At 37.5% G+C, this 64,576-nt stretch overlaps 5 non-coding genes across 5 annotated transcripts; 4 read left to right on the plus strand and 1 right to left on the minus strand.

The window, feature by feature from the left end:
• Window positions 1-19,581: 19,581 nt before the first annotated feature.
• On the minus strand, window positions 19,582-19,653 carry Trnah-gug. The gene has a single exon. It is a non-coding gene; the product is annotated as a tRNA-His (tRNA).
• Window positions 19,654-36,650: 16,997 nt separating this feature from the next.
• On the plus strand, window positions 36,651-36,722 carry Trnag-ucc. Its single transcript has one exon. It is a non-coding gene; the product is annotated as a tRNA-Gly (tRNA).
• An 873-nt stretch (window positions 36,723-37,595) lies between these two features.
• Window positions 37,596-37,667, plus strand: Trnag-ucc. The gene has a single exon. It is a non-coding gene; the product is annotated as a tRNA-Gly (tRNA).
• Window positions 37,668-55,647: 17,980 nt separating this feature from the next.
• Window positions 55,648-55,719, plus strand: Trnag-ucc. Its single transcript has one exon. It is a non-coding gene; the product is annotated as a tRNA-Gly (tRNA).
• Window positions 55,720-58,787: 3,068 nt separating this feature from the next.
• On the plus strand, window positions 58,788-58,869 carry Trnas-uga. The gene has a single exon. It is a non-coding gene; the product is annotated as a tRNA-Ser (tRNA).
• Window positions 58,870-64,576: the final 5,707 nt, after the last annotated feature.

The raw sequence follows: 64,576 nt of genomic DNA on the forward strand, positions 1-64,576 counted from the left end.
ACAACATGCAAAAGATTCAACAGTTTCACCGGTTTAGAGATAATAATTTTTATCTGAGAAATGAAGACCGTGGAAGACCACCAAAACAGTTTGATGCCGAATTGCAAGCAATATTGCATGAAGGTGCCATGTTAAATGTTGCACAATAAACATTTTCAGAACGTTTGAAAGCTATGGAAACAATCCAAAAGAAAGTAAAATGGGTGTCACGTGAATTCAATGAAAGACAAATGGAAAACCGGAAAACAAACTTGTGAAATTTTTCTTCAAAGACAAGAAAGAAAATAGTTTTGCAACGAATTGTCACTGGCGAAGAAAAATGGATTTATTTTAAGAATATTAAACGGTAATATCAAGGGTTAATCCGAGACAACCATAAACGACAACAGCAAAAACAGATCGATCGAAAGCAATGCTCTGTTTTTGGTGGGATCATAAGGCTGTATCATGAGCTACTAAAACCTGGTGGAGCTAGTAATACTACAATGTGCTTTCCAAAGTAAACAGTATTTAAAAAAAAAACAAACACAGAAGAAATGTTTTTTTTTTTTTTGTTTCGCAAAATAAATTTATTTTATTCAATACAGCTTTTCGCACGGTCCAAAACATGTCGAGCAAGTGTTTTAGCCCGTTATGGTCGCCAATATGCCGTTGCAAGCCTTTTGAATGGCCTCTACGTCTGCATAACACTTTTCTTTCATTTGCAAATGCATTTTTCCGAAAAGGAAGAAGTCGCACGGTGCCATATCTGGTGAATACGGGGAGTGGTTAATGGTTAAAATGTGATTTTTGGTCAAATAATCGGTCGCAATGACATTCTTCGAATGTTGGATTCGGAGCAATTATTGGTCGTCAGTCAATTTTTGCGGAAATAACCGTGCACACATCTTTCGTAAGCCCAAATGTTCAGTCAAAATGCAATACATCGATGTTTTGGGGATGTTTAATTCCATTTCCATGAATTTCAATAATGATTTCGGCTGATTTTTGATGAATTCACGCACAGTTTCGATGGAATTTCCGGTGATCACGGATTTTGATTAGCCTACATTTGATCGTCGTTTCACGACCACTTTGAAAACGTTGAAACTACTAGTGCACTATGCTACGGGATAGGCAATCATTCGCCATAAACTTGTTTCATCAATTGAAAGGTTTCCGTAAAAGTGTTACCAATTTTAAAGCAAAATTTTATGCTGGCTCTTTGATCGAGTCTCATTTCCGCACTGATAACACAAACATATTGACACTTAAAACGCAATAACTTCACTTCCAATCAATGACATGTCATGAAATTCTCACTGGACAATCGATAAAGATAGCATATTCCAACGCATAGTCGACGTATAGTCGACGTATAGATGGCGCCACCAGGGGACGCTAGGTTCAAAAAGTCCTGTTTACTTTGGAACCCTCCTTGTAATCCCTACAGCCAACAAATGACCAATAAATAAGGCTTCCTCGATTGTATGGACTACACCTCTTCAGAACTTTGCTGTAGGAATGTCAGACGATATTTTCCCACTAAATTCCAAGGTTCCCAGGTATAACGTTACAGGCTCAAGTCAAGTGAATCCCGAAATTAAAGCAGTTCAATTTTAATACATTCAAAATTACAATATCCAGCGGAAGTGTCACTGAAACCTACAACAACAACAACAAAATATTTATTTATTTACCGACATGTGATGGAATACGAATGCGGTGTCTGTGTCGTAAATTTAACATTTATATTTGATGCTAGACAAGAAGGTTGTGTCAAGAGGGAGAGCATGTGTGTGAGTGAGAAAGAGAGGGGCAGTCAGAGAAAGGCTATTACAATTTGAAATGTATCAGTTGATCATTCATTGACACTTTACGCACACCGAAATGGGCACAACTTCCTGCCCACAAGCGCGCACACAAAACGCTGCATTAGTAGTAAAAAGAAACATGGACGCGGGGAAAACGGACTGCTGCCAGACGACGACTTGACTGACTGCCAAAACCAGAGCTCGTTAAAAACCCAGTTAGCAGCACTGGCTGGCGTGTGAGTGACCCATTCCCGCTTTGCTTGGCAATTTTTTGAACTGAAAAGCATTTTGCATATGTGAATAGGCGACGCCGTCCCCCCGGATGCCCCCTGGCCGTGTGTTATTCTAAAATATTCTATGTACAATACAATAAACCGAATATACGATTGCGAGATAAAACTGAAACTGGAATTCGCCCAAACTCCCCAGGGGCGGCACAGGCCAGGCCAAGTGAAGCGGTGCAAGGCGGTCTGCCCGGCTTTTGAGTGCGCTGAGGCGCACACCTGTCTGGCTGATTTTTACTATGTAATTTTTTCACTTATTTTTTGGCTGGTTGCTTGTTGTTTTTGGCATTCTCGTTGACTGTCTGCAGATTTTTTGAACTTATACCAAAGCCTAGTAGTGGCCAGCCGTTGCTACCCAGTCTGCCACACAATGTGGAAATTGTATTTTCTACAGGATATTGTTTCAAATAATTCATATTCTACTCTGCTCATGAGTAGCGGTAAATGTAGTTGGACACATGGTAGTTTGAGCGTGTGTTTGTGTGTTTAGTTATTGGCATGGCTCAGCGCTTTTCTATATGATTTGGTCTGCCTAACTTGCTATCGGTGCACCATACCCCTCTGGCGGTCGGCTTGACCAGCAAGTACGAGCTCTTGCTGCCTAGTACTTCTTTCCTTACTTAAATTTGGTACCGTTATTTAAAAGTGGGGACGAAGAGTTCTGCTGCGTTCAAAATGCCGCTCACTGGAGCGTGTTGTCGTCTGACATTTACTTATGAACTGATGCCCATATACACATATATGTACATATTGTACATATGTATGTACATTTGCCTTCTTAGATCCAGCAAGTGTTTACGCATGTACACACGCTGTGTTTTGTTGCATGCTACATGTACGCCTCTTCATTTTGTTAAAAATCAGAAATTCTTATGGCTCTAATGGTACTCAGTCTTTCTTCTTGCTTTATTTGTGTTCGAAATTTTTCATTATAAATGGCTTATTGTAGCTTTTTGAGCTTTAATAGAGCTTTTTTTCATCTAACTCCCTATGTATTCAATTCTTGCTTGTAACTTTCTTCTCTAGTTCCCGAATTTCCCCAGACTTAGATTGAAAAATTCAGAGTCATGGACGTTAACAACATCTGATAAGTTGATGTAACGAATTTTTTAGAGAAAAGTTCTGCGGAGGATTTATGGCCCTTTGCACTTTGACATCGGCGAACATCGGCCACAGTCGATCGAATGAAGAACTGTACGTGATATACGAACTCATTGACATAGTTCGGCGAATTAAGAGACATCGGCTGCGGTGACAAGGTCATGTCGTCCGAATAGATGAAAACACTCCAGTTCCAAGAGTAATCGATGTAACAACCGCCGGGGGAAGCAAAGGAAGAGAAAGACCTCCACTCCGCTTAAAAAACCAGGTGAAGAAGAACCTTGGAATTTCAATTCATTATAATCTGTGATCTCACTGGTGATCATACCATGAGGCCCTAAAATGTAGGATAAGTATACAGCAGATGCTTCTGGTGCCTTGCTATTGGCATTTCCTGCAGTCTTCCCGATCTGTCACCTAAATTCTGAAGGCGTTACCAGACTATTACCAGTGAGTATTCCGATCAGCACAAAACCTTCTTTGATCGATAAAGATCTGGTGCTCCACTTTTAGTAGTTTATAGTTAACATAATTCACGAATATCTATTCAAGTGAGATTCATCGATTTCGGTTCCCTACGACCTAACTTAACCTAATATCCAGATGTAGATGATTAATAGCTTCGGTGTTTTTTGGGAACTATTTTTATCTGTGGTTTTCGAGACATGTTTTAAAGGCAGTGTTTTTTAATTAACCGATCTAAGATGCATAGATCATTTGCATGAAAAACACTAAATTTAATCGTTAGACTCTTCAGCTACACCTCCATTTGTAGCTTTCAGAAATTCCTTCACATAATAATACAAAATTTGAACCATGATTCTCGCTCTCTTTCTGTCATAACTAAAGTTCATACTCTGTACAAGTTGATCGACCAGAATTTTATAGCAAACTCCCAAACCGTCTTTAAATCTTACACATTAAGAGATTATGTCTTCATTTGCCAAAATGAAAAAAATATATGTTTCCCTCAAAAAAAAAAAAAATCAGAGTTGAACTTAAAAATTTTGTTAACGTTGAAAAGTCTCTTTATACTCCAAAGCCGGCACAATAACTGTCTGCTTTAGCTTATGTTGGCGGGGTGGCAACCCTAACCTATAGGTTCAGGCTTTTGATGCCGCTTCAACTTTACTTGTGTTTTGTTCTCATCTATAAATTCCAATATTTGGTGTGCCATTTTTTCGACACATCTCGGCAGTGAGCCACAGCTCTTCCCTGCCACGGCGGCGGGAGCTGTCTGCTGGCTTTTTATATCGTTGCCGCTCATTCTGCTCGGCTGCGCGCACACATCACAATCATTTCGCTTTCCTTTTTTCGCTTTGCGGTCGCCAGTTGGTCTCTGATGTATCGTCAATATTTTTCCTTTACCAAAAAATGAATTTTTACCTTTATCAAAATTAAATTCCTTTGCTCATCGGCGGCAGACACACACGAATACGAATACGCCGCACTGTGCCACAACCTGCCGCTTGTCACTTGCTTTGCTAAATACAAGTTTTTTCAACTTTTTTCATATTTTTTATTTTTGATATAATTTTTTGTTGTTTTTCGTTACGTTGAACTGTCATTGTTGTTGTTTTTTCATCCTGTTTCCGTTCGCCGCATTGGTGTGGCAGCTACACATCACTAGAATATCAATAACGGAAGCTGCTGTTTTTACGAGCATTTCCCGGCCACCGCAAGCACAGCATCGCCCCCTTCCTCAGCCCATAAGCGCTATCGATGGCGAAATTTCGCTTTACCTCCACTGGAGTAGCGGTACCTTTGAATTTGGCATCGCGTTTTTTCTATGTCTGCCTTTTATTGCTATATTATGCTTGGTTGTTTTTGCTATTTTTACAGTTATTCAAGCATTTGCTGGCCATCATTTTAACAACAATTGCTATTTACTCAACCTCTGTCGCTGTCTGCTCTAACCAAGCACAACTCTGCATATAGTCACGTGAGACTGTCAGCGCGGCTGGCATTAGAGTACCGTTTTTTATTCATATTCAATAACAACAACAAGTGAAACAAGTAAATCGTATGTAGAGGTTAAAAATATAATCGATATTTTAAATTTTTTCAACCAATAAACCGAAATACTTGTATGCCACAAAATGTTGCACGAACGTAGATATGTTGCATGCTTTAAAGTAATGGAAAATGCGTTATTTCAGAGTCGTTATTGACTTCAAATTCGTATTTATTTTGTAAAATAATTAGAACTACGTGTTGCAAGTGCATGTTGCAAGTTTGTGAACTATTTGGAAAATAATCCAGAGCCTTGCTTACAGTTTTCAACAGCAGCCAGATGTAAATATAAGTACAGTATTTATATTTCACTGATTCTTTGATATCCCACATACATACATACATACAGAAAACAACAAAAACATAACTAGTGCTACATATCCCGCCTTACACGCCACTTCACTTACCAATCGCTGCATTTGTACCGTTTCCGCCTCCCCCCCCGCCTTCAACTAATTGCAAAAATTCATTTCATACCTCCGCCCTCTTAGCCCCTCCCATCTTTGGGCCTTCTTCTGCCTATTCTTATTTCTAGCAGCGTAGGTGGACTTTGGTTGGTTGGTTGGTCATTCGTGTGCCGCATCCTAACGATTTTGCGTCAAGTCAATGCGTTCAATGCAGTTCTCGCCCATTTATAAAGTTCCAGTTGTTGGTGTTGTTTTTGCTTTTATTACCGTTGTATTGGCATATTTCTATTTGGCTCATATTGAACGTCGCTGGCACTCATTGGTGCCGTTATTGCGCCTTTTTTGCATACGACCATGTCTGCTGTGGCACGTATGCATGTACGTACGCGTTTGTGTGTGGATGCCACAAGGGTGCATGTCGCAATGTTTTATGCATTCCTAGCGTTGTCAACTGGTTTCCAGATGGGTAGTGGGTAATCGGTTGCAAAAGTAAACTCTTAAAGTTACTGTTTAAACTGAAGAGAGTTAAGAGTTGGAGACATTCCTTAATTGTGAAATTTGACAGAAGCTTGGTAGTTGCTTAGAATTGGATTGCTTATGAGAAAATGTTGAATCTGAATTCATTATTTTAATACCTTTGCAAATTATGGATCTACCATCCTCTGACAACAATCTAGCTCATAACTTAACATTTACGTTAATTCAGTAGTTTATGGGTGGCCCTCAATGTAGGGGACTACTGCATGACAGTCTTTTGGGAAGCCAATATATTATATATGACCTTTGTAAGATCTCATTACTGAGTCGGACAAACACTTTGAGGCAAACAAAAATCAGCTTGTCTGTGAATTGTTTAGTGATTAAATTTTGATCCGGTCAAAGCGGCTCAATCCAGAAAGTAGTATTCATCTACCTCGGCTTCTTCCACACATCTCATACAACTTTTAACCGATAAGATTCTCATCCTTATCACGTGGACACCGATACGTCAATGACTTGTTAGAACTCATACAATTAGGAAAAAGCTAATCTTGCTATCGTATTTGCTAAAGGATCTTTGTTTTGCTATCAACAAGTTATGGTACCCCAGCAGTGGTCATACTTCCACGAAGTCCAGCTATTCAATAGTAAAACGAAAACGAAGAGATCTGATCTTCGACCCGTTCCTATTCTATTCCTGACGAAGTTACCTGCGATTCCGGTGTGGCCTGGCGCTCATACTTGTCTTATCACGAAGTGACTCGGAGCATTTTATAGTGAGGTTAGGAGTTCCCAATCAATGCTAGTATTTTCACCCTACATTCAGAGCAGATAGTCACAGCACTGAAAGAAGCTACACTCCCGAGCATTAGATGTAATGCTACCTTCATGGCAATAGTTTCGGCTAGTAGTCAAAAAGCCTGGATAGTTGATGCCGATAGACAGTTCTTTACGGTATACTCCGCCAACAAACCTTCTCCCCCAGGTTTGAACCTTCCATTTTCTGAGTCTGATAGCAACTTTAGATGCTACATACCTTCTAATATTTAGGAGCAGACGATATCTTCATAACTCATTCAATATAATATCCGAACTTCCATGAAAACGCTTTTATATTATATTTTGATCATCTGGATGTAAAGACTAGACTCATTCAATCCATGAGACGAACCGAGTTCGTTGATCCAGCAATGGAATCTACATTAAATGGCTTGAGAAACAAAATTAATTGTTTACTTCATACTTGTGAAATGAAATCTGAATGGAATCAAGTAGCTCAACCAAGTGTTTGGAACAATCAAATGAAAAAAGTGGCTTGGTTTCATTAGATATGTACTTGAGGCCCGCTTTCGAGGCCGAGAAAGTAATGGAAATCGATATGGATTCCAGAGTTGTTAAGACGTTTATAGAACTAATTAAAGATTGAAGTGTAGTCGAATATATACATTTCTTTCCTAACTGTGGGCGGAGCATCAATTCTCTTTTTTATATTCAGTTAGAGCCGACGTTCCTTGAGTCCGACATTTCATCGGTAATTGCATCCAACCCCCTTGTAGCGATAACACCTTTATACAATGAGCTGTTTCCAAATGGAGCGAGGATGGGTTGACTGCGCTTGAAGGAAAACGTAATTTTTGGGAGGCAGAAGGAATACAAATGAGATAAGAAGTGAAAAAGCAATACATGAGAATAAACCATGGAACAAGTCTGGTTCTGAGGCATTAAAGACTTTATTTATACCAGTTTTCTAATTGGTTGAGAAGAAAATGTCTCCGTGGTGAATACTGTGTTGGTCACCATCGTCCGAATATACATGCGTATATGTAGTAATAATAACTATAATATAAGCAATAATAAGCAAAGGTCAATCGAACAAAGAGCGAGGAGGTTATGTAGAATTGCACATTGGACATAAACAAATTCATAGAAACTTTATCTAAAATCTCTGGTAGCGCTATTTGGTAGTTAACCGGTTAATTAACTGATAGGTGGCTTGCAGTGTACACAAGAGTTTCCACTAAAATTGCCAATTGGACATTAAGAAACTCATAGAAACTTTAACGGAAACATTTGGTAGCACTCCTGGGTAGTTAACCGGTTATTTGATAGGTGGCCTGTTGTGTAGATTTTAAATTGAAATTACAGATTATTAATTTGCAGATATCAAGCAAAACAGGTTTTAGGAGGGTTGCCACCTGCTTAAAATATAATTATTTAATATAATTATAAAATGTATGCCTCACTTTATACAAATCGAGATCCACAACCCATCAGTGGAACAAACAAACTTTCGAAAAAACATGAGAAAACCAATTACTCGAAAGTATTCGGTACCAAACCCATTAGCAACTCACAACTGCAGGCTGACCGTCATTTGCCTCCACTGGTGCACAACCAAATACGAGCGAATGCGATATGATGCGCATAAAGTCAACATACAACGGTACATTGGTGCATAAATAAATAACTACAAATGAAAGCACAGCACCCACACACACATACATGGGTGTGCATTTGTGGAATTGTACCGTTGTTGGCTGGCTAGCGCAGCAATACTCGAAGCTCGTTAGTTTGGCGACCAGGATGTTAACGATGTGGGCGCATATAACCAGCCTATCCTCGAGATGCCTGCATGCCGTGCACACATGGGTGTCCATACATGCATATTGGTATATATGTGTGTAGTGGTGTGTTGGTTGCTGCAACACGGCATACATTTGGGGGAGGCATGCCATTAAGCGCATCAAACTTTTTATTCATTTAAGCTTCGATACAAGCGCTTATGCATATGCATTCGTATGTGTGTGTGTGTGACCGTGTGCATGCTGATAGGTTATGTTGCGCGTATGTTGGTTGCTGCATAATTCTTTTTTTTTCTTTGGCTCGTATTAACTTTGTTGCGACACTGACCAAATACACCTTGTGCGCCATGCGGCCGTTTCATTTCCGCTGCTTTCGAATTGCAAGCACCCGATCCCCCTGCTGCACCTTAGCACTTCATCTTCTCGTATGTGGCAGCGACGTTCGCTTGCTCGTTCCCTCATTTGTCTTCAACCGTTAACTGCATTTGCTGTGTTTTTTATATTTGAATGTATGTGTGTGTTTGTATGCATGTATGTGTGTGCGTGCGTAGCGTCCTGCATCCAATTCGTTGCTGCTCACGTTCGTTTAATATGCAAAACATTGGCATTTTTTGCTTTTTCTTCTTGTTGTTGTTGTTTGCCAAACGCTCATCGATAAAAGCCGCACTAACCAATAGCAGCATTGGGTGCAAGCGCACACGCATACACATACACACACACACATACACATACTCATACACTGCTTCTTTGGCGTAAAATAAAAGCAATATTTTCTTGTATGTGGCAAGTGTAGCGTCAAAGCGGCAAGGACATGCACTGCGGCTGCTGCCCCGCCACCACACCCCGCTGCCTGCTCCACGCCACATTTTTCATCAATCACATGTGCATGCATGTGGGCGTTTTTTCCTAGGCATGTGTGCGCTGGCCCCCCCTGCTGGTGCTGCTGTTGCTGCGGTGTTGCACGTTAATTACTGTAGCCCACACAAAAGGATATGCGCGCTGCTGGTCGTCCTTTTCGCTTAATTTTTATTCCTTTCGTTTTTATTGCCTTTCTGTTGCATGCTTTTTATGTGCTTGTTCGCAACGAAGCGGCAGCGGCAGCAATATCCAATAACCGATAACGGCAAAGAGGCAACAACATCAGCGTGTGCGGCATGCTTTGGTCGGAAAAAATGTGGGTGCAAGCTTTCTTTTTTATCTGCTGCGCTATGAGTTTTTTCGTTCTTCCCTACACGCGCCACCTCTCTCTTCTTTGGCAACCAATTCTTCTGTCGCTGTGGCAACTGACCACTGCTGCCTGCGTTGCGGCGTCCTCACCGCACCCAAGCGACTTGCTGCGCTTTGACTAAATATTCGATACAAGCGAATGTTCATCAATTCGGAAATCTCTATCAGGAATGTGGAAAAAAATTAAAACAACAAGCAAGTAACGTTTGAAATTAAAAAATGACTGAAATAAAAATAAAAAAATTTGCAGGAAAAATAAAAAAATTTTGCAAAAACAAAAAAATGGAAAAATTTTGCAGAAAAAAAGTAGAAAAAAAATTGCAAAAAACATGAAAAAAATTTACTGAAAAAAATTTGCAACAAAAAAAAAAAAAAAGAGAAAAAAATTTTGTTACTTCCATAAAATCTTTGGAGGCGGAGTATAACTGGGTATAAAGACAAAAACTATATACAACAACACAAGCATCGAACGGAAAATGTGGCATGTGCTGCATATATGGCAAAGATTGCCACATGTGGAATGGTTGAGCGGCTTTCAGTGCTCTTATTTACCAATATCTGCATTTCATTTCCCATACTTTCAACCATACTCCCCTTCTAACATTCTAAAGGAACCCACTAGCGTTACTGCATATACATACATGTTTGGACTTGTTTCGTTCATATTTCGCAAAATCCTAAGCGGCGTCAGTTTTTTTTTTGTAGTAAGTACAAATAAAGCACAGAAAATATTATTGAGTTGACGGAAGTGTGGTCGGTAATAAAGTTTGTGCGAGCGGCTTTAAAATAGCTCACGAGAGCAGTAGGTTTAAAGTGTGAAAACTTTTAATTATATACTATTACGTGTTATATACTAAAATTAAATATTAAGATGATGTATCACTTTATTTTTAAGCTTTGTCCTTTCCAATCCTAAAAAAATCCGTTCATCTTACTTGGACAAAGTTGCAAAGTTTGCATTTCCAAGTTTGCAATCAACGAAGCATTTTTAAATTACGACAATTTATAAAGGCGGTTAATATCAATCCCCACCACTTCGCCAAAAGTGTATCTACCAAGATATTTCAATATCAGTCTAGCAAAAGTCTCACAATGGATAATGAAGCGGCAAGATCACATCGCCTTTCTCCATACAACTTTGGCAAAAAGAGTGCGACAAAATATTTAGCCACACGACGTCTAAACCTGTTAGACAGTTGGAAAACCTACAATTGGTTTTGCTAATAGCCAGTAATTCGGAGGACCACTTTCATTTCACACTGAGCTAAAAGGATCTAGCAGCAGCACAAGCTCTGCTTGCTGAGCTCACTGGGGGTCTAAGGCTTTAACGCCAGAACGCAAGAAGGCATTGCAAAACCACTTGGATTGCTTTCGATTGCATGAAATTGAGAAGAGGGTGAACCTTCCCAGCAAGCTCATCAGCTTTGCAGTTTCCGTTGGTTACGCTGGGACTGAGCGCACATACCAGTCTAATATGGAATAAGCTTGAAGCTATTTCAAATGAAGTCATTAACTCATTGGCTACTTAAGAGCGCAAAATTAGCAAGTTTAATATCGGCTAACAGAGAGCAACACATCCTCACCTAGTGCTTGAAAGACACAACAGTGGTAGTCAAAAAGTAGACTTGATGGATGAATATGATCCCTCCGTAAAAACGTTCACTGCACTCTTACCCCAACGGCTACCGACAAGTCTCTCGCAGGTGTCTGACCTAAAAAGGAATCGCCAGGAGTAGGTACTGCGATGCAGGAATGCAACCGAAGCAGTGGAGAATTTCCGAGTGTCCTTGCCGGAGCCAAATATATGACCAGCCTCTCTAGGTCTAATAGCAACCTTCGCAACCAAGCACTTTCTAGCTATAACTTCACGTTCTACATGTAGAATGACATTGAGTGCCATTGTCTCAGGGTTTATTTTTTTAACTTCTAGCAAATAAAGCTATTAAATGTATTTATGGCTGAACAATTTTTCTCTGCCCACATGGTAACGATATTTAGATACCCTTGGGTTAGATTGTAAAAGGTTCATAGTACTTATTGCCGTATATTAGTAACTTCTATGTCCAATATATTTGAGTTTTTAAGTAAAATATTTAGCAGTGTAAACAACAAGAAACGTGTATGGTTGAATATAATATAAGAGAGTTTTTAGATCATATTATTACTTGCCTTCATAAAATACCTACATATATCACTAACTGATTACACGAGTTTTTGCAGGTATGTGTGTTCGTTTCGCCACTCTCCTAGGTATGAAGATTCGAAAAGAGTTGTAGAAATAATGGTACTCGACTGTGACAATTGTTATACGACTTATTTATTTAATCTTAAATTTTTAAATAATGTTTGGAAGGGAAACCTCAGCCAAAGTTCTTAAGTTCCATAACAAAATATATTTTGCGAGTTGTAGAATTGTGTTTCAAACTTTTTTCTCCCGTTATCTCCACTTAAAACCATCTGAATTCAAAATTCCTGGAGTTTTGACATTATTCGCGGATAGGTTTGCTCAAATTAGTTTAGGTTAGGTTTTATGTCTGAACACCAAGAGAAGTCGAGCGCATTGGATTGGTAAGTACAGTCCCTTGCGAGTCCAGAAAAATGAGACCTGCAGTTAGATCTTAAATGTGGACAAAGCGTACTGAGACCATCAGAAATCTGCAGCTGCATATCTAAAGGTGTAATATCGGAGTTATGTTAGCTTTGATCTTACAAATGTGGTTTAATCAATAAGAATATTTTGAAATTTTCTTACCAAGCCGCTTTTACAACTGGCACCCGGCAAGTTTTTTTTAACTTTGCCACGTGGTTATCGGTAAATGAACTTCTACAATTGGGCAAAGTCTAACTTTGCTGAGGGCGAAAAGCTCCTATCTTCTTTTTTGATTTAGATTGCAAAAAAATCTCCGCTTTCAAAATCCGAAACCACTCATTATGTACCATACTGTCATGCAATTCTTAAATCATTAACTATCTTGTTAAATTTTCTTTTATATCCCCAACAGGATATATGAGGTTTATAACACCAAAAACTAAACGTCAGAGTTTCTATAATGCATATATATAAATGACAAGTGTGACGAGCTGAGTCAATTTAACCATGTCCGTCTGTTTATCCGTCTAAACGTCTGTCTTCCTATATATATATGTATATGTGACTAGTAACTCACTTTTGACGTATCGATCAAAAAGTTCGCACACGGCTATTGGGCCATTACAGCATATCTCTGCTATACTGCATGTATGCCACGATATGTTTATCAAATTTGACATGGGTTATTTTCCAAGGCAACAGTGCAATTACCGAAGAAGTTGTTCAGATCAATTCAGTATAGCATACAACTGTCAAAAAAACTGATCAATCAAAGTTCTTGTAAGGAATCTTTTGTATTTGTGATGAGTATTAAAGCATCGTTGCAGCGGAAGTAAATTTTTTTAGTTCCTTAGTTTTTAATGAAAATAATAGAATGTCATAAATCACTTATTGAAGGTATGACTTCGGAAGGAACTTGTTCCATGCAAGTCGGCAACAATAGTTAGTTAGACATTACAGACGTTTCATCAACCCGGTCGCTTACTAGTTGTTTGGTACCCAACAGTACAGCTATCAACGTCAGGAACGTGCTGTGAAATTCATCCAAGTAAAACTATTCCATATATGGCCCAGGCTGCGCTGATCATACTATACATTGATTTTATTCTGGCTAGTTGATATGTAGTTAAATGTACTAGTATACTGGTATATTTTAAAGATATGCCACAAGCCCTAATTCAGCTTCGGGTGCTAATTTCATACATCACACCAGCTTAATTTTAGTTATACAACAGTTTCTTAGTCCTACTTATTACTTTCTCTTTCTTTTTAAAGATATACTTTCGTAATTAGAGAACATTAATTAGTTTTGTTGATGCTCTGAAACATTTCCCTGGAGAAAATTGTTCATAGAATGGGAGAGGGATTGTTTAATGTGTGGCACTTGACCAGAATATCTTCTGTTACCGTCACGATAGTGAAACTTCCGGTCATACGATTTGTGCGATATGGAAACATCCTGTTGCTATTGCCGTGTAAGCGTTGGCTACGTCAATATTGAAGAAGGAAACACCCTATACCATAAGGAAGTAGGCACTGTGGATGTCTGATGATGAACCATGGTCTTTAGGCTAAATTTCTGCTAAACTGCAGTTTTTTGTTATTATTTTTATTAACAGATATTCTGGTGTCGAAAAGTAAAAGGTATCGATAAATATTATCAAACTTTGATGTAACAAATTTTCTCCTGTTTCTCTATTTTCTTTATTTTTTTCTAATCAAGCAACGACAGTTGCAAGAACACTTGAAGGTGATAGTAAAATATAGTGATTCGTACTTGTACCTGTATATGTAGTATAAATACATATATAAATGCACCTATCTTACCCACTCTGTGTGCGGGGGATCGGGTTGTCCACTGCGCTTGATTCGTTCACTTTAAAGTTTGCCATTTTTCACTTTTTATTAAAAGTGTGCTTCTTCTTGTTTGTTTGTTTGTTTTAATTTTCAAACAGCCTAACTCACACCAGGTTTCATCAGGCCCCCGACGCTCCCTATTTGCATGTGCATGTTTTGCGGCAAAATAATTGAATTGGAAAGTACAAAGTGAAGCGCAGAAAATGTTTTATGGCTGCCTTCAATGTTTTATTTTTTTTTCATATTTTTATTTTCGAATTTGTGTTGTTTTATTTGTTATTGTAAATATTTTTCTTTTATTCTCATTTACAACACATCGGAAAAAATATCGTAATTAAACAGGACATGCTTCTGATGTTGAGTGCACTGAAAGCAGGACATGCATCAACACACACACACACACATACTCACATACTAATATGCCCGTATACTCACACCCACACACCTACACCTATACTTGCAATTTCACATATTTTTATGCTTTCATTTACATGTCAGTTAGAGTTTCGTGCTCATACTCGTTGTTCTTGTTGTTGTTGTTGTTGTTGTGATGCACAAAAGTGTATTGAATATTTGAATATGCGCTTCGGCGCTCATATGTGGCGTCCATGGCAGCGTGTACAGCAAATATCGGAATAAAAAACTGCCAACAAGTACAACAAGCAAGACAACAACAACAAATCCCAGCAACTTTTCTCACTTTCTCGATTGCTGCAGAAAAATTACATTTTATTGTTCTTGTTGTTGCCAGTTTCATTGTTTATGTTTTCACCGTTTTTACTGTTATAGTTACTGTTGCTGCTGCTGTTGTTGTTTCCATCAATTTTTCCTCTAAGTTGCACATTGATAAATGAATCCAATTAAAAGACACTTCACTTGCATCAATGATTCCCGCGCTGCCTCTGCTGATTGCCACGCTGCGAGTTGTTGCTCGATTTGCTTTCTTTGAAGTCAGCCGCTGGAAATTTAATTTTTCCATTTCTCTGAGAAATAACGGTAAATAAACACGATGCTTGATTAAATTATTTTAGTTTAAGTTAAGGAGTTTGGGTTTCTTCGGCTTTTTCCAACACTTTTCTTATTTTTTCATATAAAAAATGAAATATATTATTCGAATTTTTTATTGCTATAAACATACACTATTAAGAAAGAAATTCTGAACTTTTTTGAAAAAAAAAAAAAAAATTTCAAGCTCATCCATTGCGACGCCATTTTCGCTGACCGCTCAGAAAAAAGATGGGAGGATAACTCCTTCCAGGATCATCTAAAGTGAAAAATACATGTTTTAGTTAAAATCTTAACTTCGACGAAGGAAAGAAAATTAAAATTGAAATTTTGGCAGACATTTTTACAAAACAATAAACTAAAATTTTAGTAAAAGTTTCGCAATATTTTTTTTTTTTTCAAATAGTTGTAATCGAAAAAGAACCCTCGTCCAAGTCTTTAGGAATTTTATCTCAAAGACCTTTGTAAAATTTTATGAATATCTGATGAGTAGTTCTCGAGAAAGCTTGTCAACTGACTTCAAATACACAATTTCGAGAAAAACACGTTTAAAGACGGCGCACTTAGCGAAGCTTGCCTCGAGCACACAAGCTCTCAAGGCGGTATCTTCGAAACTATTACTCGGTTCAGCCTGCAAATTTAGGACAATATTCTAGAGGTGTTGATTGGTGCGATGTGAGGAAAGTGGCGCCGTCTTGTTGAAACCAAATGTAGCCGAGATCACGAGCTTCAATTTCGGGTATCAAATAATCGGTTACCATAGTTACGTTAACACTGGTATCACTTGGACCGATGATGCCACCGGCACACAAATGACATCAAACCGGTGATTCTTCTGGATAAAATGGCAGCTCTAGAATCTCTTCGGGTTGCTCTTCGTCCCAAATGCGACAATTTCGCTTGTTTAGATATTCATTGAGCCAGAGATGGACTTCATCGCTGAACAAAATTTGGCCTTTCAAGAGCCCGTAGAGAGAAGCGAGATCGCTTGGGAAGGTCGAACGGCTTAAGTTCTTGCACAGGCTCTATTTTGTACGCCTTCAATTTAAGACCACCACGTAAAATGCGCCAATTCGTTCCATACGTCAATCCAAATTTTTGCGAATGGCGCCGAATCAACTGTCTACAGTCTTCGTGTACATTCTCAGCTCGGGTGCTATATTTTTTTTTTCACTGCATGCTGTAGACGGTTTATTTGGTCGAATATGATGCCATAATGAATACTGGGTCTCAAGATGGGTGATGGTGTTGCGAATAGTACGCGTAGTACGCCAATTTTATTGACCATAAGTTGAACGAACATATTCTTTACAGAACGTAAATTTTCGTAAAAAAGTTGAACGATTGCTAAACCTTGTTCAGGTGTAAGTTTTTCCACGATGAAATGCCAAACAATACTGAACAAAAATAACATGACAGTTTGACACGACTCACTCGTGATCTGTCCTAAAAAGCCTATTGAAGAAAGTATCTCTGCTTGGATCATCCGTTATATGGTAAACGGTCAGCATGACGAGCTGACTCGAGTTAGAGATATTCGCCTGAACATACGCGAGCTAGTTCCCCAGTTATTGAGATATTGCTCTGAAATTTTGCACACGTCCTTTTCTATCTAATATATCTATCAGACCATTATACATAATATATAGTTCTCAAACAAACTGAACTTTCGGAATCCTGTTCTTGTATGAAAAACTTTTTCATTTTTGTCAAATTTAGTGAAAATATCACACTAAATTTGACAAATTTAGTGAAGCTATCACACTAAATTTGACACGACCTATTGTTCAAGACAACGGTGTAATACTGGAAACTGTGGGATATACAGTGGTGCTCCAGTATAACGAACGCCGATATAACGAATGTTCAATATAACGAACGCTTTTTTTCAATCCATTGATGACTCTATATAACGAAAGCTGGAAATTGGATGAACTCGATATTAGGAATGTATGGCGTTTGTATTTTGTTTTGGTTGTATTATAACAACAGACAGTGCAGGCAGTTAAATACCCGTTAGTTCTTGTTATTATTGAGCTATTTTTTTTAAAGAATTCTATTTATTTTTTTATGCACGCTTCATTGCGCGAAATATCAGTTGTGAGTTCGCATAAATTATTTAAAAATGCCTTCAATTCGAAAACGGCTTTGCTTGGGTGACAAATTAAAAATAATGGACGACAATAAAAAGGGGAAAACGGTGAAAGAAATCTCTTTGAAATATGGTATTCCAAAATCCAGTGTTTGCACAATTTTAAAAAATTACCGGAAAGTGATAAAAAGTGTACACATGATGGCACATTGAGACGAAAATCGTCAATATTTTAAAAGCCAAAGCTTTGCAAATCCATAATACAAAATATCAGAATGAAAATTTTAAGGCAAGTAATAGTCGGTTTTGTAAATTTAAAAAACGGTTTGGGATCAGAATTTTAAAAGAATCTGGCGAAAAACTGTCCTCCCAAGCTGATTTAGTGGCACCGTTCAAAGAAAAATTAAATGAAATTATCGTAAAAAATTACATAAGTCTTGATGCAGTTTTCAACGCTGATGAAACTGGACTTTACTGGAAGAGTTATAATTCTTGCCTGCTCAAATGCAACGGGAACAATGAAATTAAAGCCTCTTGTAATAGGAAAATCAAAAAAYCCTCATTCCTTTAAAAACAAAACACTTGCCGTGGACTATGCGCACTCAAAATCCGTGTGAATGAATATCAAAATTTTTAAAAACTGGTTTTTTAGTAAATTCGTGCTTCAGGTTTGTATATTACAACAATTTTCACCTTAATACTCCTTAATAATACTATAATAATAATAAATAATAATAAGATTTTCTTGAAAGTCGAAATCTACCAAAGCGAGCAATATTATTCCTGGATAACGCGATTTTCGTCACCAAAATATTTTACCGAAATTCTTTACTGAGCAATGTAGTGCTAAAAGAAAATATAAACACAGCGTTAAAGGACCTCACCCTTTTCAATGCAGTTCAACTCATTGCTGCAGCTTGGCAAAAATTTTCAGGGATTGTTCTTCAGAAGTGTTGGAAAAACATTTTAATTAATAAAACCACACCTGACGATGAAAATGATGAGGACAATATACCTCTAGCAGATTTGCGTTTCAGAAAAGACCTTTCTGTTATGGAGAGCACACTTTCTCTTATCCATAAAATGTTTCCCTAGGTACGGTTTAACTTATGCATTTGTAGAAACAATTTAAATTAATAATCAGATAAAATTTTAGACAAACTTCAACACAGATGATTTGGAAGCATGGAACAGTCTAGATAATGTACTTGTAGAAGAGAACCCGAGTGCTGAAAACGAACTAGCTAGAAATTTCGGAAGAGGAGGAAGGTGGTACCGCTRCATTGTAGCTGTGTTGCTAATAAAGCATACTGATGCCATCGACTGCTTTGAGAATTGTATCAAATGGTCTGAAGAAACCAACGTGGAACAGGAAAAAATATTTTTATTGAAAAGCCTACATCAAAAGGCACAGGATCTCAAAATATCTCGCCCACAAAAGCAAATGAGCATAACAAATTTGTTTTCAATTGAATAATGCTCATATTTTTGTTATAGAATTCTACTTTCATTAATTTTATTGTATGCATTTTCTATTGTATATGTATTTATTTCAACCAATGCTTATGAATTCATGTATAAATAGTTATTTTTAAACATATACTATGTATCAATATTAATTTAGTTTTCGTTTCCGATATAACGAATATTTCAGTTTAACGAACGGTCTCAACATTATATCATTCGTTATATTGGAGTACCACTGTATGTTTATGACCTTCAATATAAGTCAAAAAATGTGATTGTAACTTATTCAAGACTTCACCGATTAATATAAGTATGTGTAATTCTTTGGTGAGAGTTTTAAAGACGAAGTTTTAACAGCATCCAAACCTTCCTTTACATCATTATGCCTCTGATACGAGGCAGCCCTTATCTACATGTGGGCTAAATCGGACTGGACTCTTATTTCTCAAACCAATATATATCTATTATAACGATGTTAGAACTTCCGGTTGAGTTAAATTTATTTCTAAGATATACTCAATTAGAAAACTTAACATATCGAAAGCAGAGTCGTTAGCTCAAATATCAAATTTGGGGATTTATGCATAAACTATTGAATTGTTCCTTATAACAAATTTATAAATTCTAAATTAAAAGTAAAAAAAAGTTGTCTCCCTCCGTGACAATGCGCTACTTGAACACATTGCCGTGACCAGGATTCGAACCTGGGTTACTACGGCCACAACGTAGGGTCCTAACCACTAGACGATCACGGCTATGGGAGATACAAATATTTTTAGAGCAAATTACACAGAATTGCCGTTAGCCAGCCAACGAGCTCTGCATTTATTGAATTATTGTTACTCTTGTACACTACGCTCTCCCCACCAGCTTTGCCAATCGAAAGTAAATGAAGGCACTGCTCAACCAACATTTAGCTCTTTAAGAGCGCACTGTCTTATCGACTCTTTGGAGAGCGCATGTGTACGAAAGGTAAGTAATGCTGTTATATTATTATAATATATTGCTGTTGCTTTGAAGCTAATCAGGTGTCTAAAAATAGTTATGCGTATCACTAAGCGCATACTAGGCATTGCGTACGAGAGTGGTGGGTGATTATATAATAGCGAAAATTTATTTTATGGTTTTTATGTGTTGCTCGTTAGAAGTAATCTTTTTTAAGAACAACAATTATATGAAAACTTGATGATCCATCTTTTGCAATTCAGAAAGCTCTTATCATTTTTAGAATATTATTATATTTAATTTTACACTCATTTGGAAGGGTAAAGGTTTACTAAATAAACAGTTACTGATAGCAGTGAAGTGATCCTTTAGAACTGCTAACTATATGTACATATTTAGTTGTTAGTAGCTTCGAAGTGTAAGATTAGATCAACATAAATAATTATGTATTTGCATATATTCACCAGCCCGGCATCTCACTACATACATATACGGATTCCATGTTCCAAGGAGAAACTTTTTGCTGTTCCCATGAACCGTTTGCAAACATATATGAAGGACTCTCGAAACTTTTAAAAGTGGAATATTTTTCATCAGGCCAATTATTTCTAAGTGCCATGTTCTGAAATCATGTTCTAAACTAACCTATCTTAAAGCCATTGTACACTGAAATGTTCACAGGTTCATGCCTTGGAAATAGTGCTTTTTGGCGGTATTATATGGTATTGAGGAGAGTTGAGTAACGCCGAAACTGAGGTCAAATTGCAAGTTTTATTAAACAAAAAATTGGTATTTTGTTTAACTTTAAAAAGGTTTGGTCTTCTCTATATTTCTGTTTCTTGGTATTAACAACATATTTAATTTACTCTTAATTCTGAGTAATGTTTTTAATTGTGTCGGTAGGTTGATATTGTTCCAGAAATAGGGGATTCTCTTTATACATGTTCTGAATAATCTCAATGCGGCTGTTGTAATCCGAAAGAATTTTTTCGGAATGAATATAGTATAATCATAAACTGCTTTGGATACAATTTAAAAATTTACTTTTGATCCCAAGAAAATTTATTTTCAAATAGTAAATATAAGGGGATCGCATACTAAGCATAAAATGTATAACATCTAAATATTTTATAGACAAAGTTATTGATTATACTTGTATGTATAGTAGAGTTAAAGTTGGTCGGCAATAACCTAAAATAATTGCTTGATATCTTTTCTTTATGGCAACTCTTATTGTTTAGGAAATAACTCAAAAATAGTTTCCAGTTTCCTAAGTCTCCAAAAACTATTAGTTTTGCCCCCACTTGTGGTATATAAAGCTTCACAGTTTGAACTTTTAAAGCTAAAAGCGATATACCTACTGGTAAGCGAAGTGTAAGACTCAAACATTTCTCAGTTTTCGATTTATATTCCGGACACTTGCGTTTTAACGGTAGAGGTACTTTTTGGAAACACATTAGCCGTGTTACACTGTCATGTTATTTTTGTTCGGTGTTGTTTGGTATTTCGTCATGGAAAGACTTTCGCCTGAATAACGTATACAAATCGTTCAACTTTATTACGAAAATTCAAGTTTTGTAAAGAATTCATACGCTTCACTCAACTTATGGTCACCAAAATCGACCATAAAATTCGTAACGCCATCACCCACCTTGAGACGCAGCATTTTTTAGTGGATAACATTCGGCTGAATAGACCATGTCCAGCATGAAGTGAAGAAAATAAAGCAGACGTAGCTGAGAGTCTATATGCCGCCGTTCATAACAACTAGGATTGACCTATGGAACGACTTGGTACATTTTACGCCGAGATCTTAAATTGATAGCGTATAAAATGCAGCTGGTACAAGAACTGAAGCCGACCTTACCGAGCGACATCACTTCGCTCTATTGAATCTTGAATAGTTCCAAGAAAATCTGACGTTTTCGAGCCAAATTTTGTTCAGTGATGAGGCCCATTTCCGAATTAACGGGTGTGAAAAAAAGCAAAATTAGTTTGGTGCGGTTTGTGAATGTATTGAGAGAACACTTCGGTGAGCCGATAATTTCAGGCTTTGCACCTGTCGATTGATCAATTAGAACTAGTCATAGCTTGACAGCTAAGCGATCAAAATCAACATAAGGAGACCTTTTATGGTATAAGAAATACAACTGTGAAGGGTATAATATATATTTCTGTGTCCATTTATTTACGATTTAGCAAACAATCATTAATTAAATACAAAAGCACAGCTATAGTTGCACACATAAGCCATCCGGTCACAATTTCACACTTCATTTGTGTCATCAATACTCGCACGCATGCACTTAGTAGTTATATACATATGTATGTACATATGTAAATGGCAGCAAGTTGCAACACACTGTGTGGCAGAATTCTGCGTAATCTCTGGTCATTTAATCAAAAGCTAAGGCAATAAAAGGGCACCAACTCTGTTGTTGTTGTTGTTGTACTTTAAGCTTAATAAGAAGCGTTAATGAACACGACGAAAGATCGACGGACGGATGGACGGACAGAAGAAAGAACAGGCGATAGCAAGGGAGCGTATAGATATCTGTTTTTGTAAATATAAATGTAAGTAAAGATGTGTGTGTCTGTGTGTGTGTGTGACTGTGTACTTTAAGCCGGTGGTCACATTGGCTGTTGATTTCTACAACAAGTGGCAGCCGTCTGATGCAAGTGCCTACCACATATGTATGTATGTTTGTAAATATACAACTTGCAACACGTGACTTTTGCGCATGCGAAAGGACCCTCGAAACGCAGAATCCATGGCAGCGAGCAAAAACGCAAAGCAAATAAATGCCTTTCGGTGAATTCGACGGAATAAAAATGCAAAACAGTCGAACGCAGTCGATCGTGTGGCACAGAGACATATTATTTTCAATATTTGCTGTTGTTGTTGGTGTGTTTTTTTCGCAATGAGAAGCGCATGTTGCACATGCGCATGCGCAGAATGTGCGAATTTGATTGGTGATTTCATGGAAACAACGTGCCGTTTGCCTCCGGTGCTACATGCATACCTTGAACGCTATCAAGCAGCTTGCCCCGCACTCATCAATGAAGAAACAAAATGAAAAAACTGGCCGTGAGGCCTCGATTTCAGCTGCGTGACTGACTGAAGCTTATGAATCGGCCAATGTGGCTGTTGTTGTTTTGGTTTTTGTTGTTTGTTGTTTGTGGCAGTCACATTGCGTTCTGTGGCAAATACAGTTGGGGGCTTCAATCATTTCGGGAACTGGATTTCGCACGCTGTTAAGTGCGCACATGAGGCATCAACTGAGAAATGGCATGAAAAACGTTGCACGCCGCCGCAAGCATGTTGCATGCACACGCAACGGTAACTTCCAGCGTTCGCAGTGCGAAGAACAGTAAGAGCAGTGCAACAATTCGCATTCTTATTGAATTTATGAACAACTTAATAACATTCGACCAATTAAATGCCGAAATGCAATTAATCAAAGTTCGCAATTGAACTGTGGGCAACACACTCGATCGTGCATTGTGGCATGCAGTTGGTAGTGGCTGGCACATGTCAGCTGCTCGGTAGCCCCACTAACAACTTATACTTTGCGCAGTAGCTGACAGTCAGCCAGCAGCCACTCGAGATGCGTGCGTGCCACATCGATTGGCAGCGACGCTGATGTATCTGCCACAGCTTCTGTGCGCGTGTGAGTATGTGTGTGCATTGGTGGCATGCAATGTTTGCATTTCGTTGACGGGGCAGCAGCTCAAGGCACGCATGCGCTGCAGGTAGATGCAACAAATGTTGTGGCAATGTCAGTGGCAACCGCGCAGGTGCTGTGCCTTTTGTTGCAAGCGCATTTGGGCAACTCTCGCTGCTTTATTGCACTTTCCACTTTCGTAATGTAGGTGTGTGGAAGGTACTGAAGGTGTATACAACTTTTTTGGGATTCCTTGTGCTGAACGGTTTAATTTTTTTTTTTTTTTGTTTTGCCACATACCTATAGTTTTTATCTGTGTATATGTGCGCCCCTCGTAGGACAAATTTTGTGCGATTTCATGTTTATCGGTTTGTGGCATCTTGTAAACCATTAAATATTCGTGTTTGTGTATTGGGCAGAGATAAATGTGGAATTAAGCTTAATGGAATTGAAATGTAAAAAGTACACGTGGTGAACTTGAAAAGAGAAGTACATGTAAGTAAGGGTCTCTTAAAGCACAAATGTAAGGGTTGCTCATAAAATTGGAATACAGTCAAAAATTAAAAAAAAAGTAATCTAATCTACAATAATTTTTATTTTATTTATTTTTTTATTTCAAGGTGGCAATGCTGTATAAATAAAAAATTAGTATACCATCAAAAATTAAAAAGAAAAAATATTTTAAACCATGACAATTTTTATTTAATTTTTTCTTTGATTTTCTTTAAGGTGGCAACGCTGTATAAATAGTACTTTAAATAAAATTGGTATACAATAAAGTATTAAAAAGAAAAAAATATTTTAATCCGTAATAATTTTTATTAAATATTATTCGTTCATTTCCTTTAAGGTGGCAACGCTGGACAAAAAATACTTTAAAAAAATTAGTAACTATCAAAGTTAAAAAAAATAATAATTTAATTCACAATATTTTTTTGTTAATTTTTTCTTGATTTTCTTCAAGGTGGCAACGCTGTATTAAAATAAATATATTTAAAGTAATATTCTCCGATTCAATTGTGTTTACGCATAAGCTTACGAGAAATCTATTGTTTAATTAATTTACTACGAAGAAACTCTGGCAACTCTGTTAGTAAAATATTCGTATCAAAATAACCTCCAAAAAAGAAAAAAACATGAACAAAAGAGAATATTTCATATGTTAGTTCCGCTAAATCAAAATTGTTTAACATTTTTGAAGGTCTGGCAACTCTAATATAAAATTATATTTAATAAAATTTTCATTTAAAGCATTCTGCATTTCATTAAAACATCATTCAAATTACTTATTTTACTACGCTTTTTTAAATTAGTAGCAATTCTATTTTTCCAAATCAACTATTATGCTTAAACAGTGAAATTTCCCATAAGCGGACATTCACATTAGCTTACAATACTTCAAAGACCAAAAAAAAAAACTATGAACATTTGGTTTTGAATCACTTGTCATTCTTTGAATGTACAGCAGATGGCAACTATGTGTGGAAGATAAAAATTATAATGCTTTATGTCGAAGATTAACTCCGCCAAATTCGGCCACAAGTTTGTGTCGTAAGGCATCCCGACTGATTTCAAAAGTGTCTCAAGTAGTAAGGGGCTCGCTAAGTAGGCTTCTGATCTAACCAACAAGTCCACAAACATGTTAGTGGACAGCGAAGCAACAATAAACGTTAAGCAAACAACCAATAACTAGACTCTTACTAGGATGAGCACCCATTCAAGTAGTAATAAAAGCAAAGGGAATGGTAGACGAGTTGACACACTGGAGAGCAGCTGGGAGCACAATTCCCCTACCACATACCATTCAACTTCTTCAAGGATTTTTTGAAGCAATGTGTGCTAGAGAAGCATCTCAGGTCAGAAGAATAGCAACACATGGCATATCACAAAGTTACTTTGTTATGGCAAACCAAATATACACCGTTCAAAGTATCATGTAAAAATAGGATAGAGCCCTTAGGCTCCATCGCAATTTGACTTCACTTTCCAGCAGTAAGAAATGATCGTAATCTTTCCCACTAATCGGGTCACATAGTAAAAACTTACCCTTTTTATTCCCTGTCCTCATGTTTTCTTAATTAACGTACGTAATTTATCGGCTCAGCACGTAACAACACGCACTTTTGACGCTGAGGCGTTAACTTGAGACCCCCATTTTTCAGCAATAACCCAACACCTTCTTAAATTTATTGATTTATTTCGCTTCTAATTACGTCATCTCTCTTTTTTCTCACGTCGCCGTCGGATCATTAATTGCAACACCTGTATATATATGAAAATATATGTATGAGTGTGTGGTTGCACATGCAACGCACTAAATGCCACTTAACATTGACAAGGTAATAAACAAATGTAGTCTATCTCGCAGATATACCATAATAGTTTAATTTCGGTCATAATTTCAAATTGTAGCAACAAGTGGGAGATAATGAGGGGCAAATAATGTGCTATAAATTACAACTAGTGTAGAAGTCACTTGTTGCAATGCCACAAATGGTGGCGCGAGTTAAATTGAGCAAGTGAGCTGAAAATCGCAAGCGGAAAGTTGCATATGAGTAGTGTTTGTGGTGTAGCATACAGGGTGCATCGAATGTAGTGACATATTTTTGTTCGTTGTATGGGACACCTATGCTGTCCGCTTCAAAGCATTACAGAATGATAGAGTTCTTGGTATATTTGATATACATAATAAATGCTCCAAAAGGAGACCGTGAAGAGTAAACTCGGACAACTTATCGCACTTTATGTCGAGATCTTTGATTGGAAGCATACAAAATACAGCTTGTGCAAGAATTGAAGCCGCTCGAACTTAGCAAGCGATATTGCTTAACTTTATTGGACGTTTTCGAGCCAAAGTTTTGTCTAGCGATGAGGCTTCTTTCTGGCTCAATAGGTATATAAACAAACGAAATTTGCCGTATTTGAGACGAAGAGCAATCTGAACAGATTCAATACCCGCCATTTCATCCCGAAAAAACAATGGTTTGGTGTGGTTTGTGCGTCGGTGGAATCATCGGTCCTTATTTCTTCAAAAATGATGCCGATGAGATTATAATCGTCAGTAGCGACCGTTATCGCGCAACGATAACCGACTATTTGATGTCTGGAATGGAAGCTCGTGATCTCGGCGACATCTGGTTTCATTAAAACGGCGTCACTTCCCCCACATCGCATCAATCAATAGTTTTATTGAGAGAACACTTCGGTGAGCAGTTAGTTTCACGTCTCGTTCCGATCGATTGGCCACCAAGAGCGTGTGATTTCTCACTGATAGACTCTTTCCTGTATGGATATGTAGAATCTGAAGTGTATGCAAACAATCCCATATCTTTCGCCAGTTACCAGTCGAAATGCTCGATGGAATCATCGAAAACTGGAGTCAACAGATGGACCATGAGACGTAGCCGCAGCCAATATTTGAAAGGGATGATTTTTAAAAAAGAAATGCCAACGAATATTCTTTCGAATAATAATAAAAATTCCTCTTTAAATTTGAAGTGTCTATATTTTTTCTTAGGATTAATTGTATGCTATATTCTCTTACACTGATTTTTGGGAGACTGGAAAGTACTAACTATTAAGGCTCTTGCCCTAATAAGAAAAGATTATATATTTCTTGTCTAAAGTCTCATATCTTCTTAGTTCTTTTTCCTCAGTCATCTTGGAATATAGAGAAGATGACATAATATATTATTTTGTTTAAAGTCGCCACGTAATGGTAGAACATGACAGTAGGACTCTCAGGTATGATAGTGCGGAATGATTCACCACTCGCAAACCACTAGTTTGCCGAGGATGCCTGCATATTCGAATACATTATACCTTTGTGTCCCTTGGAAGCAGTTTTGGAATTGTGTTGGTTGTAGGATCCTCTGAAAATTTTATACTTTACTTGGAGCTGACGGTTGATTAGTTCTATATTTTGGTTTATACGAAGGTTGCTGCTAAGAAAGATAACAGAACAAAACTCCAAAAAGGACACTAGAAAGCTCACCGCGAACAAAAGTTCTTTCAAGCTTTTTCTCGAGACACCCTGTATATGGCTACGAAGCTCACATCCATATTCATGACTGTCCGTTTGTACTACATAAATGTGCCACTCTTTACCACGCATCGCAATTAAAATGTAATTTTTCTTCAAACACACAACAACAATAACAAGTACATCGTAAAAAGTTGCAAAGTTTTGTTGCGAAAGGGGCGCACTCGCCGTCGAAGTGTGTAAAATGTGCAAATTATGCGCAAACAATGTTGAAACAAATGAAATGCGAAGCATTTCTGACAAGCCTACAGCGGCGGTTGCGTTGCCACAACAACCATGCGCGTGTCCATGCCACTGCAACGCAGCGTTGCAACATTACAACCGTGCAACAGTGCGAATGACGCAAGTTGCAACAGGCGAGCGCATACTGAGACAAAGGTGTTTGCAACGCATTTATGCGCGTATAATTAATAACTCAATCCAGGCGGAAATATGTTTGTGCAACAACACCACAAACAGCAGCAACTACAAGAAAAAGCGGCAGCAACATAAATGCCTGTGCTGCGAACATGAGAAATGCATGAATTGCGCCTGTTGCATGCCACATATCAGTGGATTTTTAGATTTGCAGCGCATGTGACGTTCTGTTATGCGTTTCGTTCGTTGCTACACTCACACATACACACAAATGCATTTACATGTGCTGCAAGTAATTTTGCTGCGTGCAACAAAGTTTTTCTTATTGTTATTTGTTGTTGCTCGTCTTGTGTTACAACTTGTACGTAATCAATTAAAGAGGTAATAATTATTTGCGTTTATACGGACATGAGTGCCGGGCAGAAAAAAATAATCTTAATTATGTATTAACGCTTAATGAGCGTGTTCGTGAAAAAAATACATAAATACAAACAAATATGAATATATATGTATGTATGTATGTATATGTGTATTCATATCAGTCTTATTGGAAGATAGTTAAAATCGGAGAAGGCTGAGCTCAGGCTACTACCGGGGTCACAGCTGGTCGATGCTAAGTACGGTACCTGCGAATGGTAATGCAGTAAATAGTACCCGACCAAGAGCTGCAGGAGAGGATGGCTTTGGCTCAAGACGCCTCATGCGCACAATGAATCTCCGACGAAAAGATACCACCATTAAACAAACCCCACCGGCGTAGCACTGAGTTCGAACGTACCTACAATAGGGGGGCAACAAAGTGATGGAATAAGACAGCGATCAGCACCAAATGAGCATAAACGTCGACGAAAACCCTTGGCAAGCGCCCATCAGAATCGAGGCCAGTGAGATTCTGATTATAGTGTACTAGACAACCGGAACGAATTAGTTTGACAAAGGACTGGTGAGAGCAATATTCCAACACCTCAGTAGATAAGAGTGACATCTTAGCGAAATGGCTGACAGATTAATAGTGTTCTCAACTCCGTCTCCTTAAAACACTGGTAGATCCTCAAGTACGTTCAATGCACGGCGTCATAATTTTTTCGACCTTACAGTTTCAGTTGAGGCCTGGCTCTGAACATAAGCTCCCATAAGGACTTGTGACCCTCGCGTGGCATCGCTGCTTGTTAAAGATGGGCTTCATAATGGGCAACTGTTACAACGTGCGGAGATGGCGACTTGAAGCAGAGACCCGCTAGAAAAAAATGGATCCACCGAAACAACAACAAAACCCCAACAACAAGAATAATAAAATAATATGAAAAATACGGGACTGCCTTCCTTAGAAGTAGTAGGATACTTAGATCCCTTATGCTCATCATCACTCCGAAACAACCGGACAAAACTGGATAAAAGGTAGCCTCAAAGGAAACTCCGCCCACACAAGCACCATTAGAATAACAAGGAGAAGGGTAAAGCTCCTCAGTTGGCACTACAGAAGGAAATCAAAACTCACCGCAACAAGAGTACATTAACTAAATGAGACGGGCAAAAGCATCCCTAGAGAAGTGCAAGAGTATTGCGCAAATAATGAATGTCTGCGTGATATTAAGAAAGGAACAGCACAGCTAGACGAAGTCTTCGACGTAATCAAGACTTACTGTAGGAATTGGCTCATCGTAGAATATGAGAAAAGACGGGATATCTAAGCAGACGCATCAAGACTCTCGAGATAATAACTTCGAAGTGGCTGCAGGACCATAACATCGAATGCAAAATATACAGTTAAATCCAGGTTAAGGCTTAGTAAAGGTTAAAAAGTACAGCCCGGAGCCTGACTTCTTCTTTTTGCGAGTGTTGGATGATCTGGTCTTTGATCGACACAGCTGTGTTCAACAGTTACCTAATTTGTGCAGATGACACCTTACCCTGCAGAGACCTATATGAAATTGCTCCTGTGTAAACTCATACTAACTGCCTTGATTTGTTCCTGGGGAAAACAATTAGGGTCTTGAACTGTTTTTTATCGACCTCTTCCTAATAAAATTTGATCATTTATTGACTATGGATATTTCTCCAGGTAATTTACAATTCTCGTAGCCCCTTTCTTAATCTAAGGTCCGCAACGAAGAACAGCTCCGGTCCTATTGGCTTGATTACTCATCCCTTTTAATCGTGAGGTCGGTTAGCTAATTGCCATTGAAACCTTTATGCACATGCTAATTATTTTTGTGACAACCACACCAGTACCATTGTTCATTTAATTATAACGGACGAGCTTGTCTGACAATATATTCTCCGTGATAGCTTTCTCGATAATAGTTTTTCCACATTCGTAGATATGTAGAAAGACTTTAAGCTCACTTTATGGCCAACTTCATTTGTCCATTACTTGATTTCGCGGTCCCAGGATTATTTTTAGCCACATAGCAGCAGACGTCAGCAGACGTTAGCCACGTTAGCAGCCTTTCTAAGGACCTATAAAATAGATCCAAAAAAGTATACACACACTTACAGCTAACATAACGAGGAAATAAAAATACTCTATAACATTATTCGCCACAGCTGCAAATAAAGATTACTTAATTAATTAGAAATAAGGATGGAAGATTTTTTGGCTACCCAGAGTACTTGGTCTAAGGCCAGGAGTTGTTTGTCATATGTAAAAGAATCGTTTTAGGCCACAACCAAGTGAGTGGCGCTCAGAGAACTTTCCTTACATGCGTGCACTTCTACATATTCTAAGAGTCTTTGACGCAGTACTCAACAGGTGGAGCAGAGAAAGAAGAAAACCTCCACTTCGTTGGACAGACCAGATGCAGAAGGACCTGGCTACACATGGAATATCAGATTGGCGCCAAACAGCCCAAAGGACGAAGGCTGTTGTAAACTTGGCAATAACCGCGTAAGCGGTGTCCACGCCAATAAAGAAGTAGACAAAATTACCTTAGGAAGAAATGTTTAGGTAATGAGGCTTAGTTAGAAGTTTCTTAAGAGATTTTAGATATTTACCAATATGGGATGATTCAGCCAACCTTTATTATAATTATAGGACCTCGTCAGAGTTTACTCGAAGTATTTATAATCAAAGCAATGTGAAATATCGCCTTCTACTCACACACATATTCATTATTCGAACACATATATTGCTAAATGAAGGAACATAAATACGAAAATGTGTAAAAAATCTCGACGTGAAGCAGACTAAAAACCTAATCCTTAAAACTGATTAAACCATCGGAAGATAAAGTGATCCCGTAGGCAAAATGCAAATAGTTTTCTCCAAAAATGAAAGAAAAAATCCACACATCCGAAGACAAAAGCAACTCTACCACCGTTGCGAATTTACGGTTAACTATGAACCGAATAAAAAACGCCGAAACTGCGCACCGAAACGCAACTGCCTACCTACAAGTGTGCGCGTATGTGGCGCCACGGATGACAAAGTAAATAATGAATATGCATCAAGCAGGCGAGCAGAGCGGTGCAAAAAGGACGAACAAGGCGCCGACAACTCAACCAACCGAACGGACCAATGCGACTCGGGCAAGGAGCGCAAAAAAAAAACTCAGCGGAAGTGACCACTGGTCAAAGGCCGCTGCCAATTTTCATTTTATGCCCGCCGAGATGCCAGACAAACGCACACACCAGCCGTGATCCAGCAAAGGAGTAGATGCAAAAACAACGAGAAAAGCAAAAAAAGAATTGTGAAAATGCGAAGAAATTCTAAAACTCGGAAAGGAAAAACAAAAGTGAAGAAGCGAAAATCCAACTGGCTTACAAATGCACATGTGGCACATATGACGCTGCTGTTGTTGTTGTTAATATTGCTGATGTATGGCACGGAGCTGAAAAGAGCACAAGCAGAGTTGCACAGCCACCCAAACAAGATTGCTGCCTAGCACACACGCCCTGTTGTTGCCGTTGCTACTCCTCGGCTGTGCTGCCTGTCGTTAGTGCAACACGAAACGTAAAACGCATAAAAACTTGATGACTCGCTTGTATGCTGCGTCGTCAGCGGCTGAGGGCGCCAAAGGGGTTGCACGCGAACGATAGGCAGACAATCGAACGAACATGCCAGCATAAACTTGCCACACGAAATGCGTCGCACCACCAAATAACTGTACTGCTGCCGCAGGCATAAAGCTGAGCTGGAGACGGGTGGCGGTCGCATGTGGCAGTTTTGCAGCGCAGTGGCGCAAATGAATCCTGTCGGAGGCGATYTCCTGTGTGCGCCTTCGTTTGCGCCTTTTTATGCAACATCCTATATGTATGTGAATTCCCAGTTGCACAAACACACACACACACCTGCGCAACTGCAGGCATACCTTCGGAAAGTGAATCGCAAAAAAGCCCATCGCCGTTGCTGATGATTAATCGAATTAGTTTTTTCTTTCTTTGCTGCAACACAGAATTTCTGAATGCCACACACATTATAGCTGCTGYTGTTGTTGTTGCTAATGCCATTTCATGTTGTTTGTGCATGTCCTGCGCACAGAACGCAGCACTCGGCCGTTGAGGCAAGACAGCGTTGTGAGCGTCTGACGGATGCTGAGCTGGGAAAAAAGTCGAGAAAATGGCAAAATCGCATAACTGCGAATTGCATGGGCGTTTCAAGTATTCTTTTTGGTTTTGTTTTTTTGAATTTTTCCGGCACATTGGGTATTTTTGTTTTGGCCTTTCCTCAATTTGTGTGTACTTGTTGTTTTTGTTGTTGTACGTTGCTTTTTGGTGCATGTGGCAGTCGGGGCAACAACACTACCACATCAATAATGAGTGGTCAGTAAAGAGGATATCCTATAGGTACTCCTATTTAGGGTGTAGATAGATAGATATGGTCTTACAGCTAATGGAATGTTAAAGTGGGAGGAATAAAGCTCCCATGTATGTGTACGAGGATACTCTTTGTAGAAAATGTAAGTTTTTCTGGTTGAGCTTTCGTTAATTTTGAGAAGTATATAGCCAAAAACAACAAAGTTCAAAGTTTTAAAAGAAAAGCTTTTTTAGACACTCAAAGCTTTTTTCTAAAATTAAAAACTTTTCTTTATAAATTTTTATGAAAATATCTAGTGTACTTGAACAAAATGAAAGAAAAATTGTAATTTCTTTAAGCCTTTTTAAAATTTAATTTAATTAGCATTCTGCCTGTAGAGCTTTCTTAAACTTTTAGGTCATTTTAGTGCTCTTCCAAACGTTTCTTACCAACCATGCATTAATTTATCGTCGTCAATGCTTTCATTGTGCTGTTTACTATACAATTAAAAACAAAAAAATAAAAGCTTTATTTGAAATTCGTTTTTTTGTTTTTTTTGTAACATTGAGAGTTCATATATTTTAGGAAAATATTCCTTAATGTTTAAGAATTTGAGACAGATTAAAATTTTGTCTGCGCTGTAAATAAAAATGCTTTCTAAATAAGAAAAGCTCATTCCACAGAGCTTTCGTAAACTTTTCAGAAGCTTTAGCGTTCTTCTAAACACTACATACCAACCAAAAAGGCCTCATGGACACATAAATAACATAATATAAAACTTGCCCTTTCTGTTTAATATTTTTATATAAAAGTACGTAGTTTAAAATATTAAAATATTATACATTATTTATATTCTTAACCATGTTGTCTAAGCTTTCGCAATTTCACATGTACTTATACAACTGCTTATCAAATTTCGAAAAATTATATTTTACAAAGACACAACATATATTCATAATGCTTAAAATCTTTAAAATATCAAAAAGATAGTCTGGTAGCCTAAATATAGGCAACAATTATTGAATGTATATGTAGAATGAGAATATCCCTGCTATTTAACTGTCACATTTTTTCTCCCTTCACTACCTTCATAGCATCAACCCAAGGAGCTGAGACCAAATAAATAATGAAAACATACTTTTAGGCGCACAAAATATTCGTGTGACGAAAACCCGTAAAACTTAGTCGTAGGGGGAAAACTGCTTACCGTAAGTTGCGAGTGCCAAGAAAATTGAGGTTATCTATTGTTCTAGAAGTAGACGCATTAACAAGCAGCAGGGTGGAAATGGGTTGCGATCCGTTCCTAAATGAATATTTTACAACAAGTATGTCTACAAATACATACATATACATATGTACTTATTTTAGCAAGAATGAAAAATAAGGGTCATGCAGAAAAATTTAAATTTAAAAGAATTTTTTCAATACATATCCTATACTTAAAGTTATCGATAAACTTGATTGCTTCGTGAAATTCAAAAAACTATACATTTTTTAAAATTTGTGGAAACAAACTGAACATCAAAATGTAAATATATTGTTTATGTGGTACTGGTGCATAAAATGATCGAATGACAAATATTAATCATTACCAAAAATGTAATTTTTGACTGATTTAATGATTGATTAAATAAATAATAGAAAGAACACAGCAGTACGTTAAAATAAAAATTAAAATATTTGAAAAAGTGTTAAATAATAAATCATTAAAAAAAAGAAATAATAATATAATAATTTAAGTCGATAACATTTTATCAAGGTTCATATGCTATGGGCTTGAAATTTAGTATACATTTTACATTTCAAATTTATATATACTGTAAGCGAAATGTTGGTAGAAAAATTATGTATTTCATACTATAATATTTGGAACTAAACGTATCGATAACATTTATTTGAAACAATAAACACAAAATAGAATGCTGACGACGATTGCAATTCAAATACAAGCGATAAAAATATATGTTGTCAAAAAGTATCGATATAAATTTATCGAAATATAAACTTATCGTTATTTAAAAAAAAGAATTTTTGGCAAATATATTTTTTTCCGACTATTACTAAATAAATTATCTGTACTACACCTAATTTTTTGTTGTCTTGAAAGAAGAGCATACTTAAATAACGACGATTGCGTTTAAAATCTAGAATGAAACGATATAGAAATATATTATCGAAAATAATCGATATACATTTATCGAAAATATAAAATATCGATATTTTTATTAAAATATAACACTTTTGAATAATATGTTTTTTTTTAACTATTATATAACTAATTAGCGCTACGAAACATTTCTCAAGAGGTTTCTTTCGCCAAATCCTTGGACTTACATATCACATTTCGTACTACCCACACTTGCAACCGATAACAATAATAATGAAAACGAAAGCATTTTAAAATTACGACGATTGCATTTAAAATTGAAACGATAAAAATATGTTATCGAAAATTATCGATACAAATTTTTCGAAAATATAAAATATTACTATTTTTATTCAAAAAGGAGCCTTCGACGACTATTGCATTTAATACGTAAGTGATAGAAATATATGTTATCAAAATGTATCGAAAATATGTATAGAAAATATTGATATTTTTTTTTATTAAAAAGATGAAATTTTGGCTAATATGTATTTTTCAACTATCATAAAATAAAACAACGTTACTATAACAATTTTCTCAAGAGGTTTCTTTTTAACCAAATCTTTATAGCACTTTTCTAACTACCCACACTTGCATGTGAGAAATTTGCAACCTACTGCTACAACTTGTTTTTTTTTTTTTTTTTGTAATTCATTATTGTTTTTTATGTTTTGCATTTCAGACGCGTCACATTTTCAGCTAGCACATCGTCGCCTTAGAATACAGCAACAAGGCTGCTGTGAAGAATGCATTTACACTCTATGTAGGTATATATTTTTGTATATTTGTATGTAAGCAGTGAAGGATCCTGTATAGATGGCGCAAGTTTTTGGCAAAGATTGATGAATTCCACTGATGATGGCGGCAATGATGATAATGATGGCAGCGTTAAACCTAATAAGGTTGTTGTTGTTGCGACACCCACATTGCCAAGAGAAATACGGTCTTATATATAATCTACATATATGTATATACATAGATAGTACATACCGGGCAATACATATAAAAATTTCGAGCAAGTGCTCCTCTTTTCTTTTGACACTTTTGGGCATTTTTGCGCTGCTTCCATACGCAATAGTCATATATGGGCTCATATATGTACGTATATATGACGCTTGTTCCTCTTTTAGCATCCTTGGAGTAACCTTAATCCTTCTACAAGCAAGAAATGATTCGCTGCAAAGGCATGCGTTGAGGTTTATGAGCGTTCTCCACACCTCACTAACTCTACCATTTCGCATCTCTCCGAACTCTCCTCTCCGCATTGCAACGCATTAGCAGTTTGGCTGCAGCGCCTTGTTGCAAGCATCGTTTTGAGTTTTGTTTGTATGATTGTTGGCCCACGTTGCACGCCGCCATGACAGCTGACGCTTAAATTCGCATATTTCGTTTCGTTTCGTTTTGTGCGTGTTTTCTCTGCTGCGTACGAACTGCACAATGCTTTGAACTCGCAAGCGCGCCGCAGCGACTTCTGCTTAGCTTGGAGAATAATACTAGTGGGAAAGCTTAGTCTGTACGAATTTTACTTTCTTTAACTGGGAAGATATTAGATAACCCTTGAAGATACATATGTAGCTTAGTCTGTCTCCTACTAGTTCGTATTCTAAGTGTCGAATAAGCAGTCGAGCTCAACAAATACTTGTGCATGTACCAACTACACTCGAAGTGTTTTTGTGGATTATAATGATTCGAGTTAACGAAGTTCAGTATTACTCTCAAGTAAATAGCGAGGTCTGTATTTAGACAACTGTTTAATGACCTTAAATTTCCGGCATATATAATTTACAAAGTAAATAGAAAAATATATTACATTTTTATAAAAATTCCAGACACCAAAGCTGTTGGTTCAAACTAATTTACGCGCATCGGTGGTGTAATGGTCAGCATAGTTGCCTTCCAAGCAGTTGATCCGGGTTCGATTCCCGGCCGACGCACAGTTTTCTTTTTATTGTTCGGGAAAAATCTATCCAAGCGCGGCAGTTGTCTCATAATTGAGCCAGGCTGTTAGTTTTAATACCACAATAGAGAGTTTTCGTCCGAAGCGAGCTTTCGTCTGAATTTTGGGAAAATAATAGTTGAAAGTATATTCGATCTGTATATAGTTACAGACAATTTTTCTTTTTGGTGGCTTTTATTCGAGCTTTCAAATATTATAAGCTTTTGAGCGAAAATATCATTCAATTAAGGGAAAATATCTGAGTTGAATTGTATGTCTAGTATTAATTTTTTTTTTTTTTTTGTTCTAATTTCTGTTCTTGAACTGTACTTCTCTTGGTTATCTTATAGAATATCAATGGTTCCATTACTGGCAGTAAGAACCAGGCAGTTATGGAACCTCCTGTATGCCTGTCCAGATATATATAAATAACTTGGAAAATATTTATTTAAATTCCTTCACGGTGTCGTATCACAACTTAAAATGTAATAAAATACCCAAGTAATTTGTGGAGTTAACCATTTTGCTGTGCAAACTAGTTTTTCAGTATAACTCTTACCGTTCTATGATGTACCTGCGACATTGAGAGAAAAGAGCCGACAATATATTATTTACATAATTCAGTATCCTTAAACGGCCCTCCTAAGACAGGATCAGACTATAAGACTAGAATTTCATTTCCAAATCCTTCTCATTTCAAAACGACATACTCCAAGTGTAAAATCTCTAGCAAACTCTTGTTATAGTTTTTCCTAATTAAACTACTTCAAATAGTTTGAAAGCTCGGCTTAGTGATAACTTACTCGTGTAAATAAATATTTAACTAAGCTTAATAAAACATGAAGCACCAAACCGCTGTTCGGAATTGTTCGCGTCGGTGGTGTAATGGTCAGCATAGTTGCCTTCCAAGCAGTTGATCCGGGTTCGATTCCCGGCCGACGCACAGATTTTTTCTTGAAACAACAAAACTTGGTACAAGTGATAAAAAAGTTTTAAATGGGATCCATCCGCTTTAACGGAAACGCTGGGAACTGGAAAATCAGACAACAACAAGTGGCATTGGCCGTACGGACGCGAACACTTAACTCTGGGAGCCTTATTCTGTTTTTCTTACTCTGCCAGTGTATCACCGATGATCATGACAAAAAACTACCCTGAGATGCTGATGTATCACCGGTGATACACGCCGAAGCTAAAGCGTATTTTTTTTTTTTTTTTGTTTTTGCTTGGCATCGTGCAACTCAATGGGTTTAGTAAAATAGTTGAGATTTGCACCCAAGCTGCCCAATGTCTCTTAAGAGAGATCATTGCGAACCGTGAAAGATCTGCGGCTTTACCAGTTGAAGGCTTGGGAATCCATTCTTTCAATATTGTGAAGGTGGGTTCTTAAGGGTAGATGCTCTGTGATGTGCAACATCAAGAATATCTCAAAGAAACATAATGTATGAATGAAATATGCACTGGTTGCTAGTGTTCCAAGACTGGAGGTATGCCTCTAAAGTCCATTGCTTCAAACAACCCTTGAAGAAGCTGAAACGACGGGAGAAACTTAGCGGAATTGTGTTCCCAGCTGCTCTCGGGCAGGCCAACTCGTCTGCCTTTTCCAGCATAATACGCAGTTTTATTCTTTTAAACAACTGCTCTGTTTTTCAAGGAGAGGTGAATGTCATTAAGTGCAGCCTCCTTCTTGGAAGAAAGTGGTTACTCTGACAGTACACAACGACATTGGCTTTAGCCAATTCAATGTATCCTCGAGCTGGTTAAAGAGTGTTGAACCAGTTATCGATTCAATTTAACAACTTCGTGGAAATTTAAGAAGTGTAGTCTTATAAAAAAAATTGAGAATTCCAAGAGTGATGAGCTTGCATAGAAATATTCTATCATTGAGTGAGGGTTCTGCTGTATTCTAAGGGTCTTCTGTTGGCTTGTAGGCCTTATATGAGCCCAGTAAGCGCTAATCTGCTGCCATTACGAGCGAAATTGGCAGATCGTTTAGGGTTAGGATACATCGCAAGACGTCTATTGAGCTCTCTACTCTCACCAGAGTACGCCTGCCCCTAGTTTTGGAGGTTCTGACCGTCTTTAGTCCGAAACTCCAAGTCTTGACGGATGAAATTGCTAAAATTGTTTGGAGGATGGGGAGGTAAGGTGATAATTTTAACTGTCCCGCTATCGTGAGACAGAAGAAAAGCACATTGGATTTCAGAACTTATTCAGAGTAATTGAAAGAGCATATGTATTTATGTATATAAAAATGTTGCAAAGCTTTCTCTGTGTGAGTGAAGTAATCCACTTAGGCAATTGGCTTACAAAGTGTCGATGCTAACATTAATCACTTAATAAAAATAAAAATTATAAAATCTATCACACCAGCTAATCACCTACAAGCTCMTAATCACTTACAACAACAACAAAAGTATATAAAAATAAATAATATATGTACTTAATGGTCATCATCCGAGTTAATAGCTAATGGCGGTGATTAAGCATAAAGCCTGAAGTGGCTAACATGTAGAGAAAAGGAATTACAACAACACATTTTATGCACATTTATGCCACTTAATTTTAGCTGCAATTAGTAACGGTTTTTTGCTTTGTTTCCCATTATGCTTTATTTAAGCTGCAACAACTTAGTTTTTCAATTTCACAGGCAATCGGCGTTGGCCCCAAAGTGTGGGCCCAACCAGCAAGCAAGCGCCGAGCGGCAAGTAAATAAGTGCAGTCGGAACTAAAATCTTTATAAGCTCATATAAATATACATATATAATCTTAAATACTGCACACTGGTTTTTTTCTTATTATTCTTCCTCTTCTTTTGGTGCTTCGAAGCACATAATCATTCAGTGGAAATCGGCCGCAAAACGCGCACAATTCATTTGCAAAATCGTCCAATTGTGGGTAGGCTGTGTGCGCACGCGCAAATGGCGCACTCAACGCGCTCAGCATGAGGCATTTTGCCAACCGGCCTGGCAAGAGATTATCTTAATTCACGTTGTGGGAGACGACAACAGCGACTACACAACTAATGAGTGCAAGAAACCGTGCGCATCGTGGCCACCAAATGAGACGCTGACGTAGAGGCATGTTATTGGAGCGCGCACACACATACATACATGTACATATAAAGCTAAAGGTTTGTACATGCACTGATAGGCCCCTAAATGACTGACTGATTGAAACTTTTGACTGGCTTGGGCTTTAAAGAGGCATACAAGCACGCTTGTTAATCAATTGCTATCCATACAAACATACATACCTGTATGTACTATATGTAGCTATATAATGTAGAAAAAGTGCGATAAATATGTTCATGTAAATTTTGACCTTTTTCCTCAACACTTGTCCCTATTTAGTTGCGTGGTGCGTGCGTGGCATGTAACTTCGCAGAAGTGCAACACAATTTTTTTTTTTTTAATTTCAATTCAGTTTTTATCACGCACAGTGGTTTTTAACTTAAAATTGAATTAAAAATCAGTAAAGCTTTATGTTCTATGTTTAGGTCACCTGTACGACTAATTTAAGATTAATACTATACAATCGTTGTAAGATCATAAATGAAATCTTTAAAGAGTTATTTAGTTCCTCTGTTTCTTTTTCAAATGTTCTTTATAGAGCTTTCACTTATTGTAAGAAGAGCTTTCAGAGTTTTTCGAGAAAATAACATTCAAGGAAAACTCCCAATCATTGCAGTAGTACATAGAGTCTCTTCTTTTTCTACGTTGACATTTTTTATTATAGCTGCCATTAATTGTAAGAAGAGTTTTTAAATGAGCTCCGGAGAGAGATTTCGTCTGCAGTCAGAAAAATAAAAGTAGAAAATGTAATCATCATAGAAGTATATCGAAATTCTCCTATTTTTTGTGTATTGCAGCTTTGACTAAGTGTAAGTAAAAACTTTCATTAGGAGAAAGCTTTCGCCTGAATCCAGAAAAATAAAAATTATAATAATATATAAATAGAAGATTCTTTAACTCTTTGATTGAGAATTTTAGTGGAGCTTTTAGTTTATGTAAGAATAGCTTTTATCGGCTTCGGATCCTCAAAAATATTTTGAAGAAAAATTCATTTGATTTATATTTTGAATCCGTTTTCCTGAATAGTAAAAAGAATTTTTGTCCTTAAGAAGTTTTCGGCCGAATTCTGGAAAAAATAGTTAAAGAATTGTAAAAGATTTCGTTTTTCATTGTTGAAGCTTTCATTGAAGCTTTTACATTTGGTAAAATAAGCTTTGGACCGAAACAAGTCTTCGATCAAAGGAGTACTTCTGTGTCAAACTGCATCTTACACGCTATAACCACGACTTTCAACAAGTCCGATGCATCAAAGTTACATTTGTTCACCGAAGGAATGTGAGAACCTAATATCTTCATTAGTTACTTACCCTACAGAATGTCTTGAGATTCAAAAGTGATAATGCATTTTATGAACCACTTCTTCAGCATTTACCTATTGTTTGGAACACAACAGCTTGGAAGATTTCGGTAATCAAGAGGTTAAGGATTTTAGGTGACTAATCTTCTGCTTCTGAGCCAAGCTTCGAATCAGGAGATGTTGCTTCAACACAGACATGAACGTAAAAATTTTTCCTCGCTGATGAAAATATTATTTCGCGTTTGCTCCCTCGTCTGAGTATCTATCGTAGTGAATAGGGCATACCGCGAGAAGGTGAGGTTAACATTTGGGAGGGATAGAGGGCCCAGGCTCTATGGAAAAATATCTTTAGAAGGAAAGCTTAAGGAGGCTACTTATTTTTGTGGATAAACCCCACCAATCTGATATTCTAAAAAATATATTTACGTTTCCATTGATCCACTAACGCTTTTAACCGTCGACAGTCAACTCTAACTTCTACATGGAAGCTTGACCTTATATTAACCCTTCATATTTGTACACTTTAGTATTAGTATTTCCGTTACTCGTATCTTTTTCTTAGAGACTCGATACTGCAGAATGAGTTGAGAGACTCGAGTTGGGAGAATCTTATACAGCGCTTACCTTTTTGTTGTGTTTACCACTGGTTTGTTTGCGCTTGTTTTGTGTCACTTTTAATTAGGCATAAATTGGTTTGACCCTGCGAGGGGGAAGTGCAGGATTACTTACGCAAAGAAATATACAATAACACATGCATTCAAACAAATATTCGGTAAAGCATCTCCAGCACGCATGTAGCATAATAACCCAACAGAAAAGACTACGACAACAACATTGGGATGGGAATCTTAGGTTTACATGGGCAAAAACGCATACACTCGGGCTTGAGCCTCCTGTTGACCGATTGTTTTATGGCTCAAATAAACGCATAATCCATCGCCCAACAACAACAGCTACAGCAGGAAAATGTACAGTTTATAATTGCTTGTAAGGAAATGCCACCATCGCATTTTATGTTGCATATAAAATGTGCAACATTATGATTTACACAGAGTGCGGAGTAAGCCACTGAAACTAATTGAGTCATCTCTTCTCGGTGTAGGCGCGAACGTGTGCCGCCAAGAGCCAGTATGTCAGCGGATGTATTATACATACATACCTACTCATGCACCGTAAAATAATAAGGTGAAGCATATATGAACACAGCTACAATATCTGTGGAAACACTTTTAAAAGTGCCTCCACATTTTTATATTCTTGCAACATGTTGCAGAGTTTAATAGTTTTGTTCACCTATATACCTAATAGAAAGATATTCAAACAGAAATTGGGAGAGCGTGATTTTCTAAGAACGGTGCGGGCCTAATATGGACAACTTCGGGAGAAAAATAATTACCAAACTTTGTGCACCTGAAGGTATTTCCCTGCATGTTGAAAGAGCATGAAATGTTCGGTAACCTTAAATCCTTCAATTCAACGCGGTTCTTGATGTTGTAGTAAACAAATCTTTGATACCAAAAAGCTGTGTTTCGAAATATGGATCCAATATAATTCAGTGAAGGCCAAAACCGAAGTGAATTATTCAAATAAACGTATGTATAAGAAAAATATACTCACTTATCTGGCAACGCAGATGATTTTGGGTGCTCTGGTTATATAAAAAATTGGTTATTTACCATATGAATGGAAGGTTTGTGGTTCTAAGTTAAGCAACCAAATCTGGAATATTTTTTGAGTCTTGTGATATCGGGGTAGAACTATATATATAATTTGGCAAGCGCTTGGTTTCCGAAAAATCAGAAAGAATGAGTATTTAAGTATATTTGAAGAGTTTGGAATTCCTTCAGTAAAGAAGTGTACGGAAGAATCAATGGAAAATCCACCATTATTGGTTATTTTTAGAACTTATGATGAAGAACTAATAAATATACTGGAGTGTAATTTTCAGAGGTCAATGTAAATATATAAGTTGGTCTCGAAATTTAACGGTGGTATCATTGTCAGAAATAATCGTTTGCAGTTCGAGAAAATAGGTTTTTGTACGTCTTAAAATTCTTTTAATGTTTAAAAAATAAGTTAACAAAAATAGTAAAAGACATATGGAATAAATTCACACAGAACATAGGTTAAGTCTAAATTTCATTGTTAGATTCGGTTAAGAGATCGATCTTAATTGGTATCTTACTTAGACAGCTTAGAACCCCATTCAATTGAGGTACCTAACACTCCTTGTTGCCTCAGCCTATCACAAATTTGTTGAGGCGGGTGATATCAGTTTCGGCTATGACTTCTGTGTCACCGAAGGTACGACTGCCAAGATGTTTCAACAGTTGCAGTATCACCTCAGTAAGTAATTTTTTGAAGGATTGCCATATATAAAATCATATAAAAAAGGGGCAAGCATGGTGAAAGTTTTTAACACCGTTGCCAAATTTCTGAAATATGTATAACTATCGCATCCTAGTATGTACTGGTCTGAAATATTGATTTGTTTATGTGACATTTAAGTATATATAGGTATATTTTCAAGTAGGGTTGCCAATCTTCAAGAATAATAATTTCAAAATGTGCCTTTTGTTTGCGCCCATATTCAAAAACGTGATCTCTAAAATTGAAAATTTATGTCTTATAAGAATTGACTTAAAAAGGTTATCTTAATACATGGTTGCTAGATAATACAAATTTAGTTTTTATACCGACTAGGGTGCCGATTAATTTATTAAAATGCGTACTATAATTAGCTGAACAGTATGCTATATATATATATATTTAATCGAAAAATTTATATAGAAAACTTAGTATACACGATTTCAAACCTCAAAAAGTGCAAGCGAGCAAACTATGTATCTCAAAAAAGCAACTACTAAAGTAGTATTTATGTGTATGTATTATAGTTTATACATATATTTATATTAATAATATATATAAGTAGTTGTCCGACCGTTTTGCGGGTCGCTGAAAAATTAATAATTTTCACAAAATCTTTTGGCACTTTGACATCTCGGTTTGCTTTGTTCCGTGGCGTTCACTTTAATTTGGTAATTTTTCTTAGCCACCTAAGCACCGCACCCCCGTCGTATTGCTTCCTAAGTGGGTCTGTGGCACCCACTCAGTGTGCGCGCCACTTTGACGCCCGCCCAACAAATACCAGCGACGACGCTTCATTTCCCTTACAAGTTGAGATTCTTTTGGTGTCGCTGATTCATTTTTCTTGTTGCCTCAGTGACGCGTCTTGCGTGTCGGTTACACGTCTTTTTGCCGTTCACCACCGCTTCCTCTACTTAGTTCTTGTTTAGTTCCTTCCTTTGTCAGCTTTTGTTTTTGTTACTACTTGTTTGTTGTTTTTTGTCGTTTTCTTTTTTCTGTGGTTATTATTGTTTTTGTTGTGATTATTTTGGTTGCACTTTTCGCAGTGAAATGCAAGCTTAGCCCGAAAATTTATCCAAGATGGCGCCAAGAAAAATGATATGTCATAATTTGTTGGCGTTTTCTGTCAACTCAGCGGGTGAGTCAAACAGAAACTATGCGCGAACCATGCACATACAGATCTAACGGTATATGTAAGTATGGTGAATAACTTTGCCGTCTTTGACATGTCCTTCAGTGGGTGGAAAGGCAGAAATAGAAATTCATAAATACTGACAATGAGGCACAAGGATTATGTCTAGAAAAAATAATAAAAACTGAAATGAGATTACCAAATGAAGTCTTATATAAGAAAAGCTAATGTAATCCATAACATATCAAAGCTTATTGGTTTTCCTCTTTCTTCTTTTCTTTCCTGTAGAGACCTCTAGCAGTTTATTGGGATTAGAACCAAGAGCTTCGCAAATTCCTTAAGCAGTAAAAGGACTGACCTCTTTCCACTGCGAGTGTAACGAACGAGCAGCTGGAGAGTCAGGACAAACATTTTTGCGCGACGTGTTTCTGTGAGTGGTGTAAGCCGAAAATGCAGCGATCGTTAGAGTGAAACTCGGTAAATCTCCGACAGAGACGTTTGATATTATCAAGCAGGCTTACCCAGATGTTGCTTTAGCAAGAATAATAGTGTTTCGTTGGCACCAGAATTTGTGGATGACCGGGAAGAGGCCCGGAAGAATAAGCAAATCCAAAGTGAAAACGATGCTCCATGTCTTTTTTGACATCAAAGGCATCGTCCACCATGAATTTGTTCCTCCTGGACAAACTGTCAACGCCAAGTTTTACGTGAAAGTCTTCAAGAGACTCAAACGAATGGTCAATCGGGTCCGACAAGACACCGCAGCCGATTGGAAGTTGCACCATGACAACGCCCCGGCTCGTACCAAGGCCGACATGTAAACGCTTCCTCAGCTGCCCTACAGCCCGGATGTGGTCCCTCGGACAAATTTGTTTCCTTACCTGAAAAGGGCGATGAAAGGGATCCAAGCAGGGTTCACCTCAGCTGTCAAGGCTATTCCGGAGAATGCCTTCCGTGACACCTTCAATGCTTGGAAATAGGTAGCGGTGCGTCGACGCAGAGGAGCCTATTTATAGCAATCTTCATTTGAACGAAACTCCGCCAGTCTTGCAATCTATTTAAACAATTCTCGGTAAAAATTGATATTAATGCCTTCGTAACTGTCTTATCCACTGTAACATCGTGACCTCTCCTTTATACGGGTGAAAAAGTTTCTCCGATAACCTACCGCAAAACCAGACTCCAAATCTTAGCTGACAATATTCTGTAACATTCAAATTGACACTTAAAAAAACAAAAATATATCAAAAGTAGTGGTGGAATAACTTCACCTTTCTATTCACTTGTTCAACTCCAAGACTTTAGTTTCTTGTGAGGGAATGAATTCGAGTTGTATCACTCATTCTTACTTGGTCTGGTTTTCTGTCGAAAGTTACTCAATAGGTTGCGAGGGAGATCCTCATTTTAGAAACTAAATAATTTTATCGTCTTCCCAAAATTTTTATTATTTAATCCACATTTTTGTATTCGAAACTGAGCCAGAGGCACTTTCAGCTCAGAGCGCACACTTCCAGATTTCATTCAATACATTTAGCTGTTATTATTGTTTTTCTCACTAACCTATGATCTTTCTCACTACAATAACGCCGAAGCATCCAATCGCAACTATTATTGACTATTACCTATGCAACGCTTCAATCCGTCGAGCCACAAAAGTGACGTGTTGACATCCTTAATTGGAGTCCATTATGTCAGCTCACACATCGCTCAAGGAAGGAGCAAACACATACTGATGGGAGCACATAGTGGATGTGTGGCAGTAACGGCGATACGCAGCTTACGACTTTCGGCGGCACTGCAAGCTGCGACCCGCCAAATGCGGTCGATACGGCACAGCGGCTATCATGTCGCTTTACACTGACCAGCCTCGATGCGTCTGTCAGTCAAGTCGGCCGAACCGCAGCACATAAACGTACAGGCAATAGTTTATGGCCAGCGCTGAGCACTTAACTGTCTGCCGCGTCCTTGTAATGGTGAGCAACAGCAACATGCGGCATGTGGCATTGTGATGGCGAAAGACAATCAAATCTTTGCCAATTGAAACTGAAATTGAAATTGAAAAATTTCACAAAGCGAATCTCTAAGGTCGCATCAGTGCGACGGCCGACAATGGTAGCTACAACATAGCACAACAACACACGTTGACCGCCAATGGGTGGTTGACTGGCCCAGCACATGCGGCGGCCCGACGGCTTGAGTAACTACTGCTATTTTGCAAGGCGGCTGAGAGGCGGTAGCAGCGAGCGCGTAATGTGGCGTTGGTTGTTTGGAGCGATACGTTGATAATGATGTGGCAAGTGGCAGCAGCGACAATGTTGCTGTCGTAATTACTTGGCTACCACAACACTGTCGCTTTCACAATCACACATACACACATATATGTATCTTTGTACTATTAAGCCGCAATCAATCGGCTGTTTGCGGACTGCATTGTGGCACTGCCGCCTAGTGGTGACGGCGGTAGCCGTAATTTGATTATGCCGAACTCAGTGGCAGGCGGCGCATATTACGCAGTCTGCCGTTGACCGCGCACAGAATTGCAAAAACAATCATTTGCCGCCGTCGGCTGCACTTTGCATGTTGCCAACAGCGTTGCATTTCAGTGCGCAGATCCGCGGAAATGTATGTGTGTGTGCGTTCGCGAGTTGTCACTGTCATTGTTGCCGTGTCAGCGTCATCAATTCCATTGTTAGTGAGAGAGTGGCGGTGACGCTTGTCAACTTGAAGCGCCAGTCGCGCGCGGTGCTCGTACACACATCGTCCTCCAACTGCAGGCTTGCATTCGAGCGCCGATAAGTGTAACGCAAACGCGTAATTTTAGTTTCAACTGTTGTACTATTGTCGGCGGCGGGGTAAATCCATTGAAATCCCAGCAGCACTGCGTCAAGTGGCTCGTTGGCACCGCTGCGTCTGTCTATCACTATGTCAATACATTGAATTCGAGTGTCAATCAATTTGAGAGACAATGCTACTCAACGATATTCGAGTTATTATCGCTTCTCGATTACGTCGGCGGCTGGTGCTTTGCGGTGGATGAGCGCCTCCAAAACCGCGTCCGCTTATTCTCTCCACCTGTGGGGAGGTGGTCTCCATATTGAGTTTACTATAGAAAACTGTGAGTTTTTGAATTTCGATATTCGTAACTAGTGTACTTACTTATCGATAAGTAGTTACTATAACATATCAGTCAAGTATCAGCAGGCCATAACTTCAACTCACTCAGGTTTTGCGGTTGCCGACAATTTTTGCTTGGTCCTTACATGATCCAACTTCAAACGAAAGGCTAGTAAATGCTTAGATATTTTAGTTCTTGGGCCCACCTCAAAATAGCTCAGACGGATTATCCATCTTAAGAATGCAGTGGCCAAAACCGCGGTTTTTTCGAAAAATGGCATGAATCCGAGTTTCTGGCCACTGGATTCTTAAGACTCGAAACAGTTAATATTTTTACATATAAAAATCTTTGACCACGAAACGATTCCAGTTTTTATAAATTTTTTTTGGTAAATGAACTAAATTGCTGACCCGTGGAATGAATGCTTTCAAGGACGCTCCATAACAAATCGGTACTAGGCATCAATTAAGTACATGCACCGATGTTCCAGTTTTTTGTAATTTATCCGCATATTACAGCTTTCAAGGAATCCCGGACTCTAGCGACAAGTTATTTTATAATGAGACTAGTTTGGGTGCCTGGCCGCAGCAATATAACAGTAAACTGTGAGGCTGATGAGCTTGCTAGAAACTTCAGTCTCAATAGTTGCGTAACGGGAACGTATTGGATCTCCATTGGCTTCATAAGGTTTGCTACTTGGTCGTTGGTTGAGTCTCAGGATTTTTAGTCTCTCTAACTGTGGAATTTTGTAGGATCTCTGTTGACTTCATATGGGTTGATACTTGCCGTTTGGCTCTCAGACCAGCTGAGCAAGTGTTTTCCCAATGCAAGCAGCTATGCGGTCGCAAGGTCTTTCTGGTGCCCCGGCATAGAAAATGGAAGAGCAAGTTTCATCTTTCAATGATTGTAGGAGTTCTAACTGGACTCCGATCGATATTAATGCGATAAGACTGAACATATTAACGGATGTCAGCTGTATCAGTAGTCTGGAAAAAGAAGAGATAGAATCCACATTACATTTCCGTGTCATATGTCCCACTTTTGGCAGAACAAGGTAAAAGTACTTCGGATCTCATCCTTTAAGACATTCAGGTTGAGTAGTGAAAATAGAAATACACTACCCAAGCAAAATTGTTTCGATTCAGGGCGTTATGCTGATAACTGATATCTAACTATAGGAATTTTTCGTCTGGCATCAAAAGCATGGTACATGCTGTGGGAGCAGCCATCTAACCAAAATTAAACCGAAATTCCAACAGTTCAATGATCATAACCATATAAGAGACACTCGGGGATAAAGCAGACAATTTTAATTTCCAAATAACAATTGGGTTCTGTGGGAAGAGGTCTATATCGTCAAACACGGAAAAGCTTAATATTACATTTTTTTCCTCGACGACATTTTTACTTACAGAAAATTCCCTACACTTACAAGGCTCTCAGAAGGCGCGCGTCATAATCTCGCGTTTATCTTAAGAAATGTTGAAGTTGCAGTTGTCATGTTGTTATCTCATCACGGCGGCACTTCAATGTCGGTGGAGCGCTTACAACCGTTTCTTACTGCCTCCTTGATTGTTGTTGTGAGTAATTGTTTATTAAAGAAAGAAAGAAAGTACAAAAAAGAATCACAAATATAAGGAAACATAAAGAAAGTGTAGTCATATTGGCAGACAGGCAAAAGTCAGACACACAAGAATTGCAACGAAGACATAACGGCGCCATAAGCTCGTGCTAACCAACAGCTTCTCCACCTGTCGCACGGCGGAAGGCGCAGCAAGCAAGAAGGTAATGAATAAAGCGAGAGAAAAAAAAAGGAAAAAGACAATGAAAAATTCCGTCAGAACGTGCCACAAGCGTTGGCGCACAGCTCTGTTCCGTAATGACGTTTGTTTCGTTTGCCAAAACGAAGACGTAATGCCTACCGTCGCGCAACTCGCGACTCGCGGCTGCCTGCCACATGGCACATTTTAGGTCCGTTACCGCCGTGCCACATTAGCAGTAAACAGCGAAAACTTTTACGTCCTCGACGTCTTGATTGGCGTTGGTGGTGGCAGTGGCGACGTCGGTTTGAACCCCACATCTTGCCCGCTGCCTATTTTTCGGCAGTTCGACAGCTCGACAGTGGCTGGCTGAGCCTGAGTGCGAGCGCGCGCTTTGTTTGTTGCTGCTTCTTTGATACTTTTGCATGTTCTTTTTTCACTTTATTGCATTTAAGTTTTGTTTTTTTTTGCTTGATTCCTCTTTTTTGGTGCATTTTTTTTCGTTTTTGGCAATTGTGCTCTGGATCGACCTGACGGCAAGTCGTGCTATCTTCCAAAAGTATATGAAGAGGTACCCATATGGTTATATGTATGTGTATGTATAAGGGGAGGTCGAAAGTCTCACCTTTAGTATCTTATTTTGTTGGAGCTTTTTAGTGTTATTAGATTAAAATATGGTTCCGAAGGCCGTGTAGCCATACTGTGGGCTCACTTTCCGTTGGTTCTGATGAAAGTGTAACCAGACTATGGACTGATTTTGAGCCTTATTATTGTTGTTCTAACGACAGGCTTTAAAACTCTTAAGAAATCAAAAAACTTCAAATTATATAAAACTGACCCTGACAGTTCTAAATGAGGATTATAGAAAGTCTGATATATACATACATCATTGTCTTAAATGCGTTCATGCTTGGACTGTTAATTCGATTCGTTAAAATCCCGATATTAGCATGACATATGATATTTTCGGAAACCCGGAATTTCGGGATTACGCAATTTTATTATGCTGTAAAATGTTCCAAACCACTAAAACCAAAAAATAAAAACGTTAACTATGTATAGACTAGCCGCTCTTTCTATAGAAAATTATAATAATACAATAAAATAAAACTAGGAAGAGAGCGGTTTTGAGGTCTCGGGATGACATTCTAAGAAATCCCGAAATTTTGTTCTATAAATTTGATACAATCCTATATAAAACTATAAGGATAGCAGTTTATAATTTCGTGATTGCATTCTAAGAAATCCCGAAATTTCGGGATTCACTTTTCTATAAACAGAACAGGCTTAAAAATGTTAAAAACTGTTTCACAGAAAAGAAGCTAGTAACAATAAACATAAAAACCACATTAAGAGGGTGACCATGTAGTGAATATATTTTTTTTGTATAAAATCCCGAATTTTTGTAGCTTGAAAAGTGAGTTACGATTGTATTCTTCATTAAAAAATTTTAAAAAGTAGACCTTTTAAGCAATATGAGATATATATAAACAAACTGCCACCGAAATTAACTGAACATTTTCAAAATACCGAAATTTCGGGATTACAAAAGTGTGCATCGAATTCAACGGCTCCTCATTTGCTTTGCTTTTCATATTAATTTCCTCTAAATTGCCAACTTTTCTGATAAAAAAAATTCGACTAAACATCAAGATTCATTAAAACAACACCCCTGATTCCCTCTAAGCTTAATAAATCTGCAATTTAAGCAGTGATTGAATTTTGTCTTATTAATTTTGGAAGAAAACTTTTAGGTCAATATGAGATATTTATAAACACACTGATACCGAAACTAATTTGCAAGTTCCAGAATCCCGAAATTTCGGGATTGATAAAATTTTCAACCAATTCAAGGCCTCACCATGAACTTTGCTTTTCATATTAGTTTCCCCGACATTACAATTTTTTTTACAGAAAAATTCGACCAAACCTGAAGTTTCATCCCAAATCAACCCTGAATTTTTCTTGGCTTAATAAAACCGAATTTTCAGGCAAATTGGCAATGTCTTCTAATTTTATTATTATTTTTTTCTTATCTCGGGAATTATTAAGAATACTTATATGTATAACGGTAATTATTTTTTGACTCCGTTGGTTGTCGTACTTTTCGCTCACCAGTTGCGAGTAGCGGGTGCCATTCGGCGTCGCACAGCCTTCACTTCTGCACTCCCTATCACTGGCACTGCCACTTGCCATCACACCTTGACGCGTCGTCCCGCCACACTCCGCGCCGCTCCGCACTGCGCCGCTTTTGTTTATTGCTGGATTTTTCATATGTCAGCTATAAACGAAAATTTAACTGCTGAATGACGTCTAAAGTACGCGAAATTTTTGGCAATTCCACTCAAGCGCCCCAAAATGCACGTTGCCAACGCCGCTGGCAGCCTTTTAGATTTGCGACTGTTATTGTTGTTGTAATTGTATTTGGCGTTGTTGTTGTGTTTGTTGTTACTATTATTATATTTTCTGTTGTTGTTGTATTTGCTGTCATTATTTTTGTTTTGTTTGTTGTTGTTGTTGCTATTAACATTGACTGCGCCGGCATTTAATGTCTCAAAAGTATATTTTTGGACCGCTTCTATGGGCGCACGCACACACACATACACTCATACAGCAATGAATATACAGTTATGCAGAAGTTGCAGGTCGCTTGTTAATGTTGCCTCTAAGTTTTTGTGTCTTTTTCGCCGTTTTTGGTTTATATAATTTTCGATTTTTTTTTCTGTTTATTTGTTTCTGTATTTTTTGCTACATTCTCCCCGCTTTTTATTTCGGTTGTTTGGCATTTTGTAATCCTTTTCCTGTTTTGGCGGTTTGGTTTCATTTGCTCGCAGTCGCTTTGCTTCATTTCAGTTTGGTTCGGTTTCAATTTGGTTTCGTTTGTCGTGTGCTGTTGTTGTTTCCGGATTAATTTTTGCTATTCCGCTCTGTATGCATGTATAAATATGTGAGTGTTTGTGTGTGAGTGTGTGCGCTTGCAACCGCTTCCTTTGCCTTACCTCAACGCTCAGTGTGCCCTGCAAATGCTCAAAGAATGGTACGATTTTATTCCTTTTAATTTACTAAAGTGGCTTATTAAGGCATATCACGAGGTTCACTGCGGCTTCACACACACATGCATAGATATGGCACGTAGAGGCATTGCGACAACGGTACTGAAGAAGAGTTGTACGGGCGACAAGGCTTAAGGCTTATCGTTTGCGCCATTACCATTTTATTTGGCCTGTATGTATGTATATATAAACATACACATACGTAATTACACAAATACACACCATACACATATATGTATGAACTCCTACCAAACCTACCAAAAATAGTGCAAACCCCACTCTGTAATTTTTATTTCCGGCGTTTGGTGACTGTTCTTTGGCAGTTGTTTGTTTATTTTGTAATTGCTGTTGTTGTTTTTGTTTATTTTCTTGTTTTTCTTGCCGTTTCCATTTGTTTACTCTGGTTTGCTTTCATTAAGTTTTGTTATCCTTTTTTCGCCGTCAAGTTTTTGCCAAATATTCACTGTATAATGTGTCGTTGTCGTCTTCGGTTGGCCTAACGAAGGTTACGAAAATCCACCAAAAAACCGCAAACTACATGAAAATGCTATGAAATCAAAATAGTGATACAAAAACAACAGCATGCTTTTATGGGCGAAAGTAAATGATTTAAAATTGAAGTACCCCTCGAGGTATGAAGACGTTAAATTATGATTATTGTGAAAGTTCTTAAAGTTCAGACGTACTAAAGTATACTTTTAGGCGGCGAAAATACTTGAAATGGCTCGTAAATCTTTTCGGTGAAATTTTCACGATGTCGTTTTTTAATATTTTCGGATGTACATATGTATACTTATGTACATACATATAATACATACAGCGATAAATGAGTTGAAGTAGACTAAAGTTATGTGAAGTTGGGTAAAGCAGGATATTTTAGATGAGGTGGAGTGCGATGCTACTAAAGAGGTCCTTAAGGAGTGTTACAATTGCAAAACACATCGATTTTCTTTAAGTTATATTATCGAATGTAAAATATGCTTCGAATATGCGTGGTCTATTTTGCAAAACATTTCGGATACATGAGTCTATTTGTAAGAATTTTGTGTAATTGGCTCCTAAATCTTTATACACGTTTCTTTCGAACTTCTGTTTTCAGAGTCGGCGAGGAAAATTTTCCCGAACGGCTGTACCGATTAAGTCGAAATATTCGCACGACCTTTTTAAATATAAATATCAAATAATGATCGAAAGAATAGGATTGATTGTTGATAAAAAGGCAGGATTTTTTTCACACCACATGACTTTTTAGGACGGAGAATTTTTGTCAAAAATCAAAATTTTGACTATTCCTACGACCAACACCTTTATTCAGTTATTGCTATAATACTTTTTTATGGATATAAGATAGTTTTAATAGTTTCACCACCTTTTTCGAAGGTCGGCCTGGATCAGGGAATCTTTTGAGTCACCAATTACTAAAGTACATTAAATTTTGTAAGTATACATAATTCTAATTTAATTAAAGAATTACGTGGGTTTCCCGAGGTAAAAAACAACCAATTTGTTCTCATATAAAAATTAAATATTTTATTAGAATTTATTATTATAACAAACATATGTACACCATTAACAAAGAAATTCTGAAATTTTTGAAAAAAAAAAATTTTTTAACTCGGCCATTGCGACGTATTTCCGGTAACCGCTCGGAAAAAACATACGCCCGTGTTGGCAGGATAACTCCTTACGGGATCATCTAAAGTGAAAAAATGCGTATTTTGTTTAAAACCTTAACTTAGAATTTGGACGAAGGAAAAAAAACCTGAAAATTGGATTTATGAAAGACTTTTTTTTATAAAATAAATTAAAATTTTTGAAAGAATTGTATTTCAAAGACCTGTGTAAATTTTCATAAAGATCGGTTGAGTGTTCTCGAGAAATCTTTCCAAATGACTTCAAAACACAGTTTCGAGAAAAAAGCGTTTAAAGACGTCGCACTTAGCCTAGCTAGGGTGTATCTTCGACAATATTCTAGAGGAATTGTAGAATTTAATAAAACAATAAAAAAAAATCGAAAACCCAAAATCGAATGTGTATTGAAATGTTTTATGGAGACTGTTATGGAGTAATGATGTAAGTTAAGCCAATGTCTGATAGGTTAATATAAGACTACGATAAAGCGAGATCTATATACGATTTCCAATAATAAGTAAGGTTAGGTGTCTTAAGCAGCACTTCAAGCGAATGAGCTTTAACTTATCTCCTACAAAATTTAAGTAGTATATGGAAAATAATTTGTTGGTCAAGACTTTGAGCAAAAGTCACTTTAGTGGGTTCCAAAGACATAGTACTTGTGAACGCAGTTCTTAAACATTTGTGCCTCGGTTAAGCTAATTTATAATAGGCAGTTTTGTTATCTTCCATTCTTATTTTTTGGTTTCATAGGTTTAATTATCTTGCAATATTTTTCAAACATCCAATTAATTCTTCATCCAAGCCTGATACAGTAAAAGGTTTTGCAATTGCTATGGGAAAAATGCTCAGAACTCGAAGCTTTTATTAGGAGCTTCAACCATATTTTAGAGAGCTTTGTGTTATAAGTAATTATGTAAATACTAGTTACTTCAAATAATCGTGGGTTCGTAATATCATTCCTTTTATTTTGCAGATAGTCTGACAATCTTGGCTAATTTAATTTTTCCCCAGTTCCTAAAAAATAAAAGAGTTAAAAGCTTTGGCTATGGTTTCCCCGTCCCCTCAGAAAACGGATGTACGAAAGATAGGTGTTTAAAAATATAGGAACCGATTACAGAAAGTTAGAAAATCCGTTCAAATACAGTTAGATCTCCGAACTATTTACGGGGTATGCTTAAAATTTTCGAAGAATATTTGAAATTCGATAATATAAATGCACTCTTACTCAATGAAAATACATATACATATGTATCATAACCACGATCTTCAAAATATTCACATTTTGTATTAATATATTTTGAAAATTTTTTATTTCGGATTCGAATATTTCAAATTAATATCAACATATTAATATTAACACCATTAGCATTTGTTCGATTAAAAAGAAATTAATTGAATTTAATTATACTAATAAAATATGTAGGGACCCACATATTTATATATTCAAGTAGCTTCTAACACAATAATACTTTGTCAGAAAATTTTCAGCTGCATCGGTGGTGTAATGGTCAGCATAGTTGCCTTCCAAGCAGTTGATCCGGGTTCGATTCCCGGCCGACGCACACTTTTTTTTTTTTTTACTAAAGAAACATGTTTCTAGTATTTGTAGAGAAGATTTTCAATAAACATTTACATAACTCTATTCTTCCATATTACTTTCACTATCGGAATTAAAAATTCAACTAACTTGGTTATTTATTTTCTTAATTGCATATATACTTTATAGAGTCCCCGACGTTTAATTTTTGTACAAACATCGTGTACAGGGTATAAGAAATTAAATAAAATTTTGTATTCGATGTAACTCTGATTGCATTTTGCGAAAATCTAGTTAGTGAAGATTACAAAATGTACTACTGTAAGACTTTTTCTTGAAATTTCGTGCGCGAACACAATCGTCGAAATATTTTTTTCTAAGTTGGTCATTGACAGTCATCTGTGCCAAATATTACATCAAAATAATCATTAGCGTTTAGTATACGCTTGTCTTTCTGAAGTACAAAAAGTGTGTTCGGCGGTAATTGCGAAGATAAATCGACAACTGACAGTCTAGATAGATCTTACTGGCATCGTTGAAGTATCGGACAGATCAGTGAAAACCATTTTTGATTGGTTCCAAAATCACTGAAACAACTTTCACACTTTCGACAAACGGCGTCTAACGTCTGTGAAACCATGCTTTCCGACTATCAAGATGTCATGAAACGTAATATTACTGGCGATGATGTTCGGTCAACTTATCAATAAGGAATACTATAGAGTATTATACGTCGTTTGCGGGAAGCTATTCGTAAAGAGAGGTCGGAATTATGGGCCGCCATCTCTTGGTTTTTGCACCACGATAACGCATCGTCGCATACTGCATTCATTTTTGGTGAGTTTTTCGCAAAATTTTTAACCAATATCGTGCCGAAACCATCTTATTTAACTCTGTGTGACTTCTGGTTATTCAGCAATTACAAACGACTGCTCCGGGGAAATAGTTTAAGTCAATTGAAGACAATAAACGTGAATAGATACGCGCACTGAAGATTATTCTAGCAATTTACTTTAGCAACTGTTTCGAGGATTGGAAAAACGTGGTCATATGTTTATTGTGTGTAAAAGGTGTAAAGGTGTGTAAAAAAGTGTGTACTTCTTTGAGGGGACGGCGTAGGTTTAGAAGAATAAATCAATTTTTTAAAACTATGAAAAAAGCCTTACTAGTTTTTGTCATTAGTTTATAAATATTAAGGTAAACTAACTAGCGGATCCAAAATCGTCTCCTCTAGATGAAAGCATGGAAGTATTGTGTATTATGAGTTTTGAAAACTGATTGTAAATATTCGATTTTCGGAATAAATCAGACCTATATATACGTATTGATTTTACGAAACTGATTAAAACACAACTTAGATACATAATATCTACTAAAATTGTCGACTTTCACGAAAACTCTATCGAATTTAAAAAATCGTAAAATAAATCCATTTTAAAATCGACTTCATCTATTATTGGATATATAATATATATGTACATATAGTATATAGACATAGTATGTACATACTGTATATGTAAGTGCCTACTGCCGAAACATTAATTCATAGTTAATCATTTACATATAAATAGTACGTATCACGTTGTTTGTCCGCGATGGACACCTAAACTACTGAACCGATTTTAGTAAAATTTAGCACAAATTTAGATAGTTAAAACAATTCATTATTAAAACAAGTAAGGAAGCGCTAAGTTCGGGTGTCACCGAACCTTTTATACTCTCGCATGATAAAGTGATAATCGAGATTTCAGGCGTGGTTGTGAACCGATTTCACCCATATTTGGTACATGTCATCAGGGTGTTAAGAAAATATTATATACCGAATTTCATTGAAATCGGTTGAGTACTTCCTGAGATATGGTTTTTGGTCCATAAGTGGGCGACGCCACGCCCATTTTCAATTTTTAAAAAAAGCCTGGATGCAGCTTCCTTCTGACATTTCTTCTGTAAAATTTAGTGTTTCTGACGTTTTTTGTTAGTCGGTTAATGCACTTTTAGTGATTTTCAACATAACCTTTGTATGGGAGGTGGGCCTGGTTATTGTCCGACTTCTTCCATTTTTGAACTGTATATGGACTGTCTCTTATACACATCTAGATGTGTATAAGAGACAGGCTTAGTACTTAACCTTCTTATGGAGCCAAGAAATACGTGTACCAAGTTTCATCATGATATCTCAATTTTTACTCAAGTTACAGCTTGCACGGACGGACGGACAGATGGACAGACAGACATCCGGATTTCAACTCTACTCGTCACCCTGATCACTTTGGTATATATAACCCTATATCTGACTCTTTTAGTTTTAGGACTTACAAACAACCGTTATGTGAACAAAACTATAATACTCTCTTTAGCAACTTTGTTGCGAGAGTATAAAAAATCAAATTTTTCGAAATTCTATAGTAGAATACCCCCATAAGCGACAACTCTATTAACCGGACAGATCGCTGGTAACCAGACATTGAGAAAGCAGCTTTAAATTCGTTATTTTTTCCAATGAAATTTATTTATATGAACATATTCGGAATTACATCTCAAATACAATCCCTTGGAGTCTTATATGGACAAAAAAGTTTTCGCCTTTTTTCGTCAATAAAATTTTCACTGTATTGAATAGTTTATTATATGAATAATAGTATAAAATGCATACCACAGCAACGCGTGGCCGGATCCCCTAGTAAAATTGTAAATTGAAGATTTGGCAATGAAACATAAACTGAGCGAATAAAGAAATCTACACTTGTACATATACACGTGTAAAAGTTCAACTATAAAAAATTTAATACAAACATATGTACATAAATATACGCAAGCATGTTTGTGAGCAATTTGCGTCTATTCGCTATCTCAGCGCTTATGCTTAAACAATTTCATTCGCTTGGTAACAGTTGCTTCCGCTTAACAAATGAACAACAAATAAAGTGCCGCAGTTGATTAAATAACACTCGAAAGCAACAAATATGGTACATAAATAATGAATTAACAAAAAGCTAGCAACATTTAAATGACATAGAAAAACAATTACAACTACACACATACATTTACACATACAATTGGTGAACTGAGTAATTTGTCACCAAAAATTCCGCAGCTGCGGTGTCCGAGTGGTTAAGGAGATGGACTTGAAATCCATTGGGTTCTACCCGCACAGGTTCGAATCCTGTCCGCAGCGACACAGCTTTTTGTTGCTGCATTTTATTTTTATATTTTTATTTTATAAATCGTTTAAGAACATCTCTATTAGGTAGTTATACAAGTCTACCCAGTGAGATATGAAAAATATTTCTCTATTGAGGCACTATCACTGTCTAATAAATATTCAAAGCGAATAAGCAAATGCGAGATATCTAGCTACCGATGACCTAATATTAATATAGTCAGACAGATTGTATGATATATATATATATATGTAGATGTATCAGCTAAAAGATAAGTAGATAAATAGTTGAACGATCACTGCGTCGGTAGCAATGAACGTTATCGAAGTTATATTCATAGACACTAGTAGCATGGACATTTATTATTCAATATTATAGATATATAACGGGTGATCAAAGTAGATGGATTGGACGCGGATCGATTCGGACTCGCATTTTACGTCGAGATTATAATTTGAAAGTGTAAAAAACACAGCTTGTACAAGAACTGAAGCAGTTCGACCTTCCAAAGTGACATCGCTTCTTTCTATGGTCTCTTGAAAAAATCCAAGAAGATTTAACGCTATCGAGTCAAATTGTGTTCAGGGATGTCGCCCATTTCCGGCTTAATGAGCATGTAATCAGTCAAAATTGTCGAATTTGGAATAAAGGGTAATATGAGAAGATTCAAGAGCTGTCATTTCATCCACAAAGATAACGATTTGGTATCTCACACGTCGCATTCACTAAATGGATATATTGAGCAGATAATTTCATGTTTTAGGTCGGTCGATTAGCCACCAAGATCTGTGGATGTATAAAGTCTAAAGTTTTTGCGGGCAATCTCACTTCCATTCAGACTAAAACACAGCGCGTGTCATTCGCCTATTTCCCGTCGAAATGCATGAACGAGCCGTCGAAAATTCGACTCAACGGATGAACTATATGAGACGTCGCCGCGGCCAATATTTGAAAATGATAATCTTCAAAAATAAATGCCAAAGAATGATAGAAAATTTTCCCCATTAAATTTGAAGTTTCTGTGTTTTTTCTTTAAAAAGTAGGAAACCTCGAAAAGAACTATACTTTAGTATTATAGGCATATTATGAAAGTATCATACTTTCATTTAGTATTTATCACATTTTAAGTATCAAATATACTTTTTTTTTTTAGAAAAAAAAAAAATTCTTAGGAGACTAATTTCTAAATGTTTCGCGAACTGTGTCTAGTCAATTACATTTGCAGGATTTGTCCGCAAATTAATAGGACTGAGTTGATTTAAAAAAAATTGTTTGAACTAATCGTGACTATTCTTTAAAAAACTTTCCAAATATACTCTTTCCGCGTCGATGCAGCTCTGCCAGTGCGATTTCCAAGCATTGTAGGCTTCATGAACCACAGATTTTGAGAAATTTAACATTTGGGCAATTCCACGAGCATTTAGTCGACGGACTGAGTTCAAACCTTTGCGCACACGAGTCACGTTGTCGGTGTTTGTCGAAATCGCACTTCTCCCAGCATGGTCTTCATCAGCGACCTCTTTCCGGTCCTCCAAAAAGTACTGGTGCCACTGACACACCACTTCTTGCCAAAGCAACATCTGGGTAAGCTTGCTTGATCATATCAAAAGTCTCACACAGAATTTAATTGCGTACCTCTGCCCTAAAGAACGCTGCATTTTCGGCTTGCACCACTCCCAAAAATCTGTCGCGCGAAAATGTTTGTCCTAACTCTCCAGGTGCTGACTAGCCATTCGTTCGTTAGCTACGAACTCCATCTACCGAATCCAGTCGGTTTGCATGCTCCGAAGTGCAGTCCGGACGGGGAAAAAAAATCACGCCTATTACTTTCCGGATAAACCCTGTATGACATGTTACACCATCTAGCTCAACGTTCATTAATTAAATCATTGAACTTGTGAAACCCTGAATCAAAAAAGCTTGCAGCTTGATAACGCAATGTCTTTATGGCTGGTCGTAATCTTTGTTAAATATAAATTTTTGACCAAGTCACCCATTACTATAAAATTGTATATTTTATAATCTGTATGGATCTACAAATACAGTCTATGAGTTATTAGTATTAGGAATTAGACATGCTATCTTGACATAAAATGTTAAAATGCGATACAAACTTCGATACGTTTTAGCATAATTATAATGAAAAAAGTTCGCTCTACGAAAATTATCTCCTACGCGGAGTTTGATATACTACTTCTACTTATGTACATACTTTAAGCGCTCGCCATCGGAATGGTACAACATTTGCATACAATTTTATTTAAAAAAAAATGTGTTTTACAAAACACTAGGAACTTGTCGGAGTAATTGAAATATATTTCTTGATTCATTTAATGTGTATGGCATTTCGTTATGAAATCGGAAAAGTCGACAACTTTTCATACCGGATTCGCCATTCCTGTTCTTATTTCCAATAATTGAATTGATTATTCGCACGGTAGCGGCTTAAAACTTTGGGATCCCTCTATTTGTCGAATAACGTCAAAAAAAAAAAAAATATGGGGAGCAACATCAATTTTACCAACCTAAGCGTCTTTCTTCAGTTATCTTCTATAAAGAAGGAGGCAAATATTTGGATCAGATTGAACTGCCAGTAGTTATAAAAAAAAAATCGACCAATATCTTAAACCATAAGACATCTTAATGAACTCAAGTATGTTGTTAGCATTATATGGTTGGCACGGTGAAGGTTTGATAAGAGGTATTATATTAGACTGATTCCGACCAATCAGTTAATAATTTCCGCTTGCACGCAACAAGCTGGAACTATTTAGTCTGGTTTGGCCTTTCGTCACTTATCATCATCATGAAGAGTGGTATCAGGGTTGCATTGGTGGTCATTTCTGCCTGAGTTCGAGTACGCAGGCAGTACGAGTTCTGTCGATTATTTTTAAAAATTTTCGAAGATGAAGTCTAATACATACTTGTTACTGGTTAAGCACTAATATTGAAAGAAAAAGCTGGGAGAGGAGGTTTTCTAATTCTCAAAGAAAGAAAATGTTCAAAAATATAACTGAAGAAGAATAACTTTTTTTACCAGACTTTTTTCCGAACAAAATTTGTTAAAAATAAGCTTTAATCCTTTGTCAACAAGAAGCTGCCGCACTATGGACACAAATCGTGCCCCTCGTGTAGCTAATGTATGTGTGTTTGAGTGCTGCCACCAATCATTCGCATGCCAATGCTTGCACCATTTGCGCGTAAAAATATATGCAGACGATCCTAAATAAATACCGACACACTCACATATACACACACATGTATTGTACATACATTATTGCTGGCACTCATATGGCCTTTGGCTAGTACGTGTTGTCCATATTGCCCCATGCAGCTACATCGGCTACATGCCACCAATACCAGCGCACACAGCTTCTGACACAATATTGCTGGTATTGCTGTTGTTGTTGCCGCTGCGACAACACAAAAGCTGCCAATATGCATATCGACAGCCGGAAAGAGCTTGCGAAAGGCAGCGAACAAAGGTGCTGAAGCTGATGCGGCGCAATAACGGTACCAAAACCACGGTGGACAGCGGATGGTGGGATGTAGCGGACAATTACCGCTGAGTATTGAAGGGATGCAAACTTGTCGATGAAGCGGTTGCACGACGTATGTACATCCGCTGTGTCACACACTGTGTGCAACACCCCCAGGGAGGCCTATTTGCTGTGTCAGCAACTCGATTTTATCTGCGCTGCTGCCGGGCGCTTAGAGGACACCTGCATTGGAATTTGCGCAGAGATGCTGGTGTGGCATACAAACACACACACACTCTGCCGTTATGTACATGTGTGTGGCAACATGTGCTTGTGCCTCTTAGCCGATTTGGCATATGTTGCATGCTGTATGCGGCAGTTGGTGGCAAGACAAAGACAAAGCGGGCTGGCGACGCAACGGCCCGGCCAACTAACAATGCCAAAGTTCAATTCTATGAATATGCCCCAACACACATATACACGCACACACAYACAAAAAAAAACACACACACAGTAAGGCGCATGGGTCGACTTGTATTGCGTTGGGTGACCTCTGCAGCATGCCACCCGCTCTGCGTTTGAATTTTTCATTGCCACACAAAATGTTGCACGTGCGCAGTACAACATGCCACATGCCTTTACATGGTGGCGCATGTAGGTGCGCAACAAAATGTGTTAATTAAGCAAAAGGTAATAGGCGACACCCACACACAGACATTTATAGCCATACTGTTACACGAGGTAGTGCCGAGCAAGAGCGGATAGATACGAAGCTGAGCGGCGCACAAGTGTAGGCAATGCGGCAGCAATTGATGATAAGCTTTGCACATACATATGTCCACATGTATTGGTGTGCAGGCGGTGAAAGCGGTGGGTGAGCAGTCAACACAAGAATGGCCCCTCTGCCCGCTGCTACGCCTACAATCGCGCGAATGTATTTGCAACAATGGGCCTACAATGCGTTGGATCTGGCTCAACGCTCTGGCTGTTGGGTGGCTGGACCACTGCAACATATTGCTGCCATTGCTGGTGGTTGCAATGCGGCAGGGTTGCATGATGGGCTGCTTGATTGGCGTTGAGCACTGGACATGTGAGTATGAATATGCATGTGCGCGAAAGACATGTGTATATGCGCGTGTRTGTGTATGTTGCAACAACAACAACCGAATCGATAACAATCAAGCAGAATAATTCGAAATTGGAAACTACAAACAAAATGGTGCAACAAAAATAAAAAAGACAAATAAAACGAGAGTTTTATTTCTAAGAACAATGGCGAATAAGTGGAGAAGGAATGTGATAAACGATGAGCGCAGACAATGGCGTAGGTGCTGAAGGGTTGGTGCGTTGAGGGCATCGGGGTCGACAATCGACAGGAAGCGGAAAGGCGTTGCATATGAACTCAAGTTGGAGCTTACAATAGAAATTAAATTCATGTATGTTTCTGTGGACACACATACACAATCATAATTATGCATGTGTATGTGCAATTTATGTTTGTGTAGCGCTGATAATGCCTTAAACAGCAAGCGCGCGGCAAAGATTAGCAGCTTGTTCTCTCAAAAGAGCCTGTGGTCCATAGTGGCATTCATACATTGGATATTACAAAAGCTCTGTGTATCTTACCTGCCGTTATTCTTCGATGTGTTGGACTATTATCAATAGTATTGATAGAAATTTGAATGTAATTCGTCATTTACGTAACTGTAAAGTGAGGAGAGATTATGAAATTATTAGCATATTTGATATAGTCACATGGGTTTGGGTTGGGTTAATTCAGAAATTTTAAAAATAAAATTTGAGTTTATTATGATGATCTGAAAAATAAGTTTGGAAAGGAGAGATCAACTTTAAATGATGTATAGTGCAGAGAACTGATGTTCCATGAACGACTGAAGGGTTGTCATACTTAACTACTTATACTACTACTTATACTGTTTAATCTTTCTTAGTATCAGTAGTTTTCCCGTATTAAGATTCAAATTCAATTAAGATTTAAATTTTTGAGTTACGCAACAAGAACTCCATACTCTGCTGGCAATACAGCATATACATATATCATCCACTGAGTATTTTTTCCAGCAAATTCGTAAGATCTTTTCTGTTGCGGTCTACTAAGGGCAGAAGAGCCAAGCAAATACGCCGGTGGAAGCAATTTTGGGAATGATTTCTGTATGTTAAATATAATTTATGTAGTTGTAATCAAAAACAAAAAAAAAAAAAACAAAAAAAAAAAAAAAAA

The sequence above is a fragment of the Bactrocera latifrons genome, unplaced genomic scaffold (assembly GCF_001853355.1).
Source record: "Bactrocera latifrons isolate USDA-ARS-PBARC rearing strain unplaced genomic scaffold, ASM185335v1 scaffold_54, whole genome shotgun sequence".
Classification (NCBI taxonomy): Eukaryota; Metazoa; Arthropoda; class Insecta; order Diptera; family Tephritidae; genus Bactrocera; species Bactrocera latifrons.